At 30.7% G+C, this 72,089-nt stretch overlaps 3 protein-coding genes across 8 annotated transcripts; 1 reads left to right on the top strand and 2 right to left on the bottom strand.

The window, feature by feature from the left end:
* Positions 1-2,466: 2,466 nt before the first annotated feature.
* Positions 2,467-13,455, bottom strand: LOC123208475 (pentatricopeptide repeat-containing protein At1g64100-like). The gene is made up of 2 exons (XM_044626010.1): positions 13,018-13,455; positions 2,467-2,700 (listed from the first exon to the last, which is right to left on the bottom strand). The coding sequence occupies exons 1-2, from the start codon at positions 13,453-13,455 to the stop codon at positions 2,467-2,469; spliced, it is 672 nt and encodes a 223-aa protein (XP_044481945.1).
* Positions 13,456-31,848: 18,393 nt separating this feature from the next.
* LOC123209120 (probable disease resistance protein At4g27220) lies at positions 31,849-43,638 on the top strand. Of its 5 annotated transcripts, none has more exons than XM_044626895.1 (11): positions 31,849-33,114; positions 33,285-33,609; positions 33,719-35,079; positions 35,349-35,993; positions 36,497-37,180; positions 37,294-37,748; positions 38,199-38,825; positions 39,145-39,934; positions 40,171-40,224; positions 42,471-42,574; positions 42,686-43,638. In XM_044626895.1, the coding sequence occupies exons 1-6, from the start codon at positions 32,476-32,478 to the stop codon at positions 37,387-37,389; spliced, it is 3,750 nt and encodes a 1,249-aa protein (XP_044482830.1). In that variant the 5' UTR covers positions 31,849-32,475; the 3' UTR covers positions 37,390-37,748; positions 38,199-38,825; positions 39,145-39,934; positions 40,171-40,224; positions 42,471-42,574; positions 42,686-43,638. The 5 variants fall into 5 exon arrangements, with proteins under 5 accessions (XP_044482830.1, XP_044482832.1, XP_044482828.1 ...); XM_044626897.1 differs by having other exon boundaries at positions 42,471-42,599; XM_044626898.1 differs by having other exon boundaries at positions 31,850-33,114; positions 35,349-35,583; positions 35,764-35,993; positions 42,471-43,638.
* A 1,846-nt stretch (positions 43,639-45,484) lies between these two features.
* On the bottom strand, positions 45,485-48,454 carry LOC123205652. 2 transcript variants are annotated; one of them, XM_044622669.1, is made up of 3 exons: positions 48,041-48,454; positions 46,644-47,721; positions 45,485-46,538 (listed from the first exon to the last, which is right to left on the bottom strand). In XM_044622669.1, the coding sequence occupies exons 1-3, from the start codon at positions 48,294-48,296 to the stop codon at positions 46,352-46,354; spliced, it is 1,521 nt and encodes a 506-aa protein (XP_044478604.1). In that variant the 5' UTR covers positions 48,297-48,454; the 3' UTR covers positions 45,485-46,351. The 2 variants fall into 2 exon arrangements, with proteins under 2 accessions (XP_044478604.1, XP_044478613.1); XM_044622678.1 differs by having other exon boundaries at positions 46,644-47,772; positions 48,041-48,143.
* Between the last annotated feature and the right edge of the window lie 23,635 nt (positions 48,455-72,089).

Here is a 72,089-nt window from a genome sequence, read left to right as displayed (position 1 = left end):
TGTTTGGCTCGCTTTATAATTTAAATGTTCATGCTCGATTCACACCTAACTCGGGCTCGTATCTACTAGCTTAAGTTCGCTCGTCTTAAGTTTGGGCTCGTATTCTAGGCTCGTCAACAGTTAAAATACATATAAATTTATCATATATTGCATCCTATTATCATCATTTATCATAAAGTTAATTAGAAACACAATGTTGCCATGTGCCTTCTATTTAATAGAAAAATTAACCAACCATTAACTGAGTTTTATTCATATCATCCCATTAAAAATTTATGTCAACATTTTTAATAGAAAAATTAAAAGTTAGATCCATTTAATTTTAAAAAATAAATTTCAATTTCTTTGATATAAAAAATAATGAAATCTCAGCTAAAATTTGCAGAGTGATCTTTATAAGAGTAGAGCAAAGCAACATGTTAAGTATTTACCATTAATTCAATATCAATATATTATAAGGTTAGATATAATTATTGATATTCAATTTAACACTCGTTATAAATACACATAATTTTATTGATTTAAGGGTTGAATAACAAAAAAACCTGAAGCTCAAAACTGTTAATTAAAGAGAGCCCAGGTGATACAACACAACAATTGTAGAGAAAGGCACATAAATAAGAAGGTCTCCTAGCTTTGCTGCTAAAAGTTTTGATATAGATAGAGTAGCAAAATCTTTTGTCAAAAGCCAACCAAAATTGAATAAGCAATAGGAGTTTCATAAGCTCTCACTTAATAACCTAAAAGAATTGGCACACATCATGAAGCTCTTTTTATTTTTCACTTAGGCATGCAATTTATTGTCTTGGTGTAAATTAAGGAATCATGTTATAACATTGATTCTTCATAATTCATGACATTTTCAATTTGATTGATTGCATCAAAACTATACAAATTACAAAAACAAGCCTCAATGGGCTATCAGTAGATCTAAATGAGTAAATTTGGTTCTCCCATTATAGTTCCCTGATAAAAGAAGAATTCAACAGTAAGATAAAGCCAATGCATTTAGGCTTTCAAAAGCGGTGTTTTGTTTTCAAAAAATTAATCTCCGAAAAAAGCCAATGCATCAATAGTAACTGGTTCTTCACATACATCAGAGAAATAAAACAATATTGTGATATGCTTCCCAATCAAAAATCAAGAAATGAAGAAAGAACCATTGAGAAAGCATGACAAACCACAAATATTAAGTTTGCCAAACACTATTTTTCTTGTCCTGCATAACATGAAAATGTTGCACCAAGACAATAAATTGCATGCCTAAGTGAAAAATAAAAAGAGCTTTAGAATTAACTTGCCTCACTGCATCAAAATTAACATACTAGAATGTCAAAGCAATTATATTTACCATTCACAAGATAATGAGAATTAAAATAAATTTCATAGTAGCATCAAGAGAAATTCTTTATTTCATAACATCAACAAGAAAATGAATAACATGTAAAATAAATTACATAATTTTAATCATGAGACATATATGAACATAATATGTTCTTACTTGTATGAGAACACTGCATTACTTCCAATATGTGACTGTTTAAGTGTCTAGTAATATGTCAATCTCAGTCTTTTCGTCCTCAATCTTCAAGAAAGCATATGATATGGTTTATTAAATCGATTATAAATATCATAAATAAATAAGTATATGAAGTTAAAGTTATACTTGTATTGGTTTTTTCACTCGATGTTTGGCTCGAATCTAGTCACCTCCACATATAAGCATACTTACAGTTTTTGGTACTAGAGATGCCCTATACGAGTCAATCACTTTATCTCCAGCACTAAAAACACTTTCTAAAGCAATAGTAGAGATCGGAACTGCAAGAATCTCAGCCACCATACGTGATAAGATTGGAAACTTAGTTTGATAAATCAGTTGTCACACTTATCTTTCTTAACTCTTTAAAAAATTTCTTCAATTATTTGGCTTCAACTTGTACAACTCGATCACAATCAGATTTTACTTGTTTTTTGTCTATTCTCTTATATAGTGGTTGTAGAATACTACAAAAATAATTGAAGCCAATATGTTCAACAAAGGAGAATGGCTATTCATCAATCAAAATCATGTGAGCTAATACCTCATGGATCTGCATATTGAATCACGATAATAGTTAATTATTTTAACAAAAATTAGTATGAAATTAATAGAAAGTAACCAAACAAGTTACTTAAATATTTAAAACATACCATATCGTGATTATATTTTGTGTTTGGTCTCACGATGGGTGGAGTGAAGAGGCTTGGGCAATTTCCTTCTATTGGTTGAAAGTTCAACAACATTTGTCCCTTCGAAGAACTCTGTTTCCCCATTGCCTTTTTTCACTCGACACATTGTCCTATATGATGACAAAGGTGTGTTGTTCCATGTGTGTTATATAGTTTTAACCTTTTGTTGCAGAATTTACATATAGCAAATTGCATATCCCTTACCGTTATAATCATGTCTTCAGGAAAACACTCTCAAACAACAGAGGTCTTTTTGTTCCTGCTAGGTGAGATAACTGAAGGACTAAGTGAGCTAGATTTTCCTTTAGACATTATATCTTCCTGCTTACTGACATCTTCTTCAGACTTTTCATAATCTTCTATAAATGTAGTTTCTACTTCTACATTCTCGACAGAATCACGAAATGAGGTCCCTGAATTGCTATTCCCTTCCCCTTTACTGACCTTGATGAATGGAAATGTTTCTTTCTAGTTGCAGTTGATAAATAAGAGGAACCTCAACTAACATTTTTTTGGTACGTCTATATTCAAAACATACATAATTTAATAGCAACAACAATTATATCATAATGAATAATATAATGAGTACCATAAGAAGTTTGTGCAAGGAATTTGGCATGTTTAACCCCTTTTCGAACTGCTAAATTATACAACTCGATCTTCAAGAAAGCACATGACATGCTAAATTAAATTTGCAAGAATTACAGAATCACAGAAAGAAGCATTGTCTATTTTATCATATAAAATTATTACAAGACAAGTTGATGCATAATCTATTCTTTTTGCTTTTGTTTTGCAGGATTTAAAGCAGCCCATTAACCAAAGTGTTTATGACTTTTACATTTCCTTGAACTTGTTACCAGTTTCAATTCAAGTAAGCATTATTCGTTTTGGCTCTAGTAACTATATCTGCCCATTTTAACTTTAATTCACAAAAATATTGAGTAGAGAACCAGACTTTATTAGATTATAAATCTACTTCAATACTTAAAAAAAGCATGACAAAGGACACAAAAGAAAGCAATAGTTTAATGTTATGCAAATCTAAGATGGGGCAGAGGCTATTGTGGTAGACTGCCCCATCTTAGATTATGAAGCTAACCATACCCAAATTCCAAAAAAACCCCTTTTCTAACTGTTATCTATCCACAAAAGGCAAAATTATGGTCTAGTAATAAATTTTGCCTTGACTTTACATGTTGAATGCATAAGAAATGACATCATATCTGTTTTAGAAAAATATATAAAGCTTCTAATAAACCTTACCAAAGAAGCAGAAAAATAGGTAAGTTATAGAAAAAAGCATAGACCTTTCAAAGATAAACCTTGTCAACAGCTGAACAGCATTGCAATTGTGGTGGCCGAACGGTGTTTCAACTGTGTGAGCAAATGGAGGAGCGGTAGCGTAGTTTAGTTTTGAGTTTATTTTTAGCAGAGAAGAAACAACAATATAATAAATAGAAATTGATTAGGTTTGATTTTGGGCTTACTTTAGTTTAAATGCTCCTAAACGACGGTGTTTTTTCTTTCAAGAGAAGCTGGCAAAGAAAGTTTTTGAACAGTAGCTACTCAATAGAAAACTAACTCAGAAGGCCAGTAGCTGGATATAATATAATACCACCAACTTATGAATACCGAGCTCAACTCGGCTCGTCAAGCCAGTTGAGTCAAGCATTCCCCTGTTTGGGTTTGGGCTCGTGTTTATTTCTTGATTTTTACTTCGGTTCATGTTTGTATTCGTATTCGCTTATAACAGGCTCATTTTAGACTCGTTCAAGCTAAGCTCGTTTCAAGTCGAAAAAAGTTCACCTCAAATCTAGCCCTATCTCTAGTGGCCAAAATGTCCTTCATCCGATTATTCTTATCTATGGTTGCCATTCGTCATTGGCCCTTGTTTTAGTTAGACATAAAAAATGTTTTTCTTTATGGTGAGCTTTAGAAGGAGATATATATGGAGTAACCACCTAGTTTTGTTGCTTAAAGGGAGTCTGATTTGGTTTGTAAACTTTGACACTCACTATATGATCTAAAATAATCTCTACATGCCTGGTTTGGATGCTTTAGTATAGTTATTCAAGAATTTGGTATGACTTGATGTGAGTCGGATTATTTTGTATTTTATAGACACACGTCGCAAGGGAAATGCATTTATCTGGTTGTTTATAGTGATGACATTATTATCATTGCTGACAATTAGGAGGGTATTGATAAGTTAAAACAACATCTATTTGATCATTTTCACACCAAAGACTTAGAAACACTTAAATACTTTCTTGGAATAGAAGTTGCTTAGTCTAAGACAAGTAGAGGAAGTATGCCTTTGATATCTTGGAAGAGATAGGGATGTTGGATTGTAAACCCATTAATTCTTTTATGGACCCTAATACTAAACTTGTGTTAGGATAGGGGAAGCCACTTGTAGAGCCTAGAAAATATCGGAGGTTAGTAGGCAAACTCAATTATCTGACTATCACAAGACCAGATATCTCATTTCCAGTTAGTGTTGTCAATCAGTTCCTTTAAACTCTGTGTGATTCTTGTTGGGATGCAGCTATTCGAATCCTAAGGTATATTAAAAGAGCACCAAGAAAAAGATTACTCTATGAAGACAAATGTCATACTCAGATTGTTAGATATTCTGATGCTGATTGGGCAAGATCTTCGTTTGATAGACACTCGACTTTATAATATTGTATTCTTGTTAGTGACAACTTCGTTTCATGGAAAAGTAAAAGGCAAACTGTTGTTGCTAGATCTAGCGTAGAGGTAGAATACCCAGTTATGACATTGGCTACTTATGAGCTTGTATGGTTGAAACAATTGATTCAAGAGTTAAGATTCGCAGATATATCACAAATGAATATTCTTTGTGACAATCAGGTAACACTTCATATTGCTTCTAATCTAGTATTCCATGAAAGGACGAAACATATAGAAATAGATTGTCATTTCATTCGAGAAAGATTCTATCAAGTTGTATAACTACCAACCATGTAAGCTCTAATAATCAACTTGCAGATATCCTTACTTAGTCTCTTAGGAGTTGTCATATTGAATTCATTTGTAACAAGCATGGTGCATATGATTTGTATGCTCTAGCTTGAGAGGGAGTGTTGAACTGTATTTCTAAATTAGAAAGCTAATAAATAGGCTAATTGTGTCTTTGTAAAATAGGAAAATACATATTATCTTTCCTAAATTAGCATTTAGAATTTCCTATATATGTTGATGTAAATTTATTCTTTTAATATATATAAAAAGATACTTCAAAGTTTTTCACACTAATTAGTATAAATGTAACATTAATAATGGAAACCTCAAGAATAATTTTTGACTTGACTTAATAATGTAGCATATATCTAACATAATTTATTTGGATCTGGGTTGATAGTGTAATTGTATTCATTTGTTGTGTTTATTAGGGCTCTTGATCTCTTTTTGTGGCATGTAAATTTTTCAAATTTAAATTTAAGTTGAACCAACTTAATAATGATTGACAGATAAACGTTATGTTTAGTTGTTGATTACTTGAAAATGTCTAGGGCATTCTCGTTTTTTCAATTTTTTTTTAGAAAATATATGTATTACCAAAGGCAATGTGTCCTTTAAAAAGATGACTTAAAAATAACCTACACTCATTTTTTCATATGGGAGGATAGCACAAACCACAAGCTAAGCTCAACCTAGGTCTGTATATCCAAGGCTAAAACAACAAATGACTCCTCTTGAAGGTTTATCAAAATTGTTTTGTGAATTTAGTCAAGATAATTAGTTTGGTACATTTAATAAAAATAATTAAAATTTAGTTTTTTTTTAAAACTCATTTTAATAAAAATTTTGAAAATTCAATCCGTTTGATTGTAAAGTAATGTTTAAATCTTTTATAACTATAATAAATAACAATTTATATAGATAAATACTCATTAACTCATAATATTATAATATATAATTATTTACTATTGAGTTATAACAATAGATTTATATTTTTATTGATTCAAAAATTATATAAGATTTACATATATATTTTTTAAATTATTTTACTTGGATTGTACTTTGAAGTTATATTGACTTTTTTAATTAAAAAATTTTGTTTGAATCAAATTATTATTTTTAAATTGAATTAACCGATTTAAGCACATAAAAATCGGTAATGACTTATAACTAAACAATTTTATTTTAACTCAGCTATAATTTATAAAGAAATGGGGCCAATTGAGGATGAAACTCCATTAATGAAAGGGTTCAAGCAGCTTGACATTGTTAAGTAAAGTAACCCTACTAAAATTCATACCCTCCCTTTATCTCTCTATTGTTGGGTCTCAATTCTCTTTTCTCTCATCTTTCATTTCATATACCATTAAAACTATTCTCATCGCATGGTAGTGAGTTTCCCTTTTTAAATCAATTGAATTTTGTGAAACTTTATGAATCATTTGCATTAAAATTATGAACAATTATTGCCTTGAATGGGTATAATACAAGGGATTTAAAGGACAAGAAAATAAGAATTCAAATTTTTTTATAATATTTTTAAATTAAAATTTTAATTTATCTATTATAATAGTTATAAAATAGATGACTGAACTTAAACAATCACCTGCTTAATTGTAGTAAATTCTATTTTAAAAAGATGATTAAACTCAAATAAAGTTTTTTTATTATCAAAATCATAGTGGTTAGAGAGTCATTTCGAGTTTCACCTACTATAAATTCAATCTCAATTGCAAACTAGATACATTGAAATGTGGTTGTTGAAATGTAAACGCACGTTGGCCTTGTGTGCTATTATCTTTAAAAGGACAGTCACTGTCATATGGCTATTGCTTTGGAAAATAAGTTTGTTTTTGTTGGATTATTGTCTACCTAGTTTTGAAAACTTATCAAATAGTGTGTGGAATTGCAAAGAAAATAAATTGGAAGCAAATAGCCACCCAAGAAAGATTGAGCGGTAATGATGAGTGTATCTAGACAAGGGTAGACAATCATTGGATTCAAGTTTTTCTCTTATTTGATGTAATCGGTTATACTCGAATTAAATTTAAAAAAGTAATTCCTTGTTATATACAAAATGAATGGTTTAACTAAAGTAAATGTTTCTCCATGCCAAAAAAAAAAAAATGTATACAAATGACCTCCTAAGATAGCTTTAGTGGTAAAGACACTGAAACAAGAAAACATGAGTTTGAAATTCAGTGATGATATATTAATATCAAACTTTTCACTTACCTAAAACAATGGTTTTAAGATTAATTAGTGGATTCAGAGTTTTCTCTAACTTAGTATAATCAGTTCAGACTCAGTTAAATTGAATTTATAACTCTCAACTAGATGTGAAAGTGGTGATATAACTCAAGTAAGAGTTATGTGCTCTCATATTTTGAAATTCCAATCTATCATTATACCACAAGATCATACCACTCGACATTCTCAAATTCATCTTTCCTAAAGCATCAACACCCTTTCCTTCCTTTCTTTCCCTTCTCAAAACCATAACCATTTTCATCCTTACCATAAACACTTGAATAAGACATACAAGAACAACAGCCCAACAGGGCAAATTCCCAATTACATGACTCACTATTAGAGAAACTATAGCATCGTAGCTTATTGAGCCCTCTTAATTAATTCCTTTCTCAATCTTTCACTATCATCACCCGCATTCTCAGGCAGCTAATTGTTAGCATAAAACTAATATGAGAATGGTGAATTTGCACTTGAAGCATTAGAACATGCCTTCTCGATGATATTTTTATTGGTAGAGATGATGATTCCATGTGTGCGTCCTTACTCCCTAAACAATGTTTTTCACCCTCTAAATATGGCAAAATATATGTTATAATTGCAATCAATAATATGGGTATATTTGAGGTTAGGTTTAATTTAAAATTTTTTGATTGAGTTTTGTTTATTTGAGATGATAAGTAATAGTATTGATAAAGTATAGAAGAGTCTTCAAAGAACCAAGTTCCATCATCAACATCAATCTTGAGTTTTGCTTAAGGTTAACGAATTGATCCTTTTTCAATTTGAGCTCAACCATTTAAGTCTTCAAGTTAAACACTAAATTAAATTTGAATGAGTTTGACTTGAATTCTCCCATAGTTTAGAGTTTAAGATTTACATTTAAAGTTTTAAATTAAAAGAATCAAAAGATTTATGTTATTGTACTTTAATTGGACGAGAGTTTTGTTAAATTTATAAGTTTTTAGTTCATCAACAGAGTAATTAAATAACTAATTAAAAATTCAAGATGGACTATAAATAAAATACTTTAATTTAAAATTTGATAAATCTATTTAGTTGATAACATATTAAATCAGTTATATTAAAATAAATTAACTACTTTATATGATAACTTAAAAATAAAAACAAAAACAAAAGTTTGAGTCGTGATTATTATATATCATTGTAACTAAAGGATTTTTTTTAGAGAGAATAATCCTCGAGATTCAACAAGCTCAAATAAAATTTCTCAAAAACAGTAAAATGAGAAGAAAAAAAATAGAATATATTGACCCCCAAAGTCAAGAAAGAAGACAATAGAGAGATGCGTATCTATTGAGAAATGGGAACTCCATTAATGAAAAGGTTTAAGCGGTATGATATTGTCAAGTAGAGTGACCTTGCTAAATCACATACCCTCCCTTTATCTCTCTGTTGGTGGGTCTCAATTTTTAGTTTTCTTCTCTCTCATCTTCCCTTTGAAATAACTTAGTAAATATGGAACCAAAAAAAGAAAAAAAAAGGAAATTATGTAAGTATAATACGTAAATGATGAAAAATATATTTGTAAAAAAAAGTTATAAAATCTAGATACGGAAAAGATATGAAATGTGTTTATACATGTTTAATATGACATATCGTCAATAGTATATTTTTGAAAATATGAGAATATTACACTTTTAATAGATCTTTTAGTCAATAATTCAAATATAAAATATATAATTGACTATTAAATCTAATATAATACAATATATAATTAAAATTCAATCATCATAAAAATTATCAGAAGAGGTTAGATATTTGGATGACAAAAAATTAAGTTTTTTGTTTTATATATTTAAGATATAACAAAAATTAATTGAAAATATAAGAGACATTTTTGTACTTTAAAAATTCATAAAATACAAAAAACATAACATATGGCAAAAATACTCGTTTAATACAGGAAATATATCAAATACATGTTTAATATGTTTTGAGTTCAAAAATTCGAAATAGCATGTTTAAAATGCAAATTAAGTGAAAATACAAATAATTCACGTTTTTACTAAATAGATCAAATACCACTAAAAAAATTTTGTTCGCATAGTAGTGAGTTTCCCTTCTTAAATCAATTGAATTTTATAGAACTTTGAGTTGATAATGAATCACCAGCAACTGATTCTTCTTCACTGAAGTCTCTGTCCATCTTCAGTTTTTCTTCTCTCGAATTATTTAGAAACCGCTAAAAATTCCTTCTCTCACAGACCTCTCTGGAACCACTTCCTCTGGTTTTTTGAATTGGCACCTTAGTTGCCCTGTTACCTTTATTTATTTATTTATTCTCTATTTCTGATTCTCCTTTTCTTTGAAAAGACAAAATCCTTTTAAATATTTATGGTACCTTCAATAAAGAAGAAAAAGGTACATACTTTCGGTTATATCTTATCTGGTTTACTAGAATTAAAGTTCATTTCTCTTATTCATTAATTTCTCTTTTTTCAGACTTAAAAAATAAGTTAAAAGAAAAATGATTGATGTTGCCTGGTGTTTATCTTGACTAAGGATCAATCAATCGAATATTAATAACAAGAAGTATTCAAGAATATAGATAATAAAGTATAACAATAAGAAATAAAGTATGATAGGATATTTACTTGATTCGAGTCTCAAATTGAATCAATCATAGATCAAGATTATTAAAACTGATAGTATTAAAACACTTCAAATTTGTATAATAAAAACATGGAAAAACTTCCATATAGAGTATCACTATTAGATATACAACCTAAAAATTAAACTTGTCAAAGATTGAATAAAACCAATAAATTTTCTCTTAACAAGAAAATAGTTACACAAGACCTACTGTATAATCGTTGGGTTATATACCAAGGGTTGGTACAAATGTTTATCACACAAAATGACTATCATACCCATTATAGCAGACTACACAGCCATATGGTAAGTGTGTGATATTAAATAAGTTTACATTTCTTTTTCAACATAATTCATAAGAAATTCAATTGATTAAATGGGTTTTGGGTAAATATTTAAGATTAATGATTTAAAAGGCTACTTTATATATCGTAAGGTAAGATTGAAATGGTATAATCATATGAGGTATTATAGTGATATTATCTAGTCATATAAATTTTCACGTGTTAAAGTCAGTGATAACTATGAAGTCGAACTCATTCTAGAATGTCTAATTAATTTCATATTTTATATATATAATGATGGTTGTGGGATGATTGTAACGGATTAATTGTAACGAGGATTGAAAGGAATATAATGACTTTATTGAATAAAAAATGCTAGCAAACACTGTTTATTAATGAAACCAGAAATCAAATACACTGGGTCCGCCGAAACAGTGTCCCCAGTGTCCCTAGACCGAAGCCCCCAAATCCCAGTAAGTGATTAAGAATCTGTTGGATGCCTTCCTCTCCTGTTCTGCTTCTCTTTTATAGCCAAACTCCCCTGCTGATGATGAGTTTTATCCAACTCTCTTGGTTTATCTTGATATGTTTTCCTACTAACATGATAATTATCCAACTTCTGGTCTATCTTGATATGCTTTCCTGCTAATATGATAATTATTTGGATGGTGTTTATCTTCAATGGATGATATCTGAGCAACTAGAGTGGGGGAATTTCCTCTCTTGCCTTTTTTTTGATAAGTTTTAATAACTGGAGGTCTATCATAATATTAGGAGAGACAAGCTAAGTCATGATTCATATATATGTATGCCCATTTGAGCAATCAAGTTAAATTAGAGCTTTTATTATTAGTCATTAACTATATTGTCACTTTACACCAATTTGTATCTTGAATCTATCATTTCAATTTCCATTTCCTCGGTGAGAATTTCAGCTGATGAAAACTTGTAATAACTCTGTCACTCTTTAACCAAGTTACCGGTAAAAGTTTCCATCATTGACTAGAACTTGATGAAAACTGCTTCTGTGGCAAAAGTGGTTGGATAGAGTGCAACAACAATCTTACTGTCAAAGAATGAACTTCAGGTGCTAAATAATGGTCAACAATCTCTGCCCTGAAGGTTGCAATTCCAGTCTTCCCTAGGACCTCAATCCTTTGCTGATTATAATCTTTCTGCCCTCTTCATGCTACCTTAAAATACGATTCCAAATAGTCTGATGGACAAGTTGATACCAATTGAAACTTATTAGGGCACTGCTTGATATCTCTGAAAATAAAAATTTTTTCTTTGATATATATGCAATATATATAAACAATTCTAAATCATACGGTAAAATTGAAGCTAAATACAGGCAATGATGCAATGGATCACAGGATCATTTTTCAGAAATTGACTTGAGTCAAATTAAATACCCTAGCACTAATTTCATTGATATCATATCAAGTATGACTTAAAGGAACGAGGAAATTTCCCGAGTGCATATTGAACATATTGCACCATAATAACAATTAAACTGACAGGAAATAATGAAAAGAGCAAAGCACAAATACTTAACAAAAAATACAGTGGACCAAAAAGCTTATGATGCCACATCGTTTTTGGAGATTTCGGCAAATAAGTTTCTTTTTGGAATTTACAATGCAGTGGCATCATGTCACGGATTATAAGATGGCTGGGTAAATAACAACTAATCTGGCTTGTTTAAAATCAAATGCCATTATTGACCGATTTCCCATGCAACTCAACGGAAACTACAAAATTAGATCCTGAAGAAGCTTACATCCCATCATGGCGAGTTTTCCACCGGGGTAATTTAGAAACTTTCTAATTACAGTTTCATTGTCAACCATGGGAACTTGTCATGTATTTCCCAATCCCTCGACGAGAATGTTGCTAACCTAACTTGCATGTAATCCTTAGATGCAAATGTTTCACCATCTGTATCTCTTTTGATAAAAGACCCAACCAACAGTCCGTGCATTGTAGCATCTGGTACCCAACCTTTTTTCTAACATCAGATCCAATAATTAGGGAAGCCATAGTTTTTAGACCCTCTTTCCAGAGGCTGTTGATTAGTATGTAATACATAGATGAATCCAAAATATCACTATTAGAAACTAGTTTATCAGTCCTACTTAAAACCATGTGCAAGTGAGATTGGCTAGCCAAACAACACAGAAGAGTATGCATTATTTCTCGGTCAGGCACTAAACCCTCATTAACCATCAAATTGAAGAAGAAAGCAGAATCCTTAGTTCAATTTTGTGCACTCATGCTTTGTATGAGGATGCAATATACTTCCACATCAATGACACAACCGTCCACCAACATTTGTGAGAGAATTACCATTAGTCCTTTAGCCATTTTTAATTTTGACAATCTCTGCATGATTGTCGTGTAAGTTAGAGTAGTTTAAGAAGTATTAGAACTGTAAGCAAAACCTCTAGCCTAATTGCTTTACCCACTTGTCCCATGCTACATACCACCTATCAGCATATTGTAAGGAGGAGGACTGAGGGAGCATCTGTTCTTCGACATGTAATGAAATACTTCAGCAGCCTCCAAATCTTTCCTGCCTGGCAAAGGCCCTCCATAAGTCCTAATAAGATATAGAATCCAGAACCCAATTTTCGATACAAACCTGATGGAACACCTGCAGAGCATCCTCATACTTTCTCAACCAACAGTAGCCTACAACAAGAGCTGAGTATGTCGTAGAGTCAGGAACTATGGAAAATATGAACATTCTACAAAGAAGTTCATCAGCTTTCCTTATTGCCATATTCTCAGAAAGCCATATGATTAGAATATTCCAAGAATCACAATCAGTTATCTTTCTCTCATCCATTTTGTCCAGGATACTTTTTGCCAAAAAAACTTTACCAGCATTGCAGCAGCCTTCAAGCATAGCAGAAAGTCCTACTACTAGATCAACAAGCACATCAACAGCAGGCGTTCTACCGTTTTCCATCATCTCTTCAAGAAGATAATTCGCATCATCTAACGTATGGGTCTCACTCGTGCGTCTAATTAACTCCCTATAAATCAACCCATCTGGCAAAAGATTTGAAGCTCTCATCAACCTTAACAGTCGGATTCCCTCCCCTAGTTTTTTTTTTTCCCTACAAAACAGTAGTATTATACAGGTATAGAAACTTAATTTCAGCTCAAATCCAGCATAAAATCTCGCCTAAAATGATAACCGAATCATCCACTCAATTGCTCAAAATAAGACCTTTTATAATTATTATCTCAAAACTTCTACTATTAGGACTACACCCTCTCTTGTTCATTCTCCTAAACTACAAAATTATCTTACCATAAGTATCAGCTGTGTTGAAACCCTTTTTGGAGAGAGACCCATTTAAATATCTTCACAGCAGAGTTCAAGTGGCCATTGCTATCCAAAACCCGGATAAGATTATCCGGGTATGGCTTATTCCTCAAAGATTGAATCTTTGCTTCATAATCAGTAACTTGCAATGCATTAGCATACGAAAGTGAGGATATACAGGCAGTTAAATTAACCCATTTGAGGATTTTGCTTGAAAATGTTAAAGATAAAAGCTTAATCGCCAGTGAAGGCGCCCATGAACAAGTTAAGACAATTTGGCATTACTCAAACAGCACCCTAAACAAAAATAAAAGAAAATTAAGACTTGAAATAAGCAATACACGGAAGCTTAATCACTGACTATCAGTGGTAGGGATTGAGTCCGGGAATCTATTACACTGTTTGTAAAAGAGAATTCCTTCGCGTGTTTGCGATTTTGTTTTTATTGTTGTCATTTGGACAAGTTTTGGGTTGAAATGGGAGAAGAGGCCCATTGGGTTTTTATGGGCTGCATCTCTACCTTATAAAATTTGCATCGCAACATTTGTTAATAAATTTTATCATGATTATTAGTATACTATTACAGGGGATAGATATGAGTTTTGTGAGAATAGACGCAGGTTTACCCTCAAATTTAGAAAAATATTGAAAATTGATGTAAAAACCCACCCTCAATTCAACAAAAACAAGAAACCTCTTTATAGTCCACTTCCATTCCAAGGTATGCGCAAGCTCACTTGCCACCTTAAAGATTACTGCCAACCCAAACTGATGGAGCCCACAAGTAATTTTTTTTTAATTAAAGCTAAATGAAAAAACATAATTTTCTAATGAATCTACAATAGAAAAATATGAATTTGAACATCTCAACGTTTGAATATATATATATACATATATATAAACACACACATGTATGCATATTCTTCACACTCTCTAAGATCTATCTTATTATAAAATCATAAATTTATTTCCCTTTTAACTTTTCAATTCAATCTTTTAGCAAGTCTACAAATTTAAGATTTTTAATTGAATATTATTTTAGTTATTATCAGAGATATTTTAACATAGTTAGAGGTGGCAATGGGCCAAACTATGTCAACACCAGCAAGACCTACAGGGCGCACAGGCTAAGCCGAGCCTAGAGCCGATACAGTAGTAGGTTTTATGAATCAACCGACTCAAAGAAAGCTTGAGGTCGTCGAACCAACCCTATATACATAGGGTCTAGCCAAGCCTTACAGTAATGGGCCAAGTTCGGGCCTATAGTAACAAGCTGATGCATTAACTTTTATAAAAACATTTTTTTAATTAAATAATTTATCTAAATTATATTTTCTAATAAAAGAAAATATGTTAGGAAATTAAATTGTGATTAAAAATAAGACAAATTTATTTATAATAGGTGAGTTGAGTTCTCATTATCAATTTTACCAATGTGAGTTCTAAAACTTGAGTTTAGTTGAACCTTTTACTTTACTTAGTATTTATTTATAGTGAGTGCAGAGAGGGAGTGATTGCATTCTTTTAGATGTAAGACTTTTGTATTTTGCAAAGAGTCTCACATCTAAAAGAATAAAATCATTCACTTCTTTCACCCATTATAAATAAAGGTTAAATAAAATGTTTCAATCAAACTAAAATTTTGATTATCTTATACATATGAGATTGATCATTGATACAAAGAATTCAATTCATTTTTTTAAGTCTAAAATTTTTATTTCTTATAAATATTTATAATTTTTATATATTAATTAATTAATTATATTATAATATTTTTTAAAACTGTGAACAGTATTGGCCCATCCCATGGGCTTGTGCCTAGGCCCACAACTAAACTTGGATCCAGCCTGGCTCGCTTTTATAGCAGGCCAAGCCCTTTCGTGTCAAGCCATTTTTCTGAGATTTCACGGTGCTGCTCATTTAACACTTCTAAGTGTAGTTGTAAGCTAACTGATGTTAACATTCATTTATAAAATTTTTTAGTTAAATATTTTTAAGCTTTGTGATTACAAACGAGAAATTTGTATTTGTTTCAACATAACGAAAACTTATATACAAACTACTATCAATTATCAGTGGTTCCATGTAGGTGTCATTGAATGTCATGTAGTATTAATTGTATAATTATTATAGTTTGCTAGGCATAAAATGTTTGAGAATGAAGAAATATATTACAAAATGAACTCTAGTTGTAAAATGAAAGGTAACAGATATATTCAATAATAAGTTTTATAGTTCTAGATTTTTTTGAATGAGAGGAAAAGAAGTCAGTCATATAAAATGTAAATTAAACTTAATTTTTAAGCAATTCCATAATAATCAAAATTGATTACTTTTAAATGCACATTGATGAGAATAGGCAAAATTGTTTTCAAAGCAAAGATACTACTTGGATGTCTTATCCCTTAAAATTAAAAAAAATATTATTAAAACTGAAAAGTTTGATCAATTTTTAGAAACTCCCTCTAAAGTAAATGAGAGTTAGTTGTAAGGTCAATAAGCTACCAATATTTCAAATGATTAATTTAAATTTCTTAATTGTTTTAAGGATCAATTCAAATATACCATTTTAATTTGCTTTCATTTTTAAATAACTGAAATTTAAATATTTTAATTTGTTTTTATTTTTAAATAATTGATATTCAAATATTTAAATATTTAAGCATACCATTATAATTTAATTTTTTGATCATACACAACAAGATGAGTGGATCTTTAATATAGACAATTAAGTTTTGATTTTAACAACTGCATTTGAGTTATACAATTCAAAGATCTACTACTTATATGGTTATTTGAATTTATCTCTTTGTTTGTGTATTTCATTTATGTTAGATTGTGATTAAACTTTAAATTTATGTAAAATATTTTTTTTATGGATTGTGGTTGTTGTAAACATTTCTGTTATCATATTGGATTTAAGTGAACCGTTAAATTCCCACAATTTTTTTTGCTGACTTCACATTGAAGAGCTTTTTTTTGCTTAAATAAATTAGATGTATTATTATGTTTTTTCTTTTTGTACATTATTTCTTTTATTCAATATTTGGTGGGTTTTCATAAGTTTTCCCTAGGAGAGCCCCTTTTAACAAAAATCTTGGATCCGTCATTGTGTACGATAAACGATATGTATCCTTCAATCTAATATAATACAAGTGAAAAATGATTTGTATCTTAAGGTGTATCAAATTAATACGATATGATGAATATATAATATGATACAATACATATCCTATGACACAATATGTATTATTCATTTGAATTGATAGAGAAAATGATGTGTTATAGGGGTGAATATGAAAAATTTTAAAATTTTAGAGGTGTTAGTGATATTTGTTAAAATGATGACGTGTAAATTTAAATCTCGTTATTTTATTAATATTTTGTTATTTTATTTGTTAAAAGGTATATTCTACAATACGATATAATATATGATACAAATAATTAAATTTTAAATATATGATACAATACGCAATTCGACTATCATGATTTTTACTTAATATTAGGGCTATTGGACCAGATCTGAGCCAACTCTTGTTCGGCTCAGTGTAAAATAAAGTTTAAATCTTTCGTATATATAATAAATAACAATTTACATAGATAAATATTTATTAACCCATAATATTATAAAATATAATTATTTACGTACGGGTTATTAACAGTAAATTTGTATTTTTATTGATTAAATAATTTTTTAGATTATTTAACTTGGATTGTACCTTTGAGGTTATACAAACTTTTTTTAATTAAAATTTTTTATTTGAATCAATTTTTTCTTTTAAATTGAATTAACCAATTTAAGCACTTCAAACTTTGACAACCAACCAATAAATAAATAATTTGATTTTAACTCAGGTATAATCTTTAAAAAAGGAGACTAATTATGAGGATCGAATTCCATTAATGAAAGAGTTCAAGCAGTCAGACATTGTCAAGTAAAGTGACCCTACTAAAATTCATACCCTCCCTTTACCTCTCTATTGTGGGTCTTTATCATTTCGAGTTTCACCCGTGATAAATTAAATCTAAATTACAAACTAGATATATTATAATATAGTTGTTGAAATATAAACGCAGGTTGGCCTGACGTGCTATTATCTTTAAGAGCACAGTCACTATCATGTGGTTGCTGCTTGGAAAATGCGTTTGTTTTATCAAATTAATTGTCTACCCGCTTTTGACAATTTATCAAACAGTGTGTGGAATTGCAAAGAAAAGAAATTGAAAGCAAATAGCCACCCAAGAAAGATTGAGTAGTAATGATGAGTCTATCCAAACAAGTGGTGTATGTATTCATAATTTATTGAAAATATAATATCAAATTTTTTACCTTTTTTGGTGTAAAAATGGTAGTCCATCATTGGATTTAAGTATTTCTCTTATTTGATAATCAGTTCTAATATGATTAAATAAAAAAAATTCTTTGTTATATGCAAAATGAATGGTTTAATTACAGTAAATGTTTTTCCTCATAAAAAAAGTAATTGTATACAAATGAATTTATCAGATATGAATCTAGAAAAAGCAGGGAAGATACAAATGAATTGTTTGAAGAGGCATTCACTGCTGCTCGGAAAATGAGTTTGTTTAAATAATGTACTTACTTTATTTTGAGGTCAATAAGTCAATAATATTCTAATGGCCAAAGGACTTATACCCCCACCCCCCCAAAACCCCCAAAGTATGTTGTTTTCCCCGGTTTCTCCTCATTAACTTTGAAAATCTTATTTACACACCTATAACCTATTGAATTAACTTTGAAAATGAGAAGTTTGCTTTTTTGTTGAACCCTTTTTCTCACATCTTTGATCGACCTATGAAATTAAAACTTCATATTAAATTCAATTTGAATCAAACCAAACATTAATTCAAATCGAGTTGACTCTGTTTGAGGCATTGAGAATATATAAATTATTATGAAAGAAAATAATAATTAAAAGAATGGTGTTTTAATAAATTTATCAAATAGTGTGGTCCTATGTTCACACGATGGTAAGTTTCTATTGTCAAATCAATTGAATTTTGTGAAACTTTGAGTTGATAATGAATCATGACCAATTGATTTTTCTTCAATGAAATCTCTCTCCATCTTTAGTTTTCTCCTCTCAATCATTCAGAAACCACTTAGAAATTCCTTCTCTCACAAACCTCTTTGAACCCATATCCTTTGATTTCTTCAGTTTGTACCTTTGCCCTGTGGTGGACTAGAAAACATATTTTACATGTAAAACATTAGTATAGAATATTGGAATGCATTGATTTACAAGAAGAAATTAGAAAATTGAGTTCATAAGTAGAAGGTCACTCATGTTTCAGATTATAGATGACAACATTTGAACATGGCCCTTGCTTTATGAACCAAATTTCTTTAAAACTTCATTGAAGAAGATTATAGATGACAACATTTGTAATGGGCCTTGCTTCATGAACCAAATTTCTTTGAAACTTCATTTAAGAAGATGTAATCTCAATCATCGTATTAAATAAGAAGACAATCTCTTTCCCTCCAATTACTATGTATAACATAATGGGTTTTTCACTAACATTTTAGGTTTTGGGATTGTATATATTATTGTATTTGTCCTATATTGTCGAATTCAGGACCTTGACTATGGTTTTGTAGATCAAGATACACAAGACCTTGGATAATTTAAGGAGTTTGGTGGAGTTCAAGAAAACATCAAAATTCCCTTAGATGGTAAAATAAAGGTATAAAAACACCTCTAAGTGGGAAGATGCAAACTGGATATTGATTGGAATGCATGTATGTAACTTAATAACATTTCAAGTGTAAAAGTTTAACTTCTCATTAACATCCATTACCAGGCCAAAGTAAATGTCACACTAGTTATGAATGCTTATGAAAGGAAGGCAAATTGGTATGTTTGTCAACTGGAATTCTTGAAGGCACTTGAACAAACACTTGATGTGCCAGCTCTCTAGTGTTTAATGATGCTGACCATGACAAAGAGATGAATTCAACCATCTACCCTTGCTTCTAAATAGATTCATGTAGCTAGATCATCCCTTGTATTAGAAATAGCCAAACTCAATGAGCTAAATATTGTCATATTTGATGCGGAAAACATTTTGGATCGTGTTCAACAAATGTTGGCAAGTTAAACAAACTTTTTTGTAGCTTGATTTAGAAAATTTCAAGCACACTTTAAAACCCCGGATAAGCAAGCTAGAGGATGTTGTCACAACATGACAACATAATTAGGTCAAAGGTTATGTAAAATGTAATTTCATTTTGTCTACATGTAATATTCTTTCAATTTATGTTCATTTTATGCTAATATTATGCCTTTTCTCAGTAGGAAATTAGGAATGATGTTAAGATTGACATTTGCAAAGAAAATTCAATAAAAAAATGAGTTAGCAAAACTAATGAAATATTAAAATTCCTAGAGAGAAGTCTTCAGTTTAAATTTCTTTCATGTTTGTGAAACTTTTATAATAAATTACTTACTAAAAAAAAAATGTTAAGATTTACTAACCGCCTTTTCAAGAGTAGACAACATACAAGCCTTAGGGTCATAAGTTAAGAGGATACGAAAGAAATAGACTAATAGAGGTTGTAGGAAGGATTATATTCAACTCTCAACAAGAATATGATCACAAATCCATATGAAATTTGGCCCAAATTTTTCTGAAACTTCCTTGAAAAAGATACAATCTCAATCTGCGTATTAAATTGTAGAGGTCAAGGCAAGCCTAAGTCTTTGTCAAGTCGTATTTCTGTCTAAATTCAAAAAGATTTGTTTTTTTCATAATGCTTTTAATTAATGTTGAAATAGGGACAAGGATGACCACTATTTTCCACCACTATCTTTAAGTCAAAAAATATCAAATTACCATTTTCCATCCAAAATTTTCCAGTTAACTTTATTCTGTAAAGGGTATAATAGTAATTACAATATGCCAAAAAATTCAAGGATTTAGTAAAAAATATCAACCGGCATCTAATTAGTGGTGGGGGCATTTGGCCGTTTTAATTGACCTAAAGAGAAAATTACAAAAATAAAATTATAAAAGAATTCAATTTTTGCTAGACACCACCGCAACCTTTTTTCTTGGATTCATCTTCTGCATCCATTTCAGTCATTAACCACAGTGAATCAATTCAGTCTCCAGAATGCAAGCAAACTGCATACATTGAAATATGGTTGTTGAAAAGTAAAAACGCATGCTGGCCTGGCGTGCTATTAATTTTAAGTGCACAGGCACTGTCATGTGGGTGCTGCCTGGAAGATGCATTTTTTTTTTAAATTTTTGTCAGATTAATTGTCTAACTACTTTTGACAATTTACCAAATAGCGTGTGTGTGGAATTGCAAAAAAATTGGATGCAAATAACCGCCCAATGATGATTGTCAAGGTGATGGTATCCACGTAAGAGGTATGTAATCAAATTTTTTACTTTTTTGGTGCAAACGGATGTAGACAATTATTGGACCCAAGTTTCTTTCTTACTTGATGTGATCCATTCAAGTTTGATTAAGTGAAAAAAGTAATTCTTTATTATATGCAAAATGAATGATTTAACTAAAGTAAAAGTTTCTCCCCACAAAAGAAAAAAAAAAATAATGTATGCAAATGACCCCTAAAAGGTAGCTTTAGGGGCAAGGGAGGGGTTAATAGGGACACTTAAGCAAGAAAGCATAGGTTTGAAATATGTGATGATATATTAATATCAAATTTTTTACTTACCTAGAATAGTAGTTTTGAGGTTAATTATTAAACTTAGGGTTTTCTCTAATTTAATGTGATCAATTCAAACTCAATTAAGTTGAATTTATAGCTCTCAATTAGATGTAAATTTTTTTATAAAATCTATTTAATCAATAATGCATTCAGTCAATTGTATTAAAATAAATTAACTACTCTATATGATAACTTACAAAAACAAAAAAGCAAAAGCTTGATATCACTGTAACTAAATGATATTTTTTAAAAAGAGAGAATAATCCTCAAGATTCAACAAACTCAAATAAAATCTCTCAAAATTGATAATATGAGAAGGAAAATAAAATAAAATATATTAAAGTCAAGAAAGAAGACAACAAGAAAATGTGTATCTATTAAGAAAAGGGAACTCCATTAAATAAATGACCTAAGCAGCCCGATTTTGTCAAATAAAGTGACCCTACTAAAACACATACCATCTTTTTATCTCTCTATTGGTGGGTCTCAATTTTCTTCTCTCTTATATTTCCTTTCAAATACCCTAAAAAGCATCATTTCTCTCTAAACAATGTCTTGTCAAAGTTTCGTAGGTGGAATTGTTCAAACATCCTTGTCTCTACCCTGTTGGTGGGCCTCTACTCTCTTTATCTTTCAATTTTCTTCCCTCCCATCTTCGCCTTCAGATACCACTAAAAATATTGTGCCTGTTGCCTTGGAAGATGCATTTGTTTTTATAATTGTCCACCTACTTTTAACAATTTATCAAAGGCCAAAAGACTTTTCCCACCCAAGGCTTGATTTATTTATACCTCTCACTAGATCAGTTTTAAAAACTCAAATATTCACTAGTCATCTAATTTTTGTTAAAATTTACTATTAATTATAAGTATAAAAAGGTTATTTAATCAATAATATTAAAAAATTAAAATTTTATTATATTTCTTCTTTTTTGTTTAAAAAATTAATAATTTAGCTATACTCAAAAGTTTGAAAAGTTACAGTTTCCTCCTTTGGGTTTAATTCCATCTCCTTCCTTCTCCGACAATGTTCTCTGGCCAACCTCTTATCTGCCACAAAGTCAACAACTTCAAGCATATGAAGCCAAAGACCCTTTTTCACCCATGAAGCAACCATTCAAAGTGGAGTAGTTGAAGTTCCGTTGCACGACGAATCATCACGCTTCACCCAGATCCATCATGCGATGGTCAGTGATCAATAAATTAGTTATATAATTCTATTTTTATTTAACAAATATTGTGTTCACACCATGCTAAGTTTCCATTGATTGAAAATTCAATCTATTTGATTGAAAACCAAAATTAAAATCCCAATTTATATAGGTAAATATTCATTAAATCATAATATTATAAAATGTAATTATTCACGAAATTTATATTTTTATCGTTTATGAAATTATATGTGATTTGTATAATTTTTTTTAGTCAAAGACTTACTAAAGCTAGATTACCTCTTTAAAATTGAATCAATTTATTTTAATTAAAAAGTATTATTTGAATCCAATTATTCTTTTATAATTGAACTAACTCATCCAAACAAAAAAAAAATAGTAACTGATTCCATATCTAAATAATTTAATTTTAATATATCAGATTTCAACCCAACTATAAATTATAAAGAAATGAGATCAATTATGAGGATGAAACTCCATTAATGAAAGGGTTCAAGCAATCTGACATATTTCAATCAGTTTTTAAATTATAATTTGTTTTTTAAATATTATTATATTTTTTAAATATAAATAATATGTATTTAAATATAATGATCTAATATCACTCATCTAGCTTTCTCTTATTAAAAATACTTATATAAATAATTGACTTATTTCAACATACCAAAATCAATTTAATTCAACTTTTCTCTCTAATTTAAGGAGTTTGGTGGAGTTCAAGAAAACATCAAAATTCCCTTAGATGGTAAAATAAAGGTATAGAAACACCTTTACGTGGGAAGATGCAAACGAGATATTGATTGGAATGCATGTATGTAACTTAACAACATTTGAAGTGTAAAAGTTTAACTTCTCATTAACATCCATTACCAGGCCAAAGTAAATGTCACACTAGTTACGAATGCTTATGAAAGGAAGGCAAATTGGTATGTTTATCAACTAGAATTCTTGAAGGCACTTGAACAAACAGTTGATGTGTCAGCTCTCTAGTTTTTAATGATGCTGACCATGACAAAAAGATGAATTCAACCATCTACCCTTGCTCCTAAATAGATTCATGTAGCTAGATCATCCCTTGTATTAGAAATAGCCAAACCAAATGAGCTAAATGTTGTCATATTTGATGCGGAAAACATTTTGGATCGTGTTCAACAAATGTTGGCAAGCAAACTTTTTTGTAGCTTGATTAGCAAATTTCAAGCTCACTTTAAAACCCAGATAAGCAAGCTAGAGGATGTTGTCACAACATGACAACATAATTAGGCCAAAGGTTATGTAAAATGTAATTCCATTTTGTCTATATGTAATATTCTTTCAATTTATGTTCATTTTATGCTAATATTATGCCTTTTCCCAGTAGGAAATTAGGAATGATGTTAAGATTGACATTTGCAAAGAAAATTCAATAAAAAAATGAGTTAACAAAACTAGTGCAGTATTAAAATTTATAGAGAGAAGTCTTTAGTTTAAGTTTTTTTCATGTTTGTGAAACATTTTTAATTAATTACTTACCAAAAAAAATGTTAAGATTAACTAACTGCACTTTCAAGAGTAGACAACATACAAACCTTTGAACAATAGACTAATAGAGGTTCTAGGAAGGATTATATTCAACCTTGAACAATAATATGATCACAAATCCATATGAAATTTGGCACTAACTGCACTTTCAAGAGTAGACAACATACAAACCTTTGAACAATAGACTAATAGAGGTTCTAGGAAGGATTATATTCAACCTTGAACAATAATATGATCACAAATCCATATGAAATTTGGCCCAAATTTTCCTGAAACTTCCTTGAAAATGATACAATCTCAATCTGCGCATTAAATTGTAGAGGTCAAGGCAGGCCTAAGTCTTTGTCAAGTCGTATTTCCGTCTAAATTCAAAAAGATTCGTTTTTTTCATAATGCTTTTAATTAATGTTGAAATTGGGATAAGGATAGCCACTATCTTTAAGTCAAAAAATATCAAATTACCATTTTCCATCCAAAATTTTCCAGTTAACAATATTCTGTAAAGGGTATAATCGCAATTACAATATGCTAAAAAATTCAAGGATTTAGTCAAAAAATATCAACCGGCAACTAATCAGTGGTGGGGGCATTTGGCAATTGTAATTGACCTAAAGAGAAAATTACAAAAATAAAATTATAAAAAAATTCAATTTTTGCTAGACACCACCGCAACCTTTTTTATTGGATTCATCTTGTGCATCCATTTCAGTCATTAACCACTGTGAATCAATTCTTTATTATATGCAAAATGAATGATTTAACTAAATTTTTTAATTTTTGGTGCAAAATGAATCAATTCTTTATTATATGCAAAATGAATGATTTTAATTTTTGCCGCCCAATGATGATTGTCAAGGTGATGGTATGTAATCAAATTTTTTACTTTTTTGGTGCATACGAATGTGGACAATCATTGGACCCAAGTTTCTTTCTTACTTGATGTGATTGATTCAAGTTTGATTAAATGAAAAAAGTAATTCTTTATTATATGCAAAATGAATGATTTAACTAAAGTAAAAGTTTCTCTCCACAAAAGATAAAAATAATAATGCTAAAAGATAGATTTAGGGGCAAGGGAGGGACACTCAAGCAAGAAAGCCTAGGTTTGAAATAAGTGATGATATATTAATATCAAAATTTTGACTTACCTAGAATAGTAGTTTTGAGGTTAATTATTAAACTTAAGATTTTCTCTAATTTAATGTGATCAGTTCAAATTCAATTCAAACTCAGTTAAGTCGAATTTATAACTCTCAATTAGATGTAAATTTTTTTATAAAATCTATTTAATCAATAATGCATTCAGTTAATTATATTAAAATGAATTAACTACTTTATATGATAACTTACAAAAACAAAAAGCAAAAGCTTGATATCACTGTAACTAAAGGATATTTTTTAAAAAGAGAGAATAATCTTCGAGATTCAACAAGCTCAAATAAAATTTCTTAAAAATGGTAAAATGAGAAGAAAGAGAAAATAAAATATACTGACCCAAAAGTCAAGAAAGAAGACAACAAGAAAGGTGTGTATCTATTAAGAAAGGGAACTCCATTAAAGAAATGGCCTAAGTAGTCTGATTTTGTCAAATAAAATGACCCTACTAAAACGCATACCCTCTCTTTATCTCTCTATTGGTGGGTCTCAATTTTCTTCTCTCTTATCTTTCCTTTCAAATACCCTAAAAAGCATCATTTCTCTCTAAACAATGTCTTGTCAAAGTTTCGTAGGTAGAATTGTTCAAACATCCTTGTCTCTACCCTATCGGTGGGCCTCTACTCTCTTTATCTTTCAATTTTCTTCCCTCCCATCTTCGCCTTCAGATACCACTAAAAATATTGTGCCTACTGCCTTGGAAGATGCATTTGTTTTTATAATTGTCCACCTACTTTTAACAATTTATCAAGGGCCAAAAGACTTTTTCTCACCCAAGGTTTGATTTATTTATACCTCTTACTCGATTAGTTTTAAAAACTCAAATATCCACTAATCACTTAATTTCTATTAAAACTTACTATTAATTATCAGAGTAAAAAAGTTATTTAATCAATAATATTAAAAAATTAAAATTTTATTATATTTCTCCCCTTTTGTTTAAAAAACTAATAATTTAGCTATACTCAAAAGTTTGAAAAGTTACAGTTTCCCCCTTTGGGTTTAATTCCATCTCTTTTCTTCTCCGACAATGTTCTTTGACTAACCTCTTATCTGCCACAAAGTCGACAACTTCAAGCTTACGAAGCCAAAGACCCTTTTTCACCCATGAAGCAACCACTCAAAGTGGAGTAGTTGAAGATCCGTTGTACGACGAATCATCACGCTTCACCCAGATCCGTCACGCGATGGTCAGTGATCAATAAATCAGTTATATAATTCTATTTTTATTTAACAAATATTGTGTTCACACCGTGCTGAGTTTCCATTGATTGAAAACCAAAATTAAAATCCCAATTTATATAGGTAAATATTCATTAAATCATAATATTATAAAATATAATTATGCACGAAATTTATAGTTTTATCGTTTATAAAATTATATGTGATTTGTATAATTTTTTTTAATCAAAGACTTACTAAAGCTAGATTACCTCTTTAAAATTGAATCAATTTATTTTAATTAAAAAGTATTATTTGAATCCAATTATTCTTTTATAATTGAACTAACTCATCCAAACAAAAAAAAAATAGTAACTGATTCCATATCTAAATAATTTAATTTTAATATATCAGATTACAACCCAACTATAAATTATAAAGAAATGGGATCAATTATGAGGATGAAACTCCATTGATGAAAGGGTCTAAGCAGTCTGACATTGTCAAGTAAAATGACACTACTAAAATTCATACTTGCCCTTTATCTCTCTATTGGTGTGTCTCAATTTTCTTCTCTTTCATCTTCCCTTTCAAATACCATTAAAAATATTCTATGTGTGCAGTAGTGAGTTTCCCTGTTAAATCTAGGGTTGGATACGAGCCGAGCTAAGCCCGAACAAGGCCCAACTCGTTTTTGGCTCGTTTTTAATTAAATGTTTTTTCATTTGAGTGAACGGCTAGCGAGCCGAGCTCAGCTCATTTAATTGGTGTTCGTATTCACGCTCGTGTTCGTTTTTGCTTAAAATTTAGGCTCACGTTTATGTTCGGGCTCGTTCAAGGCAAGCTCGGGCTCGGGTTCATTCTAGCAAAGCTCGTTTCAAGCCCGAACAAGCTCACTTTGAATCCAGCCCTAATTAAATCAATTGAATTTTGTGGAACTTTATGAATTATTGCATTAAAATTATGAGCAATTGCCTTGAATGGGATAATGCAAGGAATTTAAAGTACAAGAAAGGAAGAATTCAAAATTCTTTTGATAATATTTTAAGATTAAATTTTTAATTTATTCATTATAATAATTATAAACTTAATGACTGAATTTAAGTTATCATGTGCGTAGTCGTGATGAATTCTATTTTAAAATAATGATTAAATTCAAATAAAATTTCTTTATTATCAAAATCATAAGGATTAGAGAGTCATTTCAAAATGTAAACACAAGCTGGTCTAGCATGCCATTGTCTTTAAGAGCATAGTCATTGTCATGTGGTTGTTGCTTGGAAAGTACCTTTATTTTTGTTAAATTAATTGTCTACCTATTTTTGAAAATTTTACTAAATAGTGTGTGGAATTCCAAAGAGAAGAATTTGGAAGCAAATAGCCGCCCAAGAAAGATTGAGTGGTAATGATGAGTGTATCCGAACAAGAGGCGTATGTATTCATAATTTATTGAAAATATAATATCAAATTTTTTACTTATTTTGGTGTAACAATGGTAGTCAATCATTGGTTTTAAGTTTTTCTCTTATTTGATAATCAGTTTTAGTCTTATTAAATAAAAAAAGTAATTATATGTTATATACAAAATGAATGGTTTAACTAAAGTAAATGTTTCTCCTTAAAAAAAAAAAAAGAAGTATAAAAATGACCTCCAAAGGATAGCTTTAGCAGCAAGATAGAGGGTTAGTAAAGACGCTGAAACAAAAAAGCATGAGCTTGAAATTCAATAATAATATATTAATATTAAGCTCTTTATTTAAAATAATAGTTTTGAGGTTAATTACTAGATCTAGGGTTTTCTCTAACTTAATATAATTAGTTTAGACTCAATTAAACTGAATTCACAACTCTCAACTAAATGTGAAATAGATAATTTAACTTAAATACAAGTTAATTGCAAAAATAATAATAATAAAAATTATGCAAACAATTTATCAGGTATGAATCTAGAAAAAGTAGGGAAGATAAAAACATTGAAATGGTAGTTGAGATATTTCAGTTTTTACATTATTTCCTTTCATTCTGCACTTCCTTCATCAACTCCATGTCTATATTACATGGCAATAGACTTTAAAATATTATCCGATTTCAATTATTTAAAGAGACATTCACTGCTGCTTGAAAAATGAGTTTGTTTAAATAATCTACCTATTTTATTCTGAGGTCAATAAGTCAATAATATTCTAACTCTACCATCCTCTTTTTCTTTGATAAATATTCTGGTGAGTTTCCATTGTCAAATAAAGTGAATTGCGTGGAACTTTGAAAAGATGATGAATGATTGCATTAAAGTTACGAGCAATTGTTTGTTTAAAGGGGAAATCGAGGAAATTACAAATAAGAAGGGAATCACATATTTTTTATGAGATTTTAACATTAAAATTTTAATTAATTTTGTTTAGATGTTTGTAATATTAGTGTTTTTAAAATTGAATCGATAATTAAATTAATTAGTTTATTAATTTATAATTCAATTAGTTTAATTGAATGATTCAATCAGTTTTTAAATTATAATTTGCTTTTTAAATATTATTATATTTTTTAAATATAAATAATATGTAATTAAATATAATGATCTAATATCACTCATCTAACTTTCTCTTATTAAAAATACTTATATAAATGATTGACTTATTTCAACATACCAAAATCAATTTAATTCAACTCTTCTCTCTAATTAATGTTTATTTATTTTTAGTAAGTCTTCTCTTTTTAATTAATATTTGTTTATTTTTTATGATAATTTTTTAACTTTTAATAAAATAATCAATCATAATCTTTTAATAGTATCTATTACCATTTTGATATATATATATATTTTTTTTGATGAATCGAATCAAACTAAGAGCAAATTTATAGATGAACCAATCGAACCAACTAATTTTATCCGATTCTAATAATACTATGTAAAACCATTTAAAAACACATGGTTCACATGATGGAGCATCTAATGCTTCATCATCACCCATTCACTTTAATGACAAGTGGTGACTACCTTTTACTTTTGGTCAAACAACTATGCTATGTGCTTAACTTTGCTTTTGTGAAATATCTTGTGCAAGCCATGTGTTCATGGGGTCTTATTGTCTTCTATGTCTGTAATAATCGTTCTGAATGTCTGTACATTGAAATACGATTGTTGAAATGTAAATGCAAGCTGGCCTGGCCTGCTATTAATTTTAAGAGTACAGTTACAGTCATGTGGATGCTGCCTTGGAAGATGTGTTTGTTTTTGTCGGATTAGTTGCCTTAGTTGCCTTAGTTGCCTTGTTACCTTTATTTTATTTATTTATTCTCTATTTCCGGTTCTTCTTTTCTTTGAAAAAACAAAATCCTTTTAAATATTTCTGGTATCTTTAAGAAAGAAGAAAAGGGCATATACTTTTGGTTATATCTTATCTGGTTTACTAGAATTAAGGTTCATTTATCTTATTTATTAATTTCTCTTTTCTCAGACTTGAAAAATAAATTAAAAGAAAAACGATTGATGTTGCCGGGTGTTTATCTTGTTTAAGGATCAATTAATCGAATATTGATAACAAGAAATATGCAAGATTATAGATAATAAATCATAACAACAAGAAATAAAGTATGACAAGATATTTACTTAATTCAAGTCTCAAATTAAAACCCTATATGAAAGACAAAGAAAACCTCTAACTGAATCAATTATAGAATCAAGATTATTAAAACTGATAGTATTAAGACACTCCAAATTGTATGATATACGACCTTAAAACTAAACTTATCAAAGATAGAATAAAACCAATAAATTTCTCTTAACAAGAAAGTAGTTAGAAAGAACAGACCATATAATCTTCGGGTTATATACCAAGGGTTGTTACAAATATTTATCGCACAAAATCACTGTATCCTTGAAAAGCATTCGAAAAAAGGATAACTATTATTTCATACTTTTGTGTACCTATATTATTCTCATTTTTATTTAGGATGATGATCCACTAAATGGAGATGTTTCAGAAGTTAAATCGATGCTCCTCATGGCATGGGATTCAACAACCACTAGAGTAAGATATGAGATAACTCTTTCATTGGACTTGGTATGCCTAATTGATGGAGTTCACTGTTGGTTGTTAACTTATTTTTAATATCATTCCTTTGCTGCAACTGTTTCCACATCAATTTTATTGACCAGTTTCACTCTCTCCTCCCCCTTTTTGGGCACGTCTCTAGTCGAAGACCATTATTTTCATTAGAGATGAACGTTTTAGGATGATTCATATCAAAATTATTAGCAATTGTAATAAGATCTGTCTTAAAATATAATCTAACTCAATATAAAAGTTCTTTTTTTTTTAAGTTATGAGCCCCAATAAAAACATTGAAATAAATGGTTGAAATGTAAATGCAAGCTGGCCTGGCTTGCTATTATTTTAAGAGTACAGCCACTGTCATATGGCTTTTGCCTAGAAGATGCGCTTGCTTTTGTCCGATTAATTGTCTACCCACTTTTAACACTTTATCAAATAGCGTGTGGAAATGAACTTTGGGTGGGAATTTACTTTAAGAAAAAAACAAAAAACTTTGGGTGGGAATAAGTCCTTCGGCCTAAAATAGACTTCTTATTGCACAAATGCCGAAGCAGAAAGCAAATGCACCATATTCAGACTCAAGTAACTTGAAAAAATAATTGCTATTACACTACCAGAGAGAGAAGTACTCGCAAACGGCAAAAATAATACAAGGCCTTGAGCTTGAAATTTGAAGTAGGACTTTTTGGCCTATAATATCCATTTTTGTCCAGTTTAATTAGAAGCAGTATAGGGAAATTACTTGTAAAAAATTGAGAGAGGAATAATACTATGGTAACAATGATGTTAAAAATTATAATAATATTAAATTTTCTTCTCTCGTGTCTTTTCCTTCAAATACCACTAAAAATATTGTGTTTACACAGCAGTGAATTTCTATTGTTTTGAGAAGATGATGAATGATTGCATTCAAGTTACGAGCAATTGCCTAAAAGGGGAAACGAGGAAATTACAAAAACAGAGGAGAGTCAAATTTTAAAATTAAAATTTTAATTAATCTGATTAAATATTTATAAAACCAATTATTAGACTTGACTAGATCACCATTACGAAACACATGGTTCACATGATGGAGCATCTAATGCTTCGTCATCACCCATTCACTTTTATGACAACTGGTGACCCAGGACCACAACTCTGTACAAAGAATGTTTGTACCACCTTTCACTTTTGGTCAGGACAACGATGCTATTAGCTTAACTTTACTTTACTTTACTTTACTTTTGTGAAATATCCTGTACGCGCCATGTGTTCACGGGCACTTGGTGTCCTCTATGTCTAAAATTAATAATAATTGTCCTGAAGGTCTGTCCATTGAAATACGATTGTTGGAATGTAAATACAAGCTGGGCCAAACCTGCTATTAATTTAAAGAGTACAGTCACAGTCAGGTGGGTGCTGCCTTGGAAGACGCGTTTGCTTTTATGGGATTAATTTATCAATAGTGTGGTCTTGTTCTTGAACAAATATTGTGTTCACACGGTGTAAGTTTCCGTTGTCAAATCATTTGAATTTGGTGGAACTTTGAGTTGATAATGAATCATGACCAATTGATTCTCCTTCACTGAAATCTCTCTCCATCTTCAGTTCTCTTCTCTCAATCATTCAGAAACCTCTCAATCATTCAGAAACCACTCAAAAATTCCTTCTCTCACAAACCTCTCTGAACCCATATCCTTCAGATTTCTTCAGTTTGTACCTTACTTGCCCTGCTACTCTCGCTCTTTTACTTTCTTTATTTCAAATTATATTTTTGCCTATTTCCGGTTCTCTTTATTTTTAAAAAAAAAAAATCCGTTTCAATATTTCTCATTTCTTAAAAAGAAAAAAAAAAATCTTTGCATTCGGTTATTTCTCGTTTACTAGAATTTTTTTTCTTTTTACATTTCTCTTATTCATTATTAATTTCGACAATTGTGTTTACTCTTGTTCTGTGATTTTTTTTCATTTGCTGTACTTCTCATCTGTTTTTCAAGCTTAAAAAAAAAAAAAATTTAAAATGGTTGATGTTGCCGGAAGTATTGGGGGTGTGTTGAGTCCTGTCCTTGAAGTTGGCAAGTGGTTGGCTGTTCCAATTTGGCGTCAATTCAAGTACTTGTACAACTACAGTACCAATTTCAAAAAGCTGGAAAAGAAAGTTGAGGAGATGACGAATACAAGAAACGAAGTTCAGCATAAGGTTACTGTTGCTGAAAGAAATGTGGAAGAGATCACACCGAGAGTTAAAGGTTGGCTGAAGGATGTGGAGAAGACAATTACAGAAGCAGAGCAGTTGATTCAAAAGAAAGCAAACAACCCTCGATGTTTGAACGGATTGTGGTCCAACTACAAACAAAGCAAGAAAGCTTTCAAATTAATCCGCGATGATATTGATCTACTCCTCCAGCAAGAAAAGGAATTCGGTGAAATTTCCTTTGCTACTATTCCACAAGATATCCGGCTTGTTCCTAGTGAAGATTATTTGGTACTCGAATCAAGAACCTCCATTATGAAGAATGTATGGGATGCATTAAATGATGAGAATGTGTACATGATTGGTGTTTATGGGATGGCTGGTACTGGGAAGACCACTCTTGTGCAGAAAGTTGGTGGGGAAGCGAAGAAGGATGAATTATTTGAGGACGTTGTTTTTGTTGAGGTATGTTTGAACTTTCTTATGATTATATCGAGTGATAATTATTTATATGATTGCTATTATTTGAGTAAAATTACTAATAGACAATTGAAAGAAAATAAAATAGCTATAAAACAGAATTATTTTTGTCTGTTTGTTATTCTTAAACTGGCCATCTTATTCTTGTCTTATAGGTAACACAAAATTTGGATATAGAAAAAGTTCAAACAAAAATTGCCAAAAAGTTAGGCTTAAACCTCACTGAAGAGACTGAAAAAGCAGATAAGTTATATGAGAGATTGAGGAGCGGTGACAAGATCCTTTTAATTTTAGACAATATTTGGAAAGAAGTTGATCTCAAGACTATCGGTATTCCTTCTAAAGCGGATCGTGGACGATGTAAACTAATGTTCACAACAAGAGACTTAGATGTATTGCAGAAGATGGGTTCTATAAATAATTTCAAAATGGGCATTTTAGCAGAAAAAGAAGCTTGGGACCTATTTGCCAATATGGCAGGTAACTTGTCTTATAGAATTTTCATTTGTATGTTTTCTGAGTTTTCTTAAATCCCCATAATGCATGTAAATACAAAATGCAATTAGTATAATCCTAACTCTCATTACAGGTGGTGTTGTTCAAACAAGTGAACTGAATTCTCTAGCGAATGATGTATGCAAGCAATGCAAAGGATTGCCTGTCGTTATTTGTGCTATAGCTAAAGCTTTAAAAACCAAGACTCGTCCAGCCGACTGGAGAGCAGCCTTAAGAGAATTGAGAGCTCCTTCACCATCCAAGTTCGGAGGATTCCTAGAAGAGGAATACATGAAAATAGCCTTAAGTTACAAGTATTTAAGAAATAATGAACTTAAGAAAACATTTTTAATTTGTAGTCTAATGGAAAATTATGCTTCCATTTCAGACCTGTTCATACATGTTGTGTGTCTTGATATACTTGAAGGAGCTAACTTGACAATGGAAGATGCACGTGATCGACTGGATTATTTGGTTCATGAGCTCAAAGATGCTAGTTTGTTACTTGGCGAGGTTACAAACAAATATGTTGCTATGCATGATGTTATCCGTGATGTTGCTATGATAATAGCATATGTTGATCATCATGTATTTACAACAAAAAATGACATTGAACGAGATTGGAAGAATAGAGATAAACTCAGGAAATCCACAAGAATCTCCCTCCTTGGTGATAGTAATATTATTGATCGACATTGGCCTGATGATTTGGATTTTCCAGATCTTGAATATTTGTATATGCCAGACTCTTGTTTCAATTTCCCAAATGACTTCTTCAAGGTGATGCCGATGCTCAAAGTTTTAAATTTAGCTGGATTGCACCAATCATCATTGCCATCATCCCTTCATCGTTTGGAAAACCTTCAAACATTATGTTTAGATGATAGCACAGTTGAAGATATTGCTATTATCGGAAAGTTAAAGAAACTGAAAGTCCTTAGCTTGAAATGTTCAGATATTAAGGAGTTGCCTATAGAAATAGGTCAGTTGACTGAATTGAGGTTATTAGATTTAAGATATTGTGACCAGTTGCATGTTATTGTGCCAAATGTGATATCAAAATTATTGCAATTGGAAGAATTTCATATAGAGGGATGCCCTATTAAATGGAAGGTTGAAGTACTCATGGAATTAAAGCGCTTGTCCAAACTCACGAGTGTAGAATTGGATGTCAGAGGTAACATGGTGCTACCTGAAAGCTTATTTTCCAAAGAGCCTAGAAGGTACAAAATATTAATAGGAAATTATTGGGAGCGTACAATCAGCTTATTTCCAGAATATGGCGAACATGAGAGGACGTTGGAAGTTAATTCTATCAAGTTACTAGAAGAATTTAATGTATTCAAGAATGTTGAAGTCTTAGGGTTGGCTGAAGTTTCAGAAGATGAGAACTATGTTAAGGATTCAAATTTTGATTTGCAGTCCAGTGAAATCACGCCTTTATTTAATGAAAAGGTTTGATTTCTTGTATTTCTCTATTATATATTCTTGTTTTCTTTTATACTTATTTACATTTATTCACATATAGTTGTGATATTGTATTATTATTTTCTTCTTTTTTTTTTTCTAGTGATTTAAATTTTCAATTCAATTTCACTACCAAGTCCACTTGAATCTCCATACAATGCAATTTCTGTCAAATTAATTTTATTAAATTATTTCTTTTTAAATTTCTTCTCATATAAGTTCATGTATATTAAAACCACAATTAATTTTCGTTGCAGGTTAATTTTACCAAATTTACAATGTTGGTATTGTACAATATTAGTTTGGGAAGGATTTGGGACAGCCAAATTTCAACTTTCTCTCAAAATTTGAAACAATTGAAGTTGGAAAGATGTGGAAAGATGACATATGTGTTTCCATTTTCTATAGCCAAAAGCCTCAGACAACTTCAAAGCCTAGAAATAATAGATTGTGAGGTTTTAGAGAAGATTGTTGAAGAAGAAGAAGGAGCAGATTGGGACAGCCAAATTTCAACTTTCTCTCAAAATTTGAAATGGTTGAAGTTGGAAAGATGTGAAAAGATGACATATGTGTTTCCATTTTCTATAGCCAAAAGCCTCAGACAACTTCAAAGCCTAGAGATAATAGATTGTAAGGTTTTAGAGAAGATTGTTGAAGAAGAAAAAGGAGCAGAAGTTGTTGTTAATTCTATCTTTCCACAAGTAATCAAATTGGTGCTCAAAAGTCTACCAAAACTTACAATTATCTATCCAGGAATACATGCTTCAGAATTCCCGATGTTAAAATGGTTGGTAATACAATATTGTGAAAATTTGACTTCAAGATATTTGGGCTTGCAAGATGATAACAAGAAAGGTGCACTTCCAATATCAGAGTCAAAATTCCTCTGCTTAGAGAATAAGGTACGAATCTCTTGTTTTAAATATGTGATTCTTAATGTCTATTTTTGCTTGAACCGAAATCTGTAAAAAAAAAAAAAATTGAATGATCAATTGAATTTGGACAATTCCGTTGCGGGAATAGACAGGAGCTAAATATTAATGCAATTTTGAAAAAAAATTATCTATAGACACTATCTAATATGAGTAACGCATTTTAATTGCATTATGTGATTTATAGCATCTCTTTTATTTTTTTATTTTATTTTTTTGTTGAAGTAATGCTAAATTGTAAAAGCCAAAAAAATAATTTTATTTTTTATTAGAAATATATTTATTATTTAATAGGTGCATGGTCTGTCTTATTATTGGAAAGCTTAATGAGTTGACTGATTTTTCATTATTATTGATCTTATATACGACTGAAGTAAGAGGAAATCGGAAAAAATTAAGATTTTCCAAAAAAATAAAAAGTATGTAATAACGAATAAATCTTTAATTAAACTTTTTTTTTTATGAATATGTAGATCAACCACAATTTGGAGGATTTTGGATTGAACGATGATGCGAGATACATTAGTTGGTATAGTGGAAACAAATCTCTTACAATCCGTGAGGATAACTCAGTATATATTCCACTTGGACTCCTCCAAAGATTTCAAAGTGTGAAAAAGCTTTTACTATCTGCGTGTGAATACAAAGAAATTAAGAGTGTATCTAATCTTCCAAATCTTGAAGATCTAAGTGTACAGCACTGTACGAAATTGATGAGTCTACTGCCATCTTCAGCTTCCTTACAGAATCTTAAAGTTCTCGAAGTCGTCCGTGCAAATGCATTACTTACCTTATTAACGCCTTCAACAGCTAGAAGTTTGATGCAGTTAAGAGAATTGAGAATAATTGAATGTGAAATGCTGCTTGAAATAATAGAGAATGAGGGAGATACAACAAGTAGTGAAATTGTTTTTGACAATTTGAAGTTGTTGTCACTTACAGACTTAGAAAGTCTCGAATGTTTTTGCTTTGGGAATTACTCTTTTAATTTTTTATCACTAGAAGAATTAATTATAGAAGGATGTCCTAATTTGAAGACTTTTTCTCGAGCAATGTTAAACACTCCAAAGTTGCACAATGTCAATTACAAGGAAATAGGGAATGAGGGGAATGATCTTAATAAAATCGTACATGGATTGTACAAAAATAAAGACGAGGTATATATGCAATCAATTAATTTGTTTTCTATAATTACTTATTTATGCAAGTTTAGTTAGTTTAGAAAAAAGTGACAAAGAATTTATGCAATTTTTATCAACTTGTAATGCAGGAAATCTTCGTGGGTTTAAGTATAAGGCATTCCAAGAAGTTAATTACACAGCGATTTGCTATGACCAAGATCCAACTTTCTTCTATCAAAATTTGACACATTTGATGCTTTTGAATTGTGGAAATATAAAATATGCATTTCCACCTACCATTGCCAGAACTCTCCACCAACTCCAACAACTAAAGATAAGGGATTGCATGGCTTTAGAAGAGATTGTTGCAAAAGATTAAGGAGCAAATGTTGTGGTCAATTTTGTCTTTCCGAATGTAACCATATTGAAGCTTGAGAATCTACCAAATCTTACAACTTTCTATCCTGAAATACATACTTTAAAATTGCCAAAGTTGAAGGAGTTGGTAGTGACAAATTGTGACAAATGTCTGAGCTACAAAAGCAGCATTGAGGAGAGTGAAATTGATAGTTTAGATCTAAAAGCAATTTCCTTGGACAATAAGGTATGAATATCTTCTTGCAAAAGAATTAATATTTTCTGTCGATATGTTTTAACACTTTATTCAAAACTTTAATTGTGGAATTCTTATCTTCTTTGACTTTCCTTTGGAACTGAAGTTTAGAAAAATTCATGGTTATTTGATTTGAAAATTTTCTCTTTAGGATTATATCAATTAGAGTCATTTAAGTCCTATTTTTTAAAATATATTATCCATTATAATTTTAGAAATCAACAATAAAATTTTGTTTTTACTCAAAAAAAATTTGCAACTTGAATGCATACTAAACAGGTTATAGAAATCAACAATAAATTTTGATTTTTACTTTGAGAAAAATGTGCAACTTGCATGCATACTAAAAAGGATGATAAATTCAAAATTAGTGTAACTGGATTAAAGTTTTGTTTTAAGAATATTAAATACTAACTGAATTTGGTTTTGATGAATTTGTAGATCAACTCTCATTTGGAGGTATTTGAATTACGGAATGCTTCAGCAGAAATTACTTGGCAAAAGCAATCTAAATCTCTTTGTATCTCTTGGGATTTGTCAGCATATATTTCACTTGGACTCCTTCAGAGATTTCACAATCTGAAAAGGCTTCTACTAAATAACTGTGATTACAAAGAAATTAAGAGGCCACTGCTACCTACACCTTTCCAGAATCTTGAAGTTCTTGAAGTAAAAGGTTGCAACAAGTTCTTTAACTTAATGACACCTTCAATGGCTAGAAACTTGGTACAATTGAGAGAATTGAGCATATCATCGTGTGACAGGCTATTTGAAATTGTAGAAAACGAGAGAGATGCAACATCAAGTAGTGAACAAGTTGTGTTTAACAATTTGAACAAATTGTCACTTAAATATTTAAAATTTCTCTCATTCTTTTGCTCTGGGAATTACTCTTTCAATTTCCCATCTTTGGAAGAGTTAATTATAGAAAAATGCTCCAATATGAAGTCTTTTTCTCAAGGAATGTTAAGCACACCAAAGTTACACAAAGTCAATTATGAGAGAAAGGAGGTAGAAAATGGAGGGAATGGCTTGAATTCAACTATACAACAAGTACACAAAGAACAGGTATGCATTCAATTAATTAGCTTAAATAGATTTCTGTAATTTTTTAATAATAATATATTTTGGGTGTTAATTATAATAAATTTGTTTTTAAAATGTTGACCTTGATTCCACATACTAAAAAATATTAGTTTGTGCAAATATTGAGCGTTATTATTTAACTAGTGGTCACCATGCATTTTCATGCCCCTTTACTAGGATAAACTGGCTATCAATTCATTATATATATTTTTTCTCCTTGGTTCCTTTATTATTATTATTTTTGGGTATGTTTTTAAGATAAAATTAATTTAAAATTGATTGACACATGATTTTTCTTTAGGTTGACTCCAATATAAAGACATTGGAATTAAATGGAAGGGATATAATGGCGATTTGGCAAGGAGAGTTTCAAAAGCACTTTTGCGAAATAGAAACTCTTGAATTGATTATGGATGAATATACATATATTCCGATTCAAATCCTTCAAAAATTTGTCAGTCTTGAAAACCTTATATTGAAAGTGAGTTCATACGAAGAACTATTCTCGTTTAGAGAAGGTGAAGAGGACATTGGAGTAATCACAAACTTAAAACAATTAGAATTGTGGGGGCTTTTTAATTTAAAGTGCATTTCAAAGCAAGACTCACAACTAAATTCAGTTCTTCAAAATCTTCATTCTTTGGATGTCAACTATTGTCACAATTTGACTACTTTGCTGCTGCCTTCACAATCTTTTGAAAATCTAAGGACTTTGAAAGTATATCGTTGTAATAAAATGCAAAACTTAATGACATCCTCAATAGCCAAAAGTCTAGTGTGTCTTGAAAGTTTGTCAATACACGAATGTGAAATGATGGTAGAAGTATTAGCAACTGAGGGAGATATAGAGAATGGTGAAATTGTTTTTAAGAAATTGAAGTACTTGTCCTTGGTTGGTATGGAAAGTCTCACACACTTCTACTCTGGGAATTACACCTTAAAATTCCCATTCTTGGAACACTTAAATGTGCGTAGATGTTCTAAAATGAAAACTTTCTCTAGAGGAGGCTTAAGCATGTCAAGGTTACTAAGGGTGAACTGGAAAGATTGTTCAAGTGACCGAAATTCAGTTACACAACAATTACAAAATGGTACGTATTCATTTATTTAACAATATATTTTTTATTAGAGTTCTTCATTCTCCTTAATTGAATTAACAATAATCAATCTTGTATGGTCTTTACTATTGAATCAAAATCCTCAAAGTGAGAAGCTACAATAATTTCAAGTAGTAGTGAGGTGTTTATTGACGTAATTCTTCATCTTCTAATATAATTTTCCATAATTTTTGTTTTTACCATTAATGCATTGTTCTCTATTATTACAGATTGTGCAAGGTTATAGGAAAGATTCTCATAGTAGCAAACTGCAAAGTCACATGGTAAGTGTGTGGTATTAGATGAGTTTACATTGTCTTGTTAAACATAATTCATGAGAAGTCAATTGACTAAATAGATTTTGGGTATTATATTTTAAGATATTCGAAGGTTAAATATAATATTGATTAATAATTCAATGGACTATAGTGACATTAACTAATCATATAAATTTTGGTAGAGTTAGAGGTCTAATGGAAATGGTGTTTAAAAAAATTCTGTAACTAAATCGAACTGATTTTTAAATAAAAAATCGATACAAAAAATAGGTTATTTGAAAAACTAGTTTAGGTACCAATTAAAAAAAAAAAGAAAAATCCGGTTTATCAATTTTTTATAAAAGATTAACCGAGTGAAACCGGTTTTAAAAAGAATTGAATTAAAAATTAATAAAATATTGAACCTATTTAAAAATATTGAAAAATAATAATAAAAATAAGATTCAAAACCGATTAATTGAAAATTCGGTTTGGTTAATTGATATTTTCAGTTTGATTTCAGTTTATGATTTTCTCCAAATCATAAACTGATTTGGTTAACCAGTTTTGAACACCTTTATCCAATGGCAATGACTCATGTCAAGTTTGCTCTGGTATCTAGCTTAGTAGCTTCATTTTACCATCAATTTCAAACCGTCATAACAACTATATGATAAGAGTTTGATTTGAGCTAAGCTGACTTGAGATCAAATGTCAACTTAGCTCAATTGAGCCCAAAATGTGCAGTCATGGCTTGAGCCATAGTGTTAAGAATTTGTCTGAGTTTAATCCTTTTTCCTTTTTAAAGCCTTTTTCTCATATGGTTGTTCTCCATAATGGCAATGCATTCTAGGCAGTGATCTTATACATTCAATTACAATGTACACGTGTCCAAATTTTTTTTACCGGGTCCGGGTTTGGTCTTTTTTGTTGCATTCAGTCGTAGTGGTGGTTAAATCCTTTAACCCTTTATATATCATTAAATTTTAAAGATTCATTAACAACCGTAATTGACTACTGCATGAATTAGCAAAGCAGAGTTTTTGCAACCCGAAAGGATTCTTGTGACGTGGGTAGTCCTGGCCACAGGCCGGTTTGGCCCATGAACCGGATCGAAACCAGCCCGTTCAAAACCGGAATCGGAATCAAAATCAGATTTTGACGGTTCGATTTCAGTTTTAATATTTTCAAACCATGGAACCGTCGGTTCATGTCTGGTTTCATGAACCGACGGTTCAAAAATTCATAAACCAGTGTTTTTTTACATGAACCGGCAAATGCTTGCAAGGGACTGCCATATTTTAAACATTTACAGGGACCGGGTTCCCTACAAAATCTAAAAGATGGCTGCTTATAAAACATTTGTGAGGACCGGTCCCCTGCAAATGTATAAAATATGGCAGTTTGGCTTTTTTTAAAAAATTTTTAATATAAAATTTTATTTATAAATATTATTCAATCTTTCAAATCTCTCATTTCTCATTCTCTTAATTCTTAATACTCTCTCAATCAAATTATCTCAAATTTAATTAAATTCCCCTTTTATTTTTATCAATTCTAATTTTAATTTATATAATTTAATTATTATTATTTTTTATTATACAATTTCATAATTAATTATAGAATTTACTTTATAATTAATTTTATTTCTTATCTATTATTTTTTTCATTATCTTTTATAATTAATTATATAATTTATTTTATTCATTCTCGAAAAATAGTAAATAGAACCATCGAGACTTTGATTCTTATAAATCTCAAATGGATGTGTAGAAAATTTAATTAAAAAATTAAATCTAAGTGTTTTTTTATTTTTTATTCTTAATTATTACAATTATTAATTAAAAAAATAAATCGGGGTCATAAATTAGAATCGATGGTTTAATGTCGGTTTCGAACCGGGGTCATAAACCGGAACCGTCGGTTCCAAACCAATTACAAATCGTCTTGTAACGGTTCCGGTTCAAGGTTTTTATTTTTTCGAGCCATGAATCGGTGGTTCCGAACCAAAACCATCAATTCATGAACCGTGGCCAAGTCTAGACGTGGGATGTTCGTATATAAGCAATATCTCTCGTGTTTTGTCAATGCGGAATTCCCCTATGATGTTACACATTGGTATAACTTTATGTGGATATTCGAAGATGTTGCTTTTGATAATTTCTCTGTTCCAAATATTCTGTCCGTTCGTTATCTCTGCACCTTAATCGCTGATGTGGGAAATATGCTTTTTGTAGCAATCTTTTCTTTGACTTGGATATATCCTTCCACAGGTGTCTGTTAAGAAGAGAACGCTGAAATGTATTGCAGACTACATTGTTGATGTAACTTGTAAACCGGCTGGACTCAGTCACAACCATGGAGCCATATTTATCGTGTAAACTGTCTTGCTAATTCTCAAAGTATATTCACTTCCACGTTTGATTCTGAAGTTTCTAGTCTCAAATCCATGTTTCCTGCCTGTTTCCATCTTCTGGTGTGTTTTCAGCCTTTTCTCTATAATTCCCTAGAGGTCTCTGGCTCTCTGTGGTTCTCCTTCGCATCGGCCTAGCTTCTTCCCGTGAGTTCTTGGGTCCTGTGGAGGCGCCGTTCTGCTGCTGGTCTATTTTGGCTTGGGTTGGCTCTCTGCAGCTGTTTCGGTGCTGAAATCCTCTCCTGTTCTCTTGCCCTTGTCCTCCTCTGGAGTTGCTGATTCCTGCATCCCTCTCCGCTGTCAGTTCTCTCCTGCATTGGGGTTCATTGGGTTTGTTGGCATTTTGCTCCCTTGCTGCTGCTGAATTTGAGTTCTTGGCTACCAGTTCTGCTGGCACCTTCCTCCGTTTGATGGTTGCTGCTTTCTTACTCCTTTCTCTCCCAGCTTCTTTTCTTTTCCCTCCTGGAGCATTCCAGCAGTGTTTTTGCGTGGGTGGTTCTTGGTTGTGGTTCCAGTAAGTTGCTTCTTAGTGAAATGGTTGCACATTGGTCCATTTCTGTATTTGCTTCTGGTTCCTGGGATGCTGCATGCTGTATCAGGTGTGTGCCGGTTGACGCTTCATACTGTTGGCTGGGTTCTTCTTGCTGTCTTTGGCGTCCTGCCATGGCTGGGTGTGCTGGGTTCATGGTTATTTTAATTTCAGTTGGTCGTCTAAAGTACGCTTTCTGTCTTAAGTGGTTTGTTGTTGGTTTGCAATTAAGTGAGAGTTTTAGCCATTGGGCTCGTGATGTCTTGTACTTGGAGTGTTTTTTGGCAATCTTGTGGGATGAGCTTAGGATGTCTTTGTGCCCCCTTTCGGGTTTTTAATATATATATATTTACTTTCCAAATATATATATATATAAATATATATATATTTGAGTTGGAAGTGTTTCTGCGTATTCTCGTATTGGAGTCCTGTGATCTAGGATGTAAATTCTTGACTGCAAACCATGAATGTTTATAGAATACAGGCTATTTTGTGTGCATTGCATGCGCTTTGTAATCATAATTCTTATACAAATATCTATCACTTGAAAAAGTTAGTTTTTTTAACCACACTTGAAATACACTATACTTCCTATTTTTCTGGCACAAGTAATCTATTTATGACATGAAGTTACTATATATAAAACAGCTTCTCCTTTATTTTAAATGGACATAAATATTATTCATTCTTCCAAATCTTATAATGTTCTTCAAGCTCCTTTTATACAACGTTTTTCACTAATTTTGTTTCAATATCTTTTAATAGATCACATATTTATAAGTCAGATGGTGAGCAAAGATTGAAGAGATTTCAATCTTTTTCAAATTAAAGGGAGTTTGGTTGAATGTATAGGGGGAGCTTGACCATTTTCACTTAAGTTGGATGTCTATGTGATAAATGAGTGAGATGTTCATGTTTTTTCTACAAATCTGTGTAATTTTTTGTTAATTGAGGTTTAATTTTTTAGTTTATGCTTTGATAATTTGTCGTTGAGAATTTTTGTTGTATCGATCAATTTAGTTATAGTGAATTTGAGATTTTCAGACTTGGTCTCATCGATATAGACTATGTTTATAGTTGAACTATGTGATCATTATTGTTCCCACCCACTACATGGAATGCTCGTTTATATACATATTTTGACCATAACCAACTTATATAATTTACAATTGGTGTAGATTTATTCTAATGCATACACATTTTCACAATTTTATGTTATTCTTTGGATTGGATATGTTTTAAATTTTCTTGTTATTACTACATACATAATAATGCTCTCTACTCATAATGCCAACAAACATTATTCCATCACACAAACAAGTCAAACAGTCACATATAATTGACATACATTCAGACAATCACCAAATTTTTTTTTTCATAGAATCTAAGTATTTTTAGAAAGAAAAGATCCTAACAATATGTTTCTTTAACATTATGAAATCAGACTTTTTTGTCAAGTTGTAGAAATTTGAAACTCGTGTTTCTTTAACATATTGGAGATTTTATCCACGAATCCATCTAGTTTTAAAATGATGGTAATTTGGAGATTTTTATGATGATTTCCTCATTTAATTAAGGTTGTTGATGAATTTTAGGCCATATATATTACAATTCTAGTAAGTTAGTTAAATCTTAATTTGGTTTATGTTTTCACTGTGCCTTTGTAAATAGGGTATTGTTTGTTATAATTGAGAGTGCCTCTGGGAGTTTGTGATTTTGTTTTTTTTTTTTTTGTTGTTTGTAATCCACCCCTAGTTAATATTAATTAATGCAACATTAACAATAGTAACCTCGGAGTAATTTTTTACTTACTGGATGATATGTAGAGTTGAATTTGAATCAAATCGAGTTCGAACTTGTCTCAAAGTTGCTTGAGCTTAGCTCGCTTGAGAGAAATCGGGTCGAGTTTGGGTTGAGTTCAAGCTCAATTCAAGCAAAAAATGACAAAAATAAAATTGTTTTGATGTGTATTGAACAAAATAATGTCGTTTTAATTGATTCATATCGAAAATTTTCAAACTCATAAACTTAACAAGTTGAACACCCCTAATTTCATTTAAGCTAAGCTTGTTTCAGGCTCATTCGAGCCAAATTTGTTTTCAAACTCGAACAAATTTAATTCGAATTCAACCTAATAATATGATACAAATCTAACATATTTTATTTGGATTTTAAATAATTAAACTAACTCAATAATGTTTTCAAACAAGTACCATAAAATATTGGTATTGACACTACGAAACTCGTTATTTTCCAAGCTTGAAAACCTTAAAACTGGCAGCAATTTAACGGAAAGAAAAGTTTCACTGCAAAAGCGAAAAGCACTATCCAAATTTTTGAAACACTTGATTTTTCTACCAAAGTTTGCATACAGGAGACTTAAATATAAGGATTATAACCAAAGGACTAATGGTTTCAAAAGCTCTGAGAACCATACAGCTTTCAAAGAAGAATAGCAAATACAGTGGCAAACAGCTAAACTTATGCTGCAGAGCGATGAATTTACAAATCCATTTATTCTGAGAATACCCGACAATAAGAAGAACAAAGACTTGTTAATTCAACACATGCTCGGGAATTCTATTAGGAAGAACTTTACGGCATTGTGCATCCTTTGCGTGGCTCATCTTAATATCTTCTTAAAATGATGTGATCAGAGGAGAATGAGTAGCTTCCACCAGAACATTTTCTATGTTTATCTAATTGCATTTGGATGTTTTTTTCATAAATTTCTGTAATTTGTGTCATCTGCTTCTGTGCAAACTAACCAAACTCTTGCTTCTTCAATGCCACTTTTAAATCACGCCTTGCATTTAGAGTTCTCATGGCACCACGAACTATATGAGAGGTAGGAAATTTTTCTGCAGAAATATTCCATCCAAATTTGGAAACAGCAAGATCATCCTTGCAATTGTCGATAGAATCCAGAAGATGCAACAGATGATCAATTTCTTGTACCTCAGAGCCTGGCATTGTATACTCTTTGACACATCAAGCAAATTTTCAATTGAAACTTCATCTCTAATCGAAAATCTAGATGGTATCCATCATGTGTAAGAACTTTCATCACTAGTAAATCTACAGAATGAGTCTTGGCATGAGGAGACTTTTTAGTAACCTTATTGCAACAAATCATCTATCTATATGCACGTAATACCCTTCAAACTATCAAGTGGCCCCCTTTCCCTTACCATGGATAGCTAGTCAAAACTTTATAAACCAGATTTAGTGCCTAATTCAGGGCTGCACTTTGCAACAGCGATGATAATCAGCTGCCATCCTGCTTGATTATGAGTAATCCATTTCTTTATGGTAATTACCATGTTCAAGATCTGAAGTATGTCACCTAATGTAAGCTCTGTCAAGCACATATTCTTCAAAATAGTACCGGCTTCATACCTATAAACAAAAATGCAAAAGCACACAAGACAGAATGAAAAAACAGTCCAATTATAAATCCTAGAAGCTAAGTAAGGCTAAACTAAACAAACAAAGGAAATTTACCTGCATTGAGAAGCCACTATTGCAGATTGTCCTCCAGGAGACACCAGAAACTTTTTAATTTTTTCCCATATCATTTCTGGTATTTGCGTAGGATTACCAGCAATAGGGTTCACACATTTCCAGAGTTTCTCATTCTTACCAACATACAAGTTCATAGCTCCAAATTTTTGCTTCACTACCATCTGCTGATCAACAGCAATTTCCAAGGCTTTTTTAATGTCAATACTCCGATGCTTTGGATCCCCATATCGAATGCAATCAATTAGATTACCTTCAGTCGGCATTATCTTTTCAATTTTCAAGAAGTTCAATGTTAGTAACACAAAACCTGTGAGGCTTTGGACACAATAAGAAGGTTTTGGACACCCCGATGTCCCCCATATGACACTACTAGGAATGTTAATCGAGTTCACTGGTGAAGAAAACGACAGCTTCCTATGCTGTATATGTCCATTTTGTGACTGACTCAATAATGCAGGCTTTGGATTCATGCTAGTAGGATCAAATTTGGTGACTCCACTACCCTTTTGGACAACACTAGGAGGTTGATTAGGGAGATTGTTTAGCCCTAAAGGTTGTGGTGGATATTGATTTCTACAACCATTCTGAACAACACTGAAAGGAGCAAATCCATCCGGGCAAGGCCCCATCAGGGAACTCTTGGGATTAAAATTAGTACCAAGGTGGTGATAATTTAGTGGTTTCTGATCTTCCAGAATATCAACTAGTGCATTATTACTAAATTTCTCATTAGGATTTCCCAATTGGGGAACTTGTACATGAACAAAAGGCATATCATTAGGGACAGAAATTTTGTTACCAAGTTTGGTTGTTAATGGAGGGCCTCCAGCCACAAGACTTGTCCAGAGCCATATGCTCTTGGCAGCGGCAAGGAGAGGAGCTGAGGCTTTCTGCGGTTGAGCAAGCAGAATGTTGTATCTTCTCATCCTCAATTGATGGAGAGCATTGGAGAAGTCTCTATCTCCAGAAATTAACATTATATTTGCAGGTGCAGGATTGTCCACTGCCCAAAACAACATGTCCACTAGAATTTTCTTGTCACTTGCATCCTTAACCCCTGCTCATTCAACAAAACAACCCATAAATATTCATTGAATTTTCTGAAAATCTGCAACCCAGAAAAACAAAATTCCTCAAAAAAAAAAGCAAATTCTAGGAAAACCAAGTCGGTAAGATCAAATTTAGAAATGTTAATCCAAATTCATCCTGATCAAAACAGAAAATTAAGTGTAAGTAATAAATTTTTTTGTGAGTCTAGAGTTATAAGAATCTTAATCTCACCTGCACTCCATCTGTATAAGTTAAGAATCGTAACAGTAAAAGCAAGAAAAGTAAAGTTGAAAGATGGTAATTATATATGATGATGAAAGAGGTACCAGGAGGGACTTGGTTGAGGGAGATGCCGGTGCTGGAAAGGGCATGTTGCACAGATTGAGGGATCCGATTGGTGTCACCATAGGCAGAAATGGACAAAGGTCCAGAGTAATTCAACTTAGCAACGGCAGAGCTGATATTCTGAGCAATTGCATGAGGCTCACACCCTTTTGGGACCTGACAATTCTCTATATCCCACCACACTGAAGTCTTAGCCTTCACATATTGCTTCTCTGCAACTCCTCCTCCAACTCCCATGGCTGAAATCTCCACCTCCTTCTTCGTTCAACAGCTGTTCTCTATATAGATGTAAAACTTAACGCTGAAGAAGATGAGTTCAAGAAGCAAAGAGCAAAGAATGGACCAGTAATGTCTAGCCTTTTCTAAAAATCTATATATATAGGTGCATTGTAAGTATATGCTTCGGTGCTTTACCTGTGGTCTGGGGGATGACTAGGTCAAGTCTACTTGATTCATTTTCTTTAATTTCCATGCATACGAGACTTTTGATTCTTTGCATTTTAGTCCCTGTGGGTTCAAATATTATTCTTAAACACTAAGAATGCTTTTGGATTGAGTAATTTTTTATTATCTTAAACGAAATTTGAGCATGCGAAATTATCTAAAAGATTATTAGGTATCAGACTTTTTAGTCTTTCATCTTTTTTGAATTGAGACCCAACTTGGTTCACGTTATTAGAACATTGTTTGTTCAATTAATTAACGTATATAAATAACTATGGTATTTGATTGGTAATAAAAAAATATTACTTTTTTGAAATACCCTAAAATATGTTAGTGGGAAACTACAACAAATCAAAGGTGGGAGATTTGAGAGAAATGGAATAGGATAAATTGTAGTAAATCAAAATGTGTGGATTGAATTGAAGAGTCTAACACTTATGGTTAAGGTATGTTGACCCACCTTGGATCAACATCGAGAAGGCAATGTCATGGGATTAGGTGGAGGGCAATATCAAAGTGGTGATGGTGATCCGGTGGAAAACAAAAGGCTGGTGACAACAAAAAAGAAACAGTCTTATGAAGTCAATCAGAGAGTTTTAGTGATGTAAGTGAGGGCGATGCAACCAAGAAATAGAAATCTTGGTGAATGACATTGTGAAAGAGGAAAGATTGCAAAGGTTAAGGGTTACTTATTATTTTAAGAGTAATATTATGTATACTCATTTTTTATACATAATTTATATATGCAGATGATATATTATTTCATAATTTAATATTATTTTATCTTTAATTTAAAATTATACAATGATCTACCATTTGTATACTACAATAAATATATATAATTTTATTATTATTTTATTTAAATAATAAGATGTTTTTATCTTAAAATAATAATAAATACGGGAAAAATTGTAATTAATAATTAGATTATTTCATATTACCTTTAAATTATTTAAATAATATTTTTTATTATTTAATCAACTAAATAAGATAATATAATAATAATAAAAAATTATTTGAAACCAAACGTGTCCAGGAACTTCTCAGCCAGTTGTAACTCGAGATTACATATTGAAGGTGAATGGGAGAAAATTTTGCAAAGATTGATGGAACAAGTGGGCTCTTTAGGTAGTGGACCCACGACTATTATTTAGCACGTGCTTTTGATTTCACATGCAAAAATAATAGGAATATTTTTCTATGAATTTCAGGGGCCAATGATGGAGCTCGTGCACGTCAGACAACCTGATGTGGCGGTTCCTTATTGGTTCAATAATTTTAGAACGATAGAAACCTTTCTGCACGTTTTATCTCAAAGCCAATAGCATGAAATTTTCTACTACAACCACTAGCTTTTTGTTTTGAGGTCATTTTCAAATGTGGAATTTCCCTAATTGACTGATTTGACTTAATGATGTTACATCTTTCTGATTCTTTCTTCGTTAATAGGTTCAAACCAATTCGGTTCGAATTGGGTATAACAGGGTATGACATGACTAAGTCAAATTCAAATTTGAATTTCAGTTTAATGGTTTAATTTAATTTTGATTTGAATCTTATAAGTTATAACACCTACACAATTATCTTTAGAGCATTCAAGTTATTTAATTAAATTTTCAGTTGAGAGAAATTTTAATTAATTAAAGAAAAAGAGATGAGGAATAGTTGTGTTATTTGATTTGATATTTAGTTTAATCAAACTGAATTTAAATTAAAATTTTAGTTTAATAATCAGTTCAAATTCAATTTAAATTTTCTTTTAATAATATTATATATCACATTGATAATATTATTTAACTTATCAACAACTCTATTGTTATATATTCAGTCATATTCAACGAGTTCGAGATTGAGTTATACATTATAAATTTAAATCAAATTTGAGTTCGAATAAACCTATATTTAGATTCAATTTGGTTTGAATTCCATCCTTTTTTTTTTTTTGTGCATAATTTTTTTATTTATTTGATAAATTATCATTGATCCTATTACAAGTGTTTGTTTGTGTGTGGAGAAATTTATTCTTGAATTTTTTTATATAAACATGATATAAATTAATTTTATTAACTTTTTTTCAAAAAAAAAAAACTGTATTTAGCAAAGGAGTAGCATTACATACGTATATAAATAATAGACATAAATTTATGCACAAGTACTGATATATTACCATATGATTCTATGTTATTTTATCTTTAATTCAAAATCATTTGATGGTGACGTATTTTTTTCACAAGTTTGTCCTTATTATTTGTACAAATAATTTTACAGAGTCGTCTTTTTGGGTTGTCTAATCATCAAACTAGTAAACTGTCAATTTAAAATATAAAATTAGTAAAATTAAATAAAAAATACCACAAATTTGGATATTATTTAAAATATAAAATTAGTAAAATTAATAAAATTTAAAAAAAGAACTCGCAGTTTTGTAAATTAGGTTAGCACCCTTCTTCCAAGAAACTTAATTTCCAATTTGCATAACAATTGTCACCAACCAGCCCACTTGATCATAGCACAACAAAATGGAAATATATGTTAGTTCAAAATCCACTAAATTCTAAATTCCAAAAGGAGACAGTCAACTGTTAGTCAACTATATTTTTATTTTTTTGTCAATGGAGTATAGAATGGGCGGAAATTTTTAAATAATTATGTGGATGTTTCCCATTCATTATCACATGATCCTATAGGTTTTTATGTATGTTATATTTGAATCGAATCACTATTTTTCATCTGAACTTTGATAAAGGGACGATTTTATAGCATTTTAATTTAAAAAGTCTATTATCTCATCTATTTATTAAGCTTGTTGGTATAATCAGTTAATTTTTCCTTTTTATAAAATGTATATAAAGATAAACTTTTTGTCTATACTGAAGTTAAACAATAATTTTACTCCTAAAAAGGTTATAAATTTGTTTATCCATCCCTGATTAATTTTTATAAAAACTAAAAATTATATTTAAAAACATTGGAGGATTTGTCACTTCTTGCTCTGATTTATTATCGGCGAACTTTGTTTCAGTTGGATCTTATTATTTTCACCAACTCTAAAATGTCTTGTTGCCCATATGAGCCCCAAACACGTCCAGCTTTATTGGCTTTCCTTATATGTTTTCCAACAACCAAGAATTTAGTAAGAAAAATATAAAATAATTAAAATGAAAATATTTTGTTTCTACTATAAGAGATATAAATAATATTAAGCATATTATATTATATTATATTATAATGTGATACCCTTAGGTGAATCCCACATTGACAAAGCACGGGAGAGATGTTGGGTCTGTGTGTGTATCCCACATTGGATAGTGGTGGGAGAATTTGATTGGTTAAATAACCTGTGAGCTCCTTAACTGTTAAGATGCGTTTTGGGTTGTAAAGCCCAGAAGCAAACTCATGATGGACAATATCTTGACAGTGGGCCGGGTTATTGGACTTGGGGTGTTACAAATGGTATCAGAGCAACTCCGCGTGTCCTCTTAAATGATGGTGGGGGAAACCTCAGCGAAGACGCTGAGTCCCGTAAGGGGGGGTGTATGTGATACCCTTAGGCGAAGCACACATCGACAAAGCACGAGAGAGATACTGGATCTGTGTGTGTATCCCACATTGGATAGTGGTGGGAGAATTTGATTGGTTAAATAGCCTGTGAGCTCCTTAACTGTTAATGCGCGTTTTGGATTGTAAAGCCCAGAAGCAAACCTATGATAGACTGTGTGTCCAAAGTGGACAATATCTTGACAGTGGACCGGGTTATTAGACCTGGGGTGTTACATATAATAAATAATATATATCTTTTGAGTATTAAAAATAATGTTTGATTATGTCAAATATGTGAAAAAATAAAAGTCGTTGTCAAAATTCGGATGGGAAATGGTCATTTGGCCTGTTATATTCTTGGTTATTTCATTTTCTCTTCAGAGATTAATAATTTTTTCAAAATAATAAAATTATATGTATTAAAAATATACACAATTTTAAATATAAATAATTATATATTATCATATAATTTAATATTATTTTATCTTTAATTTAAAACTATCTAATCATATAGTTATATATCATTTTTATATATAAAGTTATACATATTATTTATGTAAGTTATCTATATTATTTATACACAAAACTGTACATATTATTTATGTACATAATACTACTCCTGTAAAAAATGTGCAATAGTTTACAGTTGTTTGATACCCATCTGTCTCTATTTTCAAATGTAACAAAATAGACTAATTTTGTTAACACTTAACGCTTTACAAGATTATCTTTAAGGGTATGTTTGATTTAATTAATATTTTATTGTTATGAATAAAAAATTATCACAAACATATATTATCTTAGAAATTACTAGGATAGAAATTATTACCATGGTTGAGAAATTTTGGTATGTTTAAATAAATATAAATAATTATTATGTTTAGTTAAAGATAATAAAAATAAAAAATTACCTAGAATATTTTATTATTGATAAAATAAACAAAGCAATATCAATAATCTTTATATATTTCAATTAAAAGTCCCACAAATATTATTTTTAAGAATAATATTATATATACAAATAAATTATTTTTTTTTTTTATAAACTGAGATGATAAAATTTGATAGCATGATTATGAAATAAGAGAAAAATAAACACACATCATCTAATCACAAGATACTATGTTAATTTATAAAAATAAATTTTTTATATAATTTATTTATACGTATAAATTTATTATATATTTTATTATTAACACTATTTTATTTAGTTTAACTTTTAATAAAATATAATAATAATATTTTATTAAAATAATATTTTATTATTAAGGTGGTGGGAATATTTATTTTTTTAAATGAGTTAATTTGATTAACGCGTTCTTGGTAGGTTTTAGCAAATTAGTAACTTGATGTTAATTTTTTTACCATTTTACGATTGATAAATAAATTAATTTTAATATATTAAATATATTTAATTAAAATAATATCTTAATTTTTATTATTAGTATCGATTAAATATAATAATTATTTATAATAAAATTATATGTACAAATAATATACATTACTTTATATACGAATAATGACATGTTACAATGTAATTATGTATTATTTTTTCTGTAATTTAAAAAAATTGTATAGATTATTTATATACATAGCATTACTTTTTTTATAATCCAATGTATGAATTCCCTTATACTAAATTATTTTATCTCTTTGGGTTTGGATTAGGATGGCTTGTTTGACCATTAATGTACTCGAATATAGGGTTTTTAAAATTAGATTGAATCAGTCATTCTAACCAATTGGACCATCATTTGTCAAGAAAAAGATTACGGTTTGTTGAAAAGTTGCTTTCAAAGTTAGAGTGGATTGAATTGAATGGTTCTAATGGTTGAATAAGATAAAAACTCAAGTTTGATCCAGTAAATAAAAATGATTTTTGAGACTTGAATCCAAACCCTTATATATGAATTTTAAGCATGTATATCATAAAATTAAATTTATTTTATATTAAAATAATTAATTAAATAAAATTATATTAAATATTATTTTTAAATGGTTAGCCTAACCACTAGTCATATAATATGATTGTCAGTCGGACTAGACCATCTTCTTTACCAGGTCAATGTCTAATCTAATTACAAAAACATTGTACAAATGAAAGGTAGAGCATGCTGATAGGATTTTTTTTTTCTCCTTTTACATTTGATTTTGTTGGACAAAATTTAAGCCAAGCATTAATACAATTGACTAATATCCTAATTCATACAGAGAAAAATAAATTATTGTGTGATATCTAGTGTTATAAATGGAAGGTACCCCTAATTAAAAAAATTAATTACAATTATGAAAATTAAAAAGGTTTATACAAAACTAGCTAACTTCATGGAGATTATACGAATATGACCAACATATTACATTTTGACGAAAATTGCCTAAGTATGAACAAGTTTTAAATTCATTTTCTACAATCAAAAACATGTATGGTAAACTTGTATATTGAAAACAAATTATACTTACCAAATTCAAGTGAGATTTTTTCGTGATTACAATGGAGAAAAATGTTAGTATATTGTTTCTTATTATGTTTTATTGTTTATAAATTTGGCATTTCGCCATTTCTATATATATTTCTTAGGTTTCAAATAATGGTTTCTTCAGTTGAGTTTTTGTATGAAATAACCTAAATCATTTATAATTTTTATGAAATTGGTCTATGGTTTAGTGTTAGAATATGCTTAAAATCGACTATTAATGAAATTGATAATAGAGTTTTTGGGTAATTTAGTCACCATGAGAGTCACATATGGTGAAATCATAGGAAGGTGGGGGATTTTAATATATATGTAAGATGCATAATGGGTATGATGAAGTTTTTGATATATTCAAATATATATGGGGTTTTAGTATTTTTTTTTATCATGCAAATTAAGTAGGAATGACAATGGGGAGTGGCAGGGAGGAGATCTCAATCTCCATCCCTAGTCTATCTTGTTACCGAGATGACAAGGATTCATCATCCCCTCCTTGCGAAGAATAATCCTCTCCCCATCCCCTCTCTATCCCAAAGGGGAAAAATTCCCTCTCCATACTCGTGAGAAAAAATCTTCTGCTCCCTAAACACAACATAAATATATTAAATAACAAAATTAAATAAAATTAAAATCAATCCACTTTTTCAAATATTACAAGTATCATATATTAATTACTTTAATATGAACAACAAAGACTTAGATAAATTTGAAAAATATAAATAATCTAAAATTATAAATATATGTTAATATTTTAACTAAATATATTAATATAAAAAGACAGGGATGGAGCGAGGAGAGGACATATATATCCCTATCCTCGGCCCATCTCCAATTACAAGGATTTTTTTTGTCCTTATCTTCGTCCCTATCTCCATTTTTATTAGAAAATCTCTTCCTTGTTAGAGTTAAGGAGGGTTAGAATCCCTAAATTTAGATCGAAATTGTCATCTCTAGAATTAAGCATGTTCTAGGTTATTTTTTTATTTTTTTAATATACATGTATTATTTGGTATATGTGATATGCATAATAGAGCTTTATATAAATAAATATATATATATATATATATATATATATATATATATATATATATATATATATATATATATATATATATATATTTCATTCTACTGATTATTTATATTTTCCATTTGGGGGGTGATTAATATATTTTTTTAGGGTTTTATAATGTGTATTTTTCAATTTTTTTCTCCTTTTTTATAATAAAATATAAAATTTTAAATATTATAAAAATTAATCAATTTATTATTTTTTTAGTGTGCAATGTTGTTTCTAGACATAAAAGAGAACATGAAATATTATTTGGAAATGAAGATTTGTAGCAGCACACCAAGATTTGGAGATGAAGGTAGCAAGTGATGATAAGATGTTATCAAGACATAATGATGAAGATAAGAGTGACGTTAACAAATGAGTTGAAAAAAATTTTCAAATTTGTTTGTTTTAAAAAGTTTTTAAACTTAGAGTGGTCATGATATGGCAAATTATTTACATTCAACAAAACTATATGTACATGTTTTTTGTACACAAATTGGTATACATATAAATATATCATTATATGATTGAGTGATTTTGAATTAATGATAAAGTAACACTTAATTATATGATAACACATCTATGTGTATACTTATTTGTATATTAAAAATGTGTACATATAGCATAGCTCATTTACATTGAATTCAGCCCTTTGGAAATCTCTCTAATCACTATACTACAATTTAATTGTATGACCAAGATATAGCATTATCTTTCCACCTCAACTAAACAAAGGATTCGGGAGACATATTTTCAAGGTGAGGCTTTGGTTGTTATTGTTGCATCCCTAAGTGTTTTGATTATGTCAAAATTAAGTTTAATGTTGATAATTAATAATTATTGAGCTAACAAAGTTCATGGCATAAAGTTCCAATGATCGAAAGATAGGTAGAATACAGTTATATAATTTTTCAAGTCAGGGATGACCCTTCTTATATGTGGGATGCTTGTCCCAAATATTAGTAAAATTAGCCTATTAGAAGTATATTCTACTTGTAAAACTTCTTTCTGATTACACTTAGGCAAAATCCTGTATCACTACTATAAAAAGGCAAAATCCTAAGTCAACTAGTGTAATTAAAAATGATTCGAATGGAAACTTCAAGTCAATTGCTTGAAGAAGTGGACATAGGAGGCTTGGGATGAAAAACTCCAAACCACTCTAAATTCCTGAGCATTTTCTAAACTCTTATCCTTTACTTTATGTTTTGATTATTTATTTGGTTTTTATTTGTGGCATCTTGAGTTAAAATCAAGTTTGGTAAATTTTTTGTTTAATTTCCTATCCACCTCCCTCTAGGATTAATTTGCCATTAGGGGTTTTCCAATTTGTATCAAAGCTTAGACTCTAGGTTTATATTATCTAATGAATTTTAGAGTTTTAAGATCTTTTGATAATGACAAACACTTCTACATTGGTTTTTAGTGAAGGACAATACATTACTAGACCACCCTTGTTTTGTGGAGTAAATTACACCCAATGGAAGATTAGAATGAGATTACATATTAGATTAATATACTATAAGTTGTGAAAAATTATTGAACATGGAAACTTTATACCTAGGAATCCCACAACAAATGAGCCTAAAAATGAAATGGTATTTAATGATAATGGTCAGAAAATGTTAAGTTTGAATGCCAATGCCATAAATATATTATTTTGTGCATTAGACTCAACTAAATTTAATAGAGTTCAACTTGTAAAACAGTGAAAAAAGTTTGGACCATCCTCCAAATAACACATAGAGGCATAAGCCAAGTCAAAGAGTTGAAAATTGAGCTTTTCTTCTGTAAGTATGACCTATTTGAGATGAAGATGGGGGAAAGCATAACAGGCATGTACAAAAGATTTCCAAACTTCATAAATGACTTGAATGGCCTTGGAAAGAAATTCGAAATAGCAGAATTAGTAAAAAAAAGTGTTAAGATCATTACCAGAATAATGGACTATGAAACTAATGGCAATTGAGGAATCCAAAGACCTTGCTAAGATGCAAATGGATGAGCTTATAAAAAGTCTCTTAACTTATGAAATAAAGATAAAACCAAAAGAAGAGGAAATTAAACCAAAAAGGGACATTACCTTGAAGGTAATTAAGAAAAATAAGGAAGATAGAGAATCTTCAATGGATGATGAGGATATGAGCCTTCTAGCTTACAAATTTAGCAAATTTCTCTCCAAGTCCAAAAAGAATAAAGGAAAGAGTTTCAATCAATCAAGAGGAAAAGAGGTACAGGAGAAGGAGATCATTTGTTATGAATGCAAGAAATCGGGACATATTATACAAGAATATCTTCTCCTCAAGATGAAGAGAAAAGAGAAAAAGGAAAAAAAATTTAAAAGAAAAGTTCTTATCACCACTTGGAGTGGAAGTGATGGTTCAAGTGATGAAAATGAGCAAGATGAAGAAAGGGATAATCCTTGTTTCATGGCCAAGAACGACTCGGAGGAAGAGATAGATGATTCTAACTCTTACTCATTTGATGAATTACATGAAGTATTTGATTCATTACTAGTGGAATATAAATGCGTTAGCTCAAGAAATAAATCCTTGAAGAAAAACTTTGTATGCATGAAAGATGAGTTAAAAAGTAGCAAAAATGAGCATGATAAAACTAAAAAGGAACTAGAACCAACTTTGCATGAAAAAGAATCCTTGATTAAAGCATTGGATAACATGAAAAATGAAAATATTGAATTAAAGAAAAAACTTGAAAGTTCAAATGAAATATTGGATTAATTTAAAATTGGCACAAAAATATTAGATGAAATGTTAGCATCACAAAGATTTGTGATAAATAAAAAAGGTCTAGGTTATAATGAGGCTAACCTCTTCATTGAAAATAATAGGCTATTAAAGAAACCTCATGCATTGCACATGAAATGCAAGTCTTGTGCTTTTGTTGGTCATACCATTAGGAGATATCCAATTAGGAATGACAAACCCTTCAAAATCAAGAAGGTTTAGGTTCCTAAAGGGACTTTCAAAGCTAATCCAATTGGACCTAAAACCATTTGGGTATCAAAAAAAACTTAAATTTTGTTTTTGTGCAAATGTGCCTTGAAGCTAAGAGCAAAAAGTCAAGCAAATAGGACTTGGATAGTGAATATTCAAGGCATATGACCAAAAATAAAAGCCTTTTCACCTCCTTGACAGTTCAAAATGGTGGAAATATCAACTTTGGTGACAACTCCAAAAGGAAGGTAATTGGTATCAGAACCATAACTAATTATTCCTTATCAATTAATGATGTTTTTCTTGTTGGTGGTCTTAAACATAATTTACTTAGCATAAGTCAATTGTGTGACAATGGTTTCAATGTTTGCTTTTATTCCTTATATTGGAAATTATTGACCCTTGCACTAATACCATTGCATTCATAGGTCATTCGCATTCAAATATATACATTATCTATTTGCATGACATTTCATCTAGAGATTAATGCCTCATGTCAACTAAGGAAGAAAACAAGTGGTTATAACATAGAAGGTTAGCTCATACAAGCATTAATGTGATGGAAAAACTTTCAAAAAGGAATTTTGTCAAGGGTTAATTAAAATTAGTTTTCAAAAGCTTTAGAAAAGCAAACAAGAACTTGTTTGAAAAGCAAAAATTGTATTTCAACTTCTAGGCCTTTACAACTAATATATATAGACTTGTGTAGACCCTTTAAGACTATAATTCTTGGTAAAAAACATTATTATTTTGTGATAGTTGATAACTTTTCAAAATTTACATGGGTTTTGCTTTTTGTGCACAAAAATGATGTTTCAAAACATTTGCTCATTCATTAAGAAATTGCAAAAGCAATTAGGTTATGCAATCACTTACATTAGATGTAATCATGAAAAAAAATTTGAAAATTTAGATTTTGAAGCATATTGTGATAAATATGGCATTAAGCACAACTTTTTGACACCTAAGACTCCTCAACAAAATAGAGTTATTGAACAAAGAAATAGAACATTAGTAAAAATAGCTAGGATCATATTGTGTAGGCATGATTTGCCAGAATCGTTTTGGGGTGAAGTCATCAATACTGGATGTTACATCATCAATAAGGTCATGATTAGGTCAATCCTTAAGAAAACTCCACATGAGTTATTCAAAGGGAAGAAACCTAATATTACATATTTTCATCCATTTAGTTGCAAGTCTTTTATGTTAAATAATGGAAATGATAACCTACGAAAATTTGATGTCAAATCGGATGAGGCAATTTTTCCAAGTTATTCATTAACCTCCAAAGCGTATAAAATCTTCAACCAAAGGACACTTGTTGTTGAAGAATCTATACATGTTATTTTTTATGAATCTTCTTCTAAATGTGTTAATAGGAACAATAAAGATGAGGTGGAAAAACTTATGGAAGATTTGCATATCAAAGAAGCTTCTAAGCCTAAAGAAGAAGAAAACCAACTTGAGGTAGTGCCATATGAAGACAATCTCATGCAATCTCAAGAAATTCAAAGGGAATTCGTTTTTCTAAAGGTGAAGGATGGGGTCAATGAAGGAAAAATCATTGGAGACCTCTCCCAAGGTGTAAGGACAAGGGCTTTTCTACAAAAGACATGTGAATTTATGGAATTCTTGTCACAAATAGAGCCAAAGAGAGTTGATAAGGCATTGCAAGATGTGAGTTGGATATTGGCCAAGCAAGAGGTGTTGAACCAATTTGAGAGGAACCAAGTATACAAACTAATTCCAAGGCTCATGGATCATCCCACCATTGGCACAAAATAGGTATACAAAAACAAGGTGGATGAGTCCATAATGGTTCTTCAAAACAAGGCAAGACTAGTAGTCCAAGGGTACTCTTAAGAGAAAGGTATCGATTTCAATGAAACCTATACACCCGTAGCTAGATTAAAAGTAATTAGGATGTTACTTGCATATGCATGTTATTTTAATTTCAAAATTTTTCAAATGGATGTTAAAAGTATAGTCTTAAATGGTTTCATTCAAAAAGAGATTTATGTTGAACAATCTCCCAATTTCGAAAATTATGAATTTTTAGATCACGTTTTTAAACTAAAACGTGTTTTATATGATTTAAAACAAGCTCTTAGAGCTTGGTACGAAAGATTTAGTCTTTTCTTAATTAAAAATGGTTTTTGAAAGGAAAAGTGGAAAAGCCAAATGTAAGACATCTTACTTGTTCAAATTTATTTTGATGACATTATCTTCGATGCTATTAATGAGTCTCTTTGTAGAGATTGTTCTAAGATAATGCAGGGTGAATTTGAAATAAGTTTGATAGGGAAGCTTAACTACTTCCTTGGACTACAAATCAAACAAACAAAAGAAAGAATTTTGCTCAACCCAACAAAGTATGTCAAAGGCCTTTTCAAAAGGTTTAACATGCAAGAAGCCAAGGAGCAACCCACTCCCATAAGCACCTTACTCAAATTAGATAGGATGAGGGAGGTAAAAGTGTCAAAACCAAAGCATATAGAAGCATGATAGGTGCATTATTATATTTAACTACATCTAGGCCAAATATCATGTTTAGTGCATGCATGTGTGCATGTTTTCAAGCGAATCCTAAAGAATCACATCTAAATATTATGAAACGAATCTTGGGATACCTCAAGGGAACCACAAATATTGATTTATGGTTTCCTAAGGGATCCTCATTTGAATTACGAGTATTTTTTGATGCAAATTTTGAAGGTTGTCAAATAGATAGAAAAAGCACAAGTGGCACTTATTACTTTTTAGGACATATGTTTGTCTTATGGTTTTCAAATAAACAAAAATTCAATGGCAACATCTATTACTGAAACCGAATACATTTTTGTGAGTAGTTGTTATGCACAACTTTTATGGATGAGACAACAACTTTTAGACTTTGGTTGCAAAATGAAAAACATCCCTATAATTTATAAGAATACAAGTGTCATTTAACTTTCAAAAATGCTTATCTTGCACTCTAGAACAAAGATATAGACATTAGACATAATTTCTTACGTGATCATGTTAGCAAGGGTGATTTTCAAATTAAATTTTTTGATACTAACCATCAACTTATTGATATTTTAACTTAACCTCTTAATAAGGAAAGATTTTGCTATATTCGAAGAGAATTTGACATGATTTATGCAAGTCAAGTAAATGTATAAACTTTGATATGTCTTCAAACATGACTGAAATGGCATTTGTGATAATAGACTTACTTGTTTTTATCATGTTTATTTAATATGATAATGCTTTTGTATATAGTTGTTTAATATGATGATTTTTTATCATGCTTAAGAATAAATATTTGTGATTCTATGATTTTATACTTGGTTAATACTTGTATATGCTTAACATGTTCACTATAATGTATTTCGATGGTTTTGATGATTATTGACATGCTTTTGGACTTATGTATGTGTATATATGCTCATAGATTGATTAAATACATATTTATGCATATTGATGTGGATTTGTGTGACATTGCATATTTATAACATTTAGCTGCATGTCACATATCATTTTGATGATTTTGAATGCGTCGGCATACTTTTATATGGTTGTGAGTGCTTGGGTTGCAATATGCGTTTATGATACATATGCTACATTATGCATTTTCGTCAATGTCCAAGTTCTGATGATTCGAATACATGCTCAAATTCAAATTGCACACGCATTGCATAAAAGTTTTCTATAAAAAAATGGATTTCAGGTACTGGACTAGTGCATTTTCATCCAAAACATGCAACAACATCCAAAATACAAAAATATATTTTCACTGTTCATTTGAAAGGGGTAGTTTTTCTATTCATTCAATTTGACAGTCAAGGGAAATTTCAATCCAAACCAAACTTATATCAATACATTCACAACATAATGAGCTATCTTTTGATCTATGACAACACAAGAATGGAACAAGATAAAGCAATCAAAATGAAGATAAAAGTGAGTGGCAAATTTGATAATTTCTTTACAACTCTCTGGTGCATACACTTCAAACATACACAAATGCATTCAACTTTGGATTCTAAGGATGTAAAAATAAAGCCAAAGCATAAAGGAATGATTCCACCAACCTTAAGGTCTTCCACCACCAATCTTCTACCAAGATGATTGGATAAAGGAAATAAGAGACAATGTTTTATCTCAAGTTTCATTCAAAATGCCGACCAACAAAATACAAATGAAGACCTACCCCTTTATATAAGAAGCATGGATGACAATTATACAATTTTGTTAACAAAATTAATTAAAAATTAACTAATGTATACTAAGCCATCCATCATAAACTAAACCCATACCTCATTAATTTACTAGGAAACAAAAGTGGTTATCTTTTTCCTTAAATCTAGGAAACATGTCTCCTATCTTTGCAATCGAGTTTCCATCTAGTTTTATGGTAACTAAATATACAAGTTTGGGCCAAATAGACTTCTTAAAGCTCTTTGGATGGTTGAGGCTCAAAAATGGACTTCATTTGTTGCTTCTTTGGGCTAATGAGTGCAAGCTATTCACTTGGACCTTAGGTGCATACTATAAAGCTATGTTGAAAAGTAAGATTGGGCCAAAAATAAGGAAGCAATGCTTCTTTTGGCTTGTAAGTTGCTGGATTTTCATCTTTCTTGGTTTCAAGGATAGTATGAAGGCTTGAGGAAGGCTCAAAACTCGAGATGGATTTGCCCTCAAATCCTTAAGATGGTTATCCTCCAAATATGGTGAAAGTCTTCCATATTAAAGGTGGCTAAAACTTCTCTTATTTCATTTGAAAGATTCACCTTGTAAGCATTATCATTCACCTTCTCAAGCACTTCAAATGGACTTTTAGCCCTATGAGCAAGCTTACTCTTCCTCTTGGTAGGAAACCTCTCTTTCCTTAAGTGCACCCAAACTAAATCACCTTATTAAAAGAGTGAGAGCTTTTTATGCTTATTGATCTTCTTCTTGTGAGTTTTATTAGCCCTTATAATTTGTAGCTTGATAGCTTCATGGAGCTTCTTCATGGCAACTATTTTCTCCCTTGCTTTTTTGCGAACTTGAACATCAAAAGGTAATGAAGTTAGATCCAAATGAGTTAAGGTATTAATGTCATACACTACCTCACATAAAGAGTGGTTGGTTATTATGCTTAAAGTTTTATTGTAGGAGAATTCAGGTTAAGAAAGTTTCAAGTCCAAATCCTTTAAGTGCTTACTAACCAAAGCTCTTAAGATAGTCCTTAAAGTTCTATACTTACTTCAATTTAGTTATCAGTTTAGAGGTGATGAGAAGGGTTAAACATGAGCTTGGTTTTTAATTTATTCCATAAAATTCTCCAAAAATGGCTCAAGAACTTGGTATCTTTATCAAAAACTATAGTTTTTAGGATTCCATGAGAGTCTTATGATTTCTTGAAGAATAAATCAGTCTTCTTGTTTGCATCTTTAATCTTGGTGCATGTAATGAAATGTACCATCTTTAAGAACCTATATACCATCACCATGATGGAATCCTTTCTCTTTTAAGATCTAGGTAGAGCAACGACATAATTCACGCTTAAATCCTTCTATAGTTGTTTTAGAACAAGTAAAAGCATGTAAGGACCTAGTTTGAAGTATAACTTGGACCTTTGACATGTGTCATACCTTGTAATAATGACTTAGACATCCCCCAGCATCTTAGGCCAGTAAAAATGCTCCTTAAGCATATCCAAGGTCTTGTTAATCCTAAAATGACCTACCAATCCTCTTTTATGAGTCTCTTTAATCAAGAGCTCCCTAAAGGATCCCTTTGGAATGCAAAACTTAGATCTTTTAAAGAGAAAGTCATCTTGGATTGAATAATCTTTATACACTCCCTTGGAACACCTTTGCATAATCTCCCTAAGCTCTTTATCAGTTTGATAACATTCCTTCATGAGCTAAAAACCAAGAACTCTTGCATTAAGAATAGATAACAAATAATGCCTTTTGAAAAGTGCATCAACAACTACATTAGAAGACTTCTACTTGTTGGATGAAAAAAAAAAAAGGACTAAAGAAATCCCACCCATTTGGCATGCCTTGAACTAATCTTGTGTTAGCTACTAAGGAACTTTAAGGTTTAATAATTAAAATAGAGCATAAGTTGCTTAAGCCTTATGTAATCACTTCAATGGTCAATGGCCCTAACAATAGCATAGAATTCTTTGCCATAGGTAGAGAACCTCCTTTTTGATTCATTAAGCATCTCACTAAAGTAAGCAATTGGTCTTTTGGCTTAAGTGAGGACTACCCCAATGCCAACTCCACTTGTATCATACTCTATTTCAAACATCTTGTCAAAATCAAGTAGAGCAAGTATAAGAGCTTTACATAACCTCTTCTTGATCTCTTCAAATGTTTTGGTTGTAGTTGTGGACCATTCAAAGCTACCTTTCTTCATGCTTTTAGTAATGGGGGCTATGATGGTATTGAAATTAGACACAAATCTTCTATAGAAGGATGTTAACCCATGAAAGTTTTTGTAATACCTTCAGATACGTTTCAAGGTATTTACGTCTTTTAACCCTGTTTCGAGAATATATATATATATATATATATATATATATATATATAAAGAAATACATAAAAAAAAAAAAGAGATAAAGATCATATGAAAAGAGAAAAGTCAAAAACAAAAAGGCAATTTTACTTTTTCTATCATCTTCTCCTCCTTTCCAGAAAAAAAACAGCCTTTTCATGCTTGTTTTCTTCATTTTTTAGAAGGTGGATGATTTGAAGAGTTTGAAAGAAGAGTAAGGAAAGAAAAGAAGAGGAAACACTTTTAGAGCTTGGTAACCAAAATATCTCTTTCTTTTTCCCTTTTCCTATGTTTATATATATTGGATGCATATTATATGAATATGTTAGTATGTTTTGGTGTTAATTTAAGGTGATTTTGGAGATAAAGGAAACAAAACAAGGAGGAGTGAGCCAACTTGCAAAGATTGGCTTGAAACAAGGTAAGGGATATCATCTTTGATATGTTGCATGTTTTAGGCTTTTGGTTTTTTGGATCTATGTTATAAATGATGATTTTGAAGTTGAGAAATGTTGTTTTGCCATTTGGGGTGTCTATGTGTGTGATTTTGTTGATGGCAGAGAGTTGGATAATATTTATAGTTTTGCCACTGATTTCATCCCATGTTTTGGCTACCTTATCTGATGAATCATGGCTGTTATTATAGCTTGTTGGAAAGCTCTTTGAATACTCTTTCCAATGATATATAGCTTGTAGGAATTAGAGATCATTTGAACTATTAAATATTATACAAACCAAATGGACTGCTTTACCAAATAAACAGTGAAGACAGTTTTTTGCCACTAACTTCATCTCACGTTTTGGCTACCTTATCTGATAAATCATGAGTGCTATTATAGCTTGTTGGAAATCTATTTGAATCCTCTTTCTAATGATATATAGCTTGTATAAATTTGAGATCATTTGGGCTATTAAATATTGTATGAACCAAAAGGACTACTTTACCAAATAAACAGTGAAGACAAGTTTTTGCCACTGACTTCATCTTATGTTTTGGATGCCTTATCTGATGAATCATGAGTGCTATTATAGCTTGTTGGAAAGCTCTTTGAATCCTCTTTCCAATGATATATAGCTTGTATGAATTAGAAATCATTTGAACTATGAAATGGCATGAAAGAGAAGGCTACCCTACCAAATGAAAAGTATTTCACAGTTTTTAGGAAAGAAAGAAAGAAAGGAAAGGAAAGGAAAGAAAAGGAAATAAAAGAGAGAAAAAGAAAAGCAAGAAAAAGAATTTGGGGCTCAAGATTCAGAGGTCATCCTAAGAGTATAGTCCGGTGAGTTATTAATAGAGTTAGATGGAAGCAAGATTAGCAAAATATAAGGCACGCATGCATGTTATGAACTATAAGGGGGCACTTTACACTACACTGCCCATAGTAGGGTACGCCCGTAATAGGACACGTCTGTAGTAGGACATAAACCCCTAGTAGGGCCTACTCGTAGTAGAGCATGCTCGTAATAGAGCATGCTCGTAGTAGAGCTCAATTTAGATTCAGAAATGGTGTAATGAAAGAAAGAGAGAGAGTTCAAGCTTAGAAAAGTGTCAAATCCTTATAGTTAGCTTCCAGAAAGTATCAAATAGATATCAGATGGGATAAAGTATAACCCCAAATAATAAATAATGAACTAGATTATCTCTTTGATTCATTATAGAGGTTATGATGTGAGATTAAGTCCCGAGAGTAAGTTAGAACGGAAAAGGAGATAGTTTGCTTAATTCTTTTTCCTTACTGAGTGTTCTTATCTCTCACTTCCTTTTCTTTCATGATTGTAGGTATTGATGATTGAGGTAGCTGCGAGGCAGGGTCAGGTCAGCAAAGATAGATCTGGTTAGAGTATGTTATCTTTGGTTTATATTACATGTATACAGTTGCATGTTCTTATTGACTTTTGACTTTTTTAGATGATTGTACAGTTGTATATAATTACTCCCTATTTTTTTATGCTTTCAGATGAGTTTTCATATGAGTATATACATCTTTTGTTCACTTCCAGATTTTCAGTTTTCTTAGAATAATTTATAAACACTTTAGTAATGTGTTCATTTTAAAGTATTTTAAAAGAAAAAAATAGACGTTCCGAATATTAATTTATAACATTTCTCCTTCGGTAAGTAGTACTTCTGGGGAGGGATGTTACAGTTTCTTGCTTCAGTAATGGTCTTGGGTTAGGGCCAAGACTTGATAGCTTCAACTTTGGATTGATCCATTTGAGCATCATCTTTGGATACCACATAGCCAAAAAACACAATTTAAACTACAAAAAACTCAAACTTCTCTCTTTTTGCATACAACTTATTTTTTCTTAAAACATCAAAAACATTTCTCAAGTGCATCACATGATCATCATAAGTTTTACTATGTACTAGTATATCATCAAAATAAACAATAACAAACTTGCCAATGAAAGGTTTTAATACCTTATTCATAAGCCTCATGAATGTGCTTAGAGCATTGGAGAGGCCAAAGGGCATAACCAACCATTCTGGTGCATTGTCATTAAACTAATGTAACAACACACAACACAAATCCTAGAATCACTGTTCATATGGTTGGACGGTTTTTTTATTCTTCAAATTTTATAGCCCAAATGATCTCTAAATTACACCAAAATTATATCAATGCAAAGAGAACTCAAAGAACTTTTTATCAAGCTAAGGTAGTATTCAAAACTCATCAGATAAAACAGTCAAAACGAGTAACAAAATCAGTGGCAAAATTGTAGTTATCTCACAACTCTATGTCATGCAACTTCAATACATACACATGCATTCAAATTTGGATTTTAAGGAGAACAAAAACATTAACCAAGGCATAAAAGAAATTCCACCAACCTTGGGGTCTTCCACCACCAACTCTTCCACCAAGAAGGAATTGGATAAAGGAAAATGGAGAAAAAAAACTAACATGCTTTAACTTCAATTTATATATATATTCAATATCTAAACTCTTAAAAAAGCATGATAGGGAAGAAGTGACAGTAAAATGGATTTTTCAATACAAAATCTATTAGTTTTTTAATATAAAAATCCATTGAATTAAATTAAGTCATACCTCTTAATTGCTAAAGACAAAAAATGAGTTGTTTTTTCCCTAAATCTAAAAACCATGTCTCCTAGCTTTGCAACTAAGTTTTTATCTAGTTCTAAGCCAACTAAATATACAAGTTAAAATGGGCTTTAAAAGAGTCTTGGGCAGATTAGGCTTGGAAAGACACCTTGTTAAGCTTATTTTAGGCCAAAAGAGCAAACTACTTAAGGGATTCTTGAGTCCAACTAATAAGATTATGCCCAAAAGTGAAGTTAGGCCAAAATTGAAGGTGCAATGCTTCCTTTGGCTTAGAATTTACTAGAACTTCATTCTTCTTAGCTTCAAAGGCTGCATAGAGACTTGAAGATGGCTTGGAACTCAAAAATGACAATGAAGCCATGTATACATCACATTCATACAAACCTTCTTTGGTCTTAAAGGTTGTTTTCCATTCATCATCTTCATTTATCCTTATTTGATGGTAGCCACTTTTTAGATCAATTTTTAAAAACACACAAGTATTATGCAATTGATCAAGCAGGTCATCAAGTCTAGGAATGAAATACCTATACTTGATAGTGATATTATTTATAGCTCTACTATTTACACACATTCTATAAGAGCCATCTTTCTTAGGAACAAGTAGGGTTGGAACCAAACATGGACTCATGCTAGGCCTTATATAGCCTTTCTCAACTAATTCATCTACTTGCCTCTGTAGCTCTTTAGTCTCCATGGGGTTGTACCTATAGGCCAACTTGTTAGGCAATGGTACTCTTAGAATCAAGTCAATTTGATGTTCAGTGTCCTTTAAAAGAGGGAGGCTAGGTGGAAGCTCATTAGAGAACACTTTTTCAAATTTGGCTATTAGGGGTTACACTAATAGGCTTAGTTCCTTCACCTCTTGGTTGATCTTCCCTTTAAGCATTAGTAATGCATAAACTAGTTGATGACAATTAAAAGCTCTTTCTACTTATGTTCCACTTATAAACAAACTTTCCTTCTTGATTTCCTTTCCCTTGATAGCCTTATAGAATTGTTGAGGGCTAAAAAGGGTCAAGGTGATGATCTTGTTGTTAAACCAAAAAGAGTAGGTGTTTTTCTTGCCATCGTGCTTTATTTCCCTATCAAATTGTCGAGGTTTTCCTAATAACAAGTGGCAAGTAGTCATAGAAATCACATCACATAACATCTCATCATTATAATACTTGCCAATAAAGAAAGAAATAAGCACTTGCCTTGTAACTTGTAGACTTGTTCCATCACTAAACCATTATAGTTTATATGGTTAATGATGTGGTATGATAGGTAGCCCAAGCTTGTCTAATAAAGTGGATAAGGCTACATTGGCATAACTACCACTATCTATGATTAAAGAACACATTTTGCCACTAATGGTGCACCTTAATTAAAAAATATGGAGTTTTTGCTCTTCATGAGAAAGAGGCTTAGCGTGCAAGGCTCTTATAATAACTAGCAATTCTCCTTCATCAACTCTTTGAAGAATTTCTTCTTTTTCCTTAGTGGTCTTATCACTTTCATGGATAGAAACTTCACTTTATTCTTCTTCTTAAAATGACTCCTCAATGGCTTGTATCTCTATCAAGGTCAAAGCTCATCTATTAGGGCATTCAGTTTGGAAGTGTCTATAGTCTTGACATTTAAAGCACTTTTTGTTAGACAAGTTGGTTTTCACCATTTTAGGCTTGTCTTTGGTTGGCTCTACCATTTTTTTCTTGCGTTTCTCTTTGGAAGAAGAATCCATAACCTTTGTGTAGGATAAGGAACCTTTATGAAAGGTAGTTCTCTTGGTAAAAGATGTGTTTTTGTTAAAAAATGTCTTTTTAGAGAATGACTTAGCAACAGTGGGTTTTATGGCCTTCTTTTGCTTTTCAACCTTAATAGCCCACTTACATACATCTTCAAAGGTGCAATAAGGATGTACCTAAACCTTATTAGTTATATCTTATTTTAATCCACCAAGAAATCTTGCAATAGTTTGTTCTTTAATCTTTAGCAAGTCACTTCTCATCATTAACTTTTTAAATTCCCTAATGTGTTATCAATATTATCACTATCTTGCTTGAAAGTGTGTAACTTGGTGTATAGGTCTTATTTATGGTATTTGGGAAGAAATATCCTCTTCATAATCTTCTTGAGCTTCTCTCATGACCTAACTCTCCCTTTGTCGTCTCTTTCTCTTTGTTTTTTCAAATTTTCCCACCACAAAGAGGCATAATCTTTGAATTTTAAGATGGCTAGTTTGCTTTTCTTTTCATCCGAGTAGCCTTTGTATTTGAAAACTTTTTTGATGACATGAAACTAATCAATAAAATCATCTAGACTCATGTTTCCTTCAAATTTCAAAATTTCAATTTTTAATACTCTATTATCATCCTTATTTCTCTTTGGTACCCTTTCTTGTTTCACTAGGAAAAATTAATTCTTGTCTGTTGTGCCTAAGAGGAGGATGGGGTCTAATGTGTCTTCTTGGGAGGTTTTGTAGTGTTGGCTGCAGTGGAAAGGATGTTTGGTTTTGTGTTATAACCATGCCCCTAAAGTATTGTATGACTTGAGTTAGTTGGTCTTTAAGCTCTTTAATCTCCCTTTTTAACTCCATATGGCTAACTTCTTAAGGGTAAAGGAGTAAAGAGAATGAAGATGAAAGTCCTTTATGGGACATTTTTGCGTAAATTTTTGTTAAGGTAGGATTTAGTATGTGTTTACGCTGGAAAAATAGTTTAGTTTCTAAGCTACTTTTGTATTTTATAAGTAGTACCCATAGATAAATAGTAACTTTTGGAAGTGAATAGTAATTCTAAAATGAAGAACATCACAAGTAGCTTACACAAACAATCAAAGCTCTTATACCAAATGGTGTATTCTCATCCAAAACATGCAACAACATCCAAAATGCAAAAATTTGTTTTCATAGTTTATTTGAAAGGGGCAATTTTTTCATTTATTCAATTTGACAGTCAAGATGAATTCTAATTCAAACCAAACTTATATCAATGCATTCACAACACAATGAGCTATCATTTGATCTGTGGTAGCATAAGAACGAAATAAAATAAGGCAATCAAAATGAAGATAAAAGTCAATGGCAAATTTGGTAATTTCTCTGTAACTCTCTGGTGCATACACTTCAAACATACACAAATGCATTCAACTTTGGATTTTAAGGATGTAAAAATGAAACCAAGGCATAAAGGAATGATTCCACCAACCTTGGGGTTTTCCACCAAGATGATTGGATAAAGGAAATGAGGGATAAAAGTTTCAATACTTTATCTCAAGTTTCATTCAAAATGTTAACCAACAAAATACAAATGAAGGCCCACCCCTTTATATAGGAAGCATAGACGATAATGATACAATTTTGTCAACAAAATTAATTAAAAATCAACTAATGTATGCTAAGCCATCCATCATAAACTAAACCCATACCTTAATAATTTACTAGGAAACAAAAGTGATTATCTTTTTTTCTAAATCTAAGAAATATGTCTCATATCTTTGCAACCAAGTTTTCATCTAGTTCTGGAGTAACTAAATATACAAGTTTGGGCCAAATGGACTTCTTAAAGTTCCCTGGATGGTTTGGGCTCAAAAATAGACTTCATTTGTTACTTTTTGGGCTAATGAGTGCAAGCTATTCATTTGGACTTTGGGTGCATGCTATGAGGCTATGCTCAAAAGTGAGATTGGGCTAAAAATAAGCAAGCAATGCTTCTTTTGACTTATGAGTTGCTAGATTTTCATCCTTCTTGGTTTCAAGAGTAGCATGGAGGCTTGATGAAGGCTCAAAACCTAAGAATGGTGATGGAAACAGGTATGCATTGAGTACACTTATCCAAACTTGTGTAATGGTCATCCCATAAGTTTTTTTATTTTTCTACAAAAAAAGGGAAAAGAACGCTCATCCTAGTGTTCTTGTGACGGTCATCCTATAAGCCATTTTATTAAAAAAAAAAAAAGGAAAA

The sequence above is a fragment of the Mangifera indica genome, chromosome 2, assembly GCF_011075055.1.
Source record: "Mangifera indica cultivar Alphonso chromosome 2, CATAS_Mindica_2.1, whole genome shotgun sequence".
NCBI classification, from domain to species: Eukaryota; Viridiplantae; Streptophyta; class Magnoliopsida; order Sapindales; family Anacardiaceae; genus Mangifera; species Mangifera indica.
The sequence above is the reverse complement of the archived record's forward strand: the minus strand, read 5'-3'. Positions and strand labels throughout refer to the sequence as shown.

Bases quoted from the DNA above. Each gene is read 5' to 3' on its own strand.
- LOC123205652 (XM_044622669.1), bottom strand. From the start codon at position 48,296: ATGGGAGTTGGAGGAGGAGTTGCAGAGAAGCAATATGTGAAGGCTAAG. The intron at 47,722-48,040 runs GTACCTCTTTCA...TTGAATGAGCAG, and splicing joins CCTCAACCAAGTCCCTCCTG to GGGTTAAGGATGCAAGTGAC. The intron at 46,539-46,643 runs GTAAATTTCCTT...TTTTGTTTATAG, and splicing joins ATAGTGGCTTCTCAATGCAG to GTATGAAGCCGGTACTATTT.
- LOC123209120 (XM_044626894.1), top strand. From the start codon at position 32,476: ATGGTTGATGTTGCCGGAAGTATTGGGGGTGTGTTGAGTCCTGTCCTT. The intron at 33,610-33,718 runs GTAACTTGTCTT...CTCTCATTACAG, and splicing joins CCTATTTGCCAATATGGCAG to GTGGTGTTGTTCAAACAAGT. The intron at 35,080-35,348 runs GTTTGATTTCTT...TTTTCGTTGCAG, and splicing joins CGCCTTTATTTAATGAAAAG to GTTAATTTTACCAAATTTAC.
- LOC123208475 (XM_044626010.1), bottom strand. From the start codon at position 13,455: ATGAGAGCTTCAAATCTTTTGCCAGATGGGTTGATTTATAGGGAGTTA. The intron at 2,701-13,017 runs GTTTGTATCGAA...AACTGCAACTAG, and splicing joins CTCTGCAGGTGTTCCATCAG to AAAGAAACATTTCCATTCAT.